This window comes from Lotus japonicus, chromosome 5 (assembly GCF_012489685.1).
Source record: "Lotus japonicus ecotype B-129 chromosome 5, LjGifu_v1.2".
NCBI classification, from domain to species: Eukaryota; Viridiplantae; Streptophyta; class Magnoliopsida; order Fabales; family Fabaceae; genus Lotus; species Lotus japonicus.
The window spans coordinates 31,298,941-31,371,029 of NC_080045.1; the positions used below are offsets into that span (position 1 = coordinate 31,298,941).

At 38.5% G+C, this 72,089-nt stretch overlaps 2 protein-coding genes and 2 long non-coding RNA genes across 4 annotated transcripts; 3 read left to right on the plus strand and 1 right to left on the minus strand.

Moving 5' to 3' along the window:
- The first annotated feature begins 5,707 nt into the window (after window positions 1-5,707).
- Window positions 5,708-26,545, plus strand: LOC130717050 (tubulin-folding cofactor B). Its single transcript, XM_057567156.1, has 11 exons — window positions 5,708-5,863; window positions 5,960-5,995; window positions 6,111-6,186; window positions 6,544-6,687; window positions 6,796-6,947; window positions 7,723-7,841; window positions 8,597-8,658; window positions 8,812-8,853; window positions 24,663-24,796; window positions 24,961-25,030; window positions 26,129-26,545. Exons 4-11 carry the CDS (start codon window positions 6,583-6,585, stop codon window positions 26,174-26,176), a joined length of 732 nt encoding a protein of 243 aa, XP_057423139.1. The 5' UTR covers window positions 5,708-5,863; window positions 5,960-5,995; window positions 6,111-6,186; window positions 6,544-6,582; the 3' UTR covers window positions 26,177-26,545.
- Window positions 26,546-26,846: 301 nt separating this feature from the next.
- On the minus strand, window positions 26,847-46,345 carry LOC130717049 (condensin-1 complex subunit CAP-D2). The gene is made up of 16 exons (XM_057567155.1): window positions 45,820-46,345; window positions 45,217-45,380; window positions 43,969-45,139; window positions 43,609-43,800; window positions 42,340-42,987; window positions 42,032-42,208; window positions 40,023-40,090; window positions 39,700-39,922; window positions 39,526-39,625; window positions 39,296-39,411; window positions 39,159-39,216; window positions 29,117-29,268; window positions 28,836-29,034; window positions 28,003-28,176; window positions 27,827-27,917; window positions 26,847-27,199 (listed from the first exon to the last, which is right to left on the minus strand). Exons 1-16 carry the CDS (start codon window positions 46,273-46,275, stop codon window positions 27,196-27,198), a joined length of 3,993 nt encoding a protein of 1,330 aa, XP_057423138.1. The 5' UTR covers window positions 46,276-46,345; the 3' UTR covers window positions 26,847-27,195.
- On the plus strand, window positions 30,364-32,327 carry LOC130717052 (uncharacterized). The gene is made up of 3 exons (XR_009012240.1): window positions 30,364-30,453; window positions 31,254-31,289; window positions 32,062-32,327. It is a non-coding gene; the product is annotated as an uncharacterized LOC130717052 (long non-coding RNA).
- LOC130717051 (uncharacterized) lies at window positions 36,625-38,972 on the plus strand. Its single transcript, XR_009012239.1, has 3 exons — window positions 36,625-36,714; window positions 37,515-37,550; window positions 38,323-38,972. It is a non-coding gene; the product is annotated as an uncharacterized LOC130717051 (long non-coding RNA).
- Window positions 46,346-72,089: the final 25,744 nt, after the last annotated feature.

Here is a 72,089-nt window from a genome sequence, read left to right on the forward strand (position 1 = left end):
GAGAGTTGGTTGGACTTAGAAGGTCTTGTTTTAGGCCGTTTGGGCTAACTCATTCTCATTTTTGAGGGATAGTGTTGCGAACACTTGACCTTTATTTTGGTTTGGTACTACAGCGGGGGCTGTATTTATCGTATATTAGTTCGGATATCCTTTGTTGTAGAGTTTCTATTTCTTCCAGTCTTTGGTTCTATTATCGGAAAAAAAATATTCACGTTTTTCCGCTTTAATTTCTTTTTGGTTACTAAAGTGACGCCACCGAAATCGGGGTGTTACATGATGAGTATGATTTAAGGGCCCGAAGCTATCGCTTCGTTATCTTCGGAAAGTCGTCTCGGTAACATGGACACTCCTTACAGTCCACTCTTTATCGGACAATGATCGCTCAGTAGCTCACAGACAGAAGTACACGACTATGCGGTCCCTGTTACTTCACATCAGGCCGGCCTTTCAGGGACCCTGCCGGTAGCTGATGGAGAGGTGGGGCCATCGCGTAAATCCCGGGTCAATTCATCTCTGAACATGACCACCTTTGGCGTCTCTGTAGTCCCACTCTCTTAGTGGTAGTGACAGTACTTTCCTACTCCTTATTGCTCCTTAAGTGTGTTTTCAAGTACCAATCGTCTCCCCTTTATGCTTCCATTAAGTTCCTAATAAATTAGAAACAAGCATCTGCTGCCTTACTTTTGAGTAAGTACACCATAATTATTATAGAGGTGAGATCTTTAATAAGATCAGGTAGTTTTAGGAATACAAGCGGGAACTCTAATCCGCCATTTAATGGTTATGTACTTTTTAATTGCTTAGAGAAAATGGTTCACTTGCCTATTCCATTATCATTATTTATTTATTTACTCTATCTATCCTACGGGTAACCCTAAGGTGTTATAGGTAGGTCAATTTCCAAAGCAAGTATCGATAACTCATTAAATCAGGGATTATCCTTTCCCTCTTCCCACTACCTCAGATGCTTCAACGTATCAGAGACAATCCTGATACCATGTCATTTAGGCTCAATAATCCTAAGTACCACTATATCCCATAGTGTACTGTCGTCCCTTTCTAATGTGCATCACTTCAAGCATGAATCACAATCATAGCAATTCAGCACAACAATTCATCCAACGTTCATTCTTCAAGCACAACATCCAATCATGCATCCAATAACACATAAGCAAGTAATAATATGCTTTCTATTGTAATAACGATTAACTTATGAGTTGTGTACCAAGACAAGGTCTTGTATAACCCCCTTACCTTTAACCTTTACCAATTGAGGATCTTGTAGGTCTGAGATAGCTCCCTCTACATCATTGATTATTCTAGGGTTATGATTGGCTAATCAAATTATTAAATTGTTTGTTATTATTGTTAGTGTTACTATTATTATTATTAATATTATTATGATTATTATTATTATTATTATTATTATTATTATTATTATTATCTAAACTATTAAACTAGTACCATCCTAACTTAACCTTGGTCTCAACTAACTAGGGTGTGACTTTATATCCTCATGTCCACTAATCTGTCCTAATCATTTTTGAGTCATTAAACTATCCACTTAGCTTAATTACTTAATTATTGTTTAATGTTGTAATTAATGTCGACCAATAAAAAATTAAGGATTTGGACCAATGAGAAATAGACATGTGGAAATTCAATGAAAACACCCAATAAAAACATGACATGTGGAAATTTGAAAGCATTATGGCCCACTTTGGTGGATGAGCTTTATATATTATTAAGATAAGATTAAGATATATATATATATATATATATAATTATCAATGAATTTTTTCACCGATAAATATTACTAATAAAAAAGGCCAAATTTTTTTAGAACACAAATTTAATAAAATTTAAAAATTATATGAAATCAATATCAATATCAATATCAATATATATTAGAAAAGAAGAACTTGCATAGTGACGTGTCAGCACCAGATTAATTCTTAGTGACGTGTCAGCACCAGATTAATTCTCATAAAAATTATTCCACGTGTCAATTTATTAGAGGATATAATTTTCAATTGATATATGTTTTAATTTTATATATTCTAACCTAATTAATTGATATTATTTTAGAAGATATAATTTTCAATTGATATATGTTTTAATTTTATATATTCTAAAATAATTGATTGATATTATTTTAAAAGATAAGAATTGGTCTTTTAATTTATTTTAAATTTATTTTTAGAATATATTGATTAGTTTTTATTGAATTTTCGAATTTGTTATTAATTCGGGATTTTATGAGTTTTTATTGTGATTTGCTAAATTTTGTTAGTTTTTATCTATCTTTATTTAATACCATTTTTAATATTAGATTTGATTGGGATTTAGGTTGTTTATTTCTTAATTTTATTTTAATTTATCTTATTATTTATTTTAAATCCAGAAAATACTTTATTTTATTTTAGATTTACTTATAGAGTATATTAATTAAATTTTCTTAAATTTTTGGATTTTTAATTAATTCAGGATTTTATGAGTTTTTATTGTGATTTGCTAGACTTGGTAGTTTTTATCTATCTTTATTTGGTAACTTTTTAAATTTTCGATTTGATTAGAATTTAGGTTGTTTATTTCTTAATTTTATCTTATTATTTATTTATTTTTACTTCCAGGAAATATTTTATTTTATTTTACATTTATTTATAGAGTATAATAATTAATTTTTTTTGAATTTTCGGATTTTTAATTAATGCAGGATTTTATGAGTTTTTATTGTGATTTGCTAGATTTTGATAGTTTTTATCTATCCTTATTTATTATTTATTTAATTTTAATTTCATGAAGTATTTTATTTTATTTTTGAGTTACATTTAGAGTATGAATGAATTTTTATGGTATTTTTATTGAATTTTCATGTTTTTATTTAATTCAGGATTTTATGAGTTTTTTATTGTGATTTGCTAGATTTTGGTAGTTTTTATCTATCTTTATTTAGTACCTTTTTAAAGTTTAGATTTGATTAGGATTTAGGTTGTTTATTTCTTGATTTTATCTTATTATTTATTTAATGCTAATTCTAAGAAAAATGAGTTGATTTGGTGCTGAGGGTCCACAAAGGTACCATGGACACGCAGAGATATTTCTACCTCTGCCACATGTCGCGATCAGGACAGAGGTATGTCGTAAGATGATGTTACGTGAAGAAGAGTTTATCATGTTGTGATTGATGGTTTGTGCCATTTCAGTTTATCCTTTGTTCGTAATTCAATCCTGGATTCTTAAATTTCACATATTTTGTGTGTTTTGATCCAAAAGTTTACAAATTTTTGCATAGACCCTTTAACGAATCATTGTTGAAGACGTAATGTTTTGATTCTGATGTAATGTTTTTTCTATTGTTCTTCTTCCGCTTTTGTATTTTTTTAAACCATATTTTAGTATAGTTTGTAGAAATCCATGCGTGTGATGTCATTCTAAACTAGATTTTGGTATAATTTATAGAAATTTACGAAACTTAGGATAGCCTGAATTTATATTCATTTTTCAAATTTTGCACGTTTTTATTGGTCATGTTTGAGCTGTGTGTATAAGCATACTATTTGCACTGTATGTGAATGATGCACAACTTACTATTTTTTTTTAATGATGCACAAGTCAGTAAAATTGATGAAAGCATATGAAGAGAACACATTTAATCTTCATGAGTATGTTTAGCCCATTCTTAAAGGTTGGTTCATGTTTTCCTCAAACTCATTAGTTTTGCATATACTCATGTTTTAGTATGCCAATTGGGTGACTTATCTTACTTTGCTCTATATATTTCCTTAAGTTCAATTTAAATTGATTGTTAGTATAAGTTTATTGGTGAAGTAACCACAATTATTTTGGGTGGGAGAATTATTTTGTTTTTTTCTCACATATATAGATAATTTGCTGGGGTGCGCACATATGGGGCAATACACCATTTTTTGTTTCTCTTGATTGAAATGTTCCTTTGATTTTTTGTTTCACAAGGGTTCCACCCCAAGATTCACAAATACACTAAATACAATTCTTTCACCACAGTCCTTTCAAATTGGTGAAGGAGGGTATTTTGTTATTCAAGACTTCATTTTGTGTTTCTGTTTCAATCTTCTTCATGAATTGATTTTGTTCTTCAACTAATTGTAAGATGTCATATGCTTCAAGGATTCCTGCTTTTCTCTTCTTAATCAAAAGCAAAAGGATTGAGGAAAAGAAAATCTTCTAGGGTGTAGAATATTCACTAATTGGAAAAAAAAAATAACACGTGTCATTCTCAAATTAATTCTCATAAAAAATACATTTTAAAATTTTAGATTTGATTAGGATTTATGTTGTTTATTTCTTGATTTTATCTTAATTTATTTTTGATTTATTTTTAGAGTAAAAAAAATACATTTTTAAATTTTAGATTTGATTAGGATTTAGGTGGTTTATTTCTTGATTTTATCTTAATTTATTTATTATTTATTTTTAGAGTATTAATTAATATATCCCAAACTTTTTTTTAAAAAGAGTGAGTTTGAAAGCTATATCTTAAGTTAATTTGTTAATATATTCCCAAATAATAATAATAATAATAATAATAATAATAATAATAATAATAATAATAATAATAATGATAACATGTGTATGCGGATATGGGCCGGTTGGGTACTATAGTGCCCATACCCGCACTCATACCCTATATTTTTTGCGGGTAATTATCTATACTCAACCTCATACCCATTTAGCGGTTTTTAACCCTACCCATAGTGAGTATTTTTTGCGGGTACGCTATGATTTTGAGACTCATTGTCATCCATAGATTTAGATTTTGGCAAAGATGGATAGCTTCCTGTAATGACATTGAATTGTCTAAAGGTGGAGAGCTTCGAGTTGCTACCCACGTGAGTATGGAGACGGGTACATGTAATTTTTAAAAACGCGGGTATGGAGATGGTACTATAGTACCTACCCATTGTCATCCATACTTAGTTGGAATAAACACAATAATGTTATACTTTATGATATATCTTACACAATCCTGATTTGTGCTACTACCACATTAATTTTTTTTTAAGATTAATATGTTGATAATTTCTTATATCTATGATTTGTGTTATCGTCTTCATATTTACGAAGAATGTGAAACGAGTTCCTCTTGGTCTCAATCGGGCTTAGAAGAGAAGTCTTTATGTCCACTTTACTCATCAATTCTGACTTATCTATTTCATTCGTTGTTTAATATATTTTTAATAATCAAAGTATTAATTAATGTATCAAATACAATAGACATATTTCCCGTGCAACGCGCGGGTAAAAAACACTAGTTTTTTTTTTTAAATCTTATGATAAAATTTATTTAATTCAATAAATTCACTTTTTTTCTTTTTCTAAAAAACATGTTTTTAGAACAAATTTATCAAACAAGTTATTGTTTTTTTATTTCCAAAATTGTTTTTAAAATCTTACCAAGCTAAAAAAATATTGTAGTTCTTAAAAATAATTTTACAAAACAGTTTTGAAAATGAGAAAGTTGAACACACAATCAAACATGCCCTTAAGCAACCCGGGAGAGAAGAGAAGCGAATTTGGATCCTCTCGTGCAAACTTTTTCCTCCAGCCCCTCCAACAGTAATATTAACCGTTTGATGGATCCAAGGGTTTAGATAATTCAAGTATTGAAATTATAGTAATTATATTCTGAAAATTATCTCAGCCATAAAATTAATCAAATGGTTGAAATTAAATAGGGATTAATCAATGAAAATCCCAATGAGTCCGCCTTCGTTCTCCTTCGTTCCTCACCGTTGTCGCCGTAGTTCCGACCTTCCCCACCCTCTACCGGTGGAATTGGTGAACGAGACTAGTTGGTTTTTATTCTTAGCACCATCCACAGGTTAAATCTATGATCTATCAATTATCTTCCTTGCATTTTATCCAATTCTGGTATCTGCAACTTTAATTTGCCCCTTTTTCTGCACTTTTTTGACAGACAGAGAACAATAAACTTAAAGAATTCTTGGGATTGGTAAGTGTAGGCAAATTTTGTTAATTTCATACTAAGGAGAAGGATTTTTTGCGTGTTATTTCTGCACCGCTGGATGCATCTGATGGCTGTCTTTTGATGTCTGAAATTATTTTAGTCATAGCTCGGTCGAAACTCCATCGCACTCACCGCGTTGCTGCTAGTCCTCCCCCATCCCCACCCTAATCGCGGAGGTACATTCTGGTTTTGAATATCCTGTGCAAGTTTGAACCAAAGCTCTGGTTTTTTTCTGAATGGAGGGTGCTTGGATCCTCACAGTTCAAGGAAGATAGAGAGCCTTGCTTTACTTTTCTTTTTCATTTAAACTCTATGTTTGCATTGGATTTTGGTAAATCCTCTCATTTGTGTGATAGCATTAGTTCCTGTAGTGTTCATTGATGATAAGATAACACCATGATATATTATTGTCTCACCAAGATATATTATATTATTGTTCATTCAAAAATTGATCTCATAGAATGAGGCATGCCTTCCATCCTAGTTTGATTGGACTGTCTCACTTTTGTTCCTAATTGTTGTCACCATTGCAGGCACCTAGTTCACCAATTTTTGAATTGTGGCAGCTGCAAATGGCGTCGAGCTTGCAGAAGATTGATGGGGATGAGACTGTCCTCTTGCGTGTCACTCATTCAAATCTCAAAACTTTCAACCCTGACATCCGCTTCTCGCTTCAGGTCCCCTTCGTTTCCTTTCCTTTCCTTATCAGTCCCAAGCTCTGCTCTCTTCATCTTTTCCCCTATTTTTTTATTAAAAAATCTAAAGGCTTTTTTATTTTTGGATAGCTGACAGTGGAAGCCGTGAAAGAAAAGCTGTGGAAAAAATGTGGCACTTCCGTGAACTCGATGCACCTCGAGCTTTACGACGACACTCACGTCAAAATCACTGATCTCACTGATAACTCCAAACCCCTTGGATTCTATTCGCCTCTGGATGGGTTTGCATTTTTATCACTCTTTAAATTTTTTTTTTGGTACTCTTTGCACATGCTTTAGTTGTTTTCATTCATAATTAAATTTGTTACCAAAAAAAGAAAATCATATTCACACATTATTTACTTTTAGTCTTTAGTGTTAAGCAAAATTCGTGTTTTTAGTCTCTAAAATGTACATTTTTTTGCATGAATTAATAATATATAAAACATAGGTTATTTTCAAAAAAGAATTTAATAAGAATTAACAAAAATATAATTAAGTCTTCCTTTTTAAAAAAAATGCGTTCTTCTCATCTTGTTCTTGACATTTGAATGAGATTTAATGGGTGTTTTTTGTCTTTTTTTTTTCTCTGAAATTAGGTGACAATTTTGATTGTTTTTCCCGAAGTGTGTATTTAGCAAGAACTTTTTATTTTGGCAGGAATATTGTTGTTGTGTATTTGGATGAAAAGTTGAAAATTTCTGCCGATTTGAATTTATGATCAAGGCTATACCGATATACTGATTTGAATTTATGTTAATTTGCCATTTCAATTTTCTGGGGTCAGTGTTTGCTGAGTTGGGTTGGAGAGTGGTGTTTGGGTTTATGGTTGCTGCTTTATTTTCAAATTCAGGGGAGTAACTGGGTTGCATGTTTGTTACTTCATTGAATTTGTGAGAGCACCAGTTTTTACTTTCTTCATCTGTCTTAATTTGCATCCATTGTTATTTGAATTATTCAACATGGTTGGTTTGTTCATCAATATGTTTGGTTAGTGTTTTTATTATCCTGTGGCAGGTTTCGTTTGCATGTTGTGGATCTTGATCCATCTTCTGTTACTTCCGGTGGATGGCTGGAAGATACTTCATTGGTGGAAAAATACCAAATTTCTGAAGAAGCCTTCAATAAACGAGAAGGCATGCCCCTCTCTTACTTCTTTTATAGGGTGAAGCGTGCATGTATAAACAAATATCTATATTTAATGTTATTGTGATAATGGATAATTAATAAAACCAATATTTTTCTTTGAAGTATGGTTTCACGTGTGCCTTAAAGTAAAGGATATGGAATAAAAAATAGAAACTATTAAATGAAAGGTAGGAGCATTTCATGTCTTGAAATCCTAAAGACCTTTAAGATCCTCCCTTCTTTAAGTAATTGTTGAAGAGTAATAAATGCTATTTTTTTTAAGGGTATATCTAACAAAAGCCTTATAGATAATATAAATTCGATAAAAGTCAAAATATGTACTTATGTGGACAGGGCATACTTTTTAGTTCATTGAATAACATGGACAAATTAGTCTTTTCGAAGCCCTTGAAGTGTGATTTTGATCATTATTGGTAAAATCACGTTGTTACCCTTTGAATGGATGATGGTTGACTGTGGTTTGTTTGTCTTGTGAACCTTTTCTCCTTACATTTTTCTTTCTTTATTTCTGTCAATTCTGTGTTTTGTTGTTTTTTAAGTGGTACCTGTTACATGTACCTAGAATTGCTCAAATAAAATTTGTATGTTTCAATCCAATTAAAGAATTATATAGATGCTGTCAAGATACCTGCTTATGGCTTATCCATGTAACTTTTTTTTTACTCATCCTGTTTTATTGAGGGAATATCAATATCCACTGGGTCTTGTTGCTTATTTTATGTGTTTTTCTATGCTGCATTAGGGACTTTCAGAAAATATAAGGAGAAATTGACTTCCCAAATTCCATCAAATGTTGAAGCAAAGGTAAACATTTGATTAATGTCTGCATTGTTAATTGCATGTACTGCAAAGAATTATTGGCTATATTAGAGTTTCTCATGTCTATTATTGGAGATGGGCCCATGTGTTTGCTTCTGGGTAATGGACACTTCCATTGATTTGGCATTCATTTCACAGATACCAGACAACTACATGGAAGACCTCTGTGTTGATATCAAGGTTTGTCAGTTATTATGCCTATGCTTTGTTTGTTTTCTATTTTACTAACGATTTATATTGTTGTGTAGTTTTTTTTCCCTTCATATAGTCATTGAAATTATACTGTTTAGGTGGAAAATTGTACAGAGATACTAAAAGCAGTTTGAGGTTAGATTGATATGAGATTTGGTAATAGATGCGTGTAAACCACTAACCTAATATTCTTTTTCTCATTTATACTAATAATGTGGCCATGTACTAATGTAGTACAAACAAGCCTACCCAAATAAGAGTACTAGCATAATAGGGCCCCTAATTTGATGGAAATCTTACATTCTAATACTCATCCTCAATCTAAAGCTTAAGTTCCAAATGTCAAGGTCCAGTTATCTCCAAAACATAAGCTTTCAACAGAGGCTCAGGATTGGATTTATATATCTATTGGAAAATAATAGGTAAATGCTGTTCTAATTTATTCCTCAGCCAAAGGCTGGTATTTATAGAGAGGATACAATTATTACTCCTTGAATTAAGGAGAGAATTACTACTCCTTGAATTAAGGAGAAAATTATTACATATAAAAAAGTCAATAATAGAATCTCTAGAATTGACTGGAAAACAATAAATACTGATATATTTTCCAACACCCCCCCTCAAGTTGGTGCATAGATATCTATCATGCCCAACTTTTCTATCAAATGCTCAAAGGTAGGTCTTGCCAAGCTCTTGGTCAGGATATCCGCTGTTTGCTTATTAGAGTAGAGTACACATTTACTCTGATTAAGAAGTTAGTTACTGTTAGTAGTATAGTTAATATTTGAGTTAGTTACATTCTGTTAGAATGAGCTGTCAATACAGCTGTCATGTGAGCTGTCATTACAGCTGTCACATAACTGATTCTGTTAGAGTTGGTAGCTTGCTTAGCAAGCCTTGTATTCTCTATAAATACTGAGATCACTCATTGTAATCTTTACCTTTTCAATCAATGAAATTCAGTTGAAGATTTTCAACATGGTATCAAGAGCTGAGTACGATCCTTGAAGATCTCTCTCTCTAGATTTTCGTTTTTTTTTTTTTTCCTCTTTCTTCTTCATCACCATGGCTGATGAAGGTCATGCACCAGAAACTGCAGTTCCTGTTCCAGTTGCAGTTCTTCAACCACAATTGGCTTCTTCTTCTCTGGTTCACAAGCTCGTTCTGAAGCTTGATGATTCCAATTTTCTCTCATGGAAGCAGCACGTTGAAGGCATCGTTAGAACTCATCGATTGCAGAATTTTCTTGTTCATCCTGATATTCCTCCTCGATTTCTCAGTGAGGAGGATCGCGTGAATGCAGTAGAGAATCCTGCATATCAGGTATGGGATCAACAGGATTCTGCTTTGTTCACCTGGCTTCTCTCGTCTCTGTCTTCATCAGTGCTTCCAACCGTTGTCAACTGCACTCAGTCCTGGCAGATCTGGGAAGCTGTGCTTGATTTCTTTCAAGCACAATCGCTTGCACAATCGACGCAGCTGCGATCGGAATTGAGATCCATAACCAAGGGATCGAAGACTGCTTCTGAGTTCCTCAAGCGAATCAAGGCCATCGTCAATGCTCTGCTCTCGATCGGAGATCCTGTATCGTTTCGCGAGCACCTTGAAGCGATTTTTGATGGTCTTCCCGACGAGTATAGTCATCTCATGACTATCATCTACAGTCGCGAGTTCCCTTGCACGATCTCGCAAGCTGAAGCTATGGTTATCGCGCATGAAGCGTGTCTTGAGCGTTCTCGCACGCGTCAGTTGAGTGCGAATCCTCCGTCAGCGCTCCTTTCTCAAGCTGCTTCACCGGCGACGCAACCTGCACCGGTGTCATCGTCTTCTTCATCAACATCGTCGCCGACGACCTCTGAGGCTAACTATGCTTCAGGTTCCTCTGAAAACTCCTACGATGATCGTTCCTACGATAATCGCGGCAGTTATGGCGGTTCTCGTGGCGGTTACGGTGGTCGCAACGGCAGTAACAACTCTCGCGGTGGACGAGGAGGAAATCGAAGTGTTCAATGCCAGATTTGCAAGAAGTATGGGCATGATGCTAGTATTTGCTACCATCGTGGTTCATCATCTGGTTCTACTGGTTCTACTGGCATGTTTGGCTTGCAGCCAACTGGTTTTGGTATGCCACTGCCTATGCATTCTCAGATGTTGCCTCAGTTTGGCTTCTCTCCATTTTGTGGTGTTCCACAATTTGGTGTACCTTCTCAGTTTGGTACATCACAGTATGGAGGCTTTCCAAACATGTTTGGTCAATTTCCTCAAGGTTTAGGCATGGGAAATTTTGCTCAGCAGTTTGGTTTCCAACCATCTGGAGGATCACAGTGGAACTCTTCTCAGTTTTCTGGTGGATCAAGACCTGGAAATCCTCCAGTTAGAGCTCCACAGGCTATGCTTACTGGACCTACTTCATCTACTACTGGTACTAACACTCCTGCTGCAGCAAATCTTAGCTCATGGTTTCCAGATTCTGGAGCTACACATCATGTTACCAATGATGCCTCAGTTGTTTCTGACAGTGTTTCCCTAAATGGTAATGATCATATCTATATGGGAAATGGACAAGGTTTGCCTATTATTTCTGTTGGACATGCCTCTTTTCCATCTCCTTATCATAAACACACTACACTCACTATGAATAATCTGCTTCTAGTTCCTAACATCACCAAGAACTTAGTTAGTGTAAGCAAGTTTGCTCGTGATAATCATGTCTTTTTTGAGTTTCACTCATCCTATTGTGTTGTCAAATGTCAGGAAACTTCTAGGGTTTTGCTCAAAGGAACTGTTGGTCCTGATGGTTTATACAATTTTGAAGGGATGCATGTTCCAACCCTTCCTCCAGCTTCATCTGTTTCATCTACATCTGTTTCACCAGTAGCTACTCCATCTGTCTTTTCTGCTTCAGTTCCTTTGTCCAATGTACCTAGTGCTAGCTCATCTTCAAGTGTACCTAGTGCTAGTTCATTTTCTCTTGTGTCTTCTGTTAATAATGTAGATCCTACTGCCTATGACTTGTGGCATTGTAGGCTAGGTCATCCTCATCATGAGGCTTTACATTCTGCTTTGTCCAAATGTAATATATCATTGTCTAATAAAGCAAAATTTTCTAAATATTCAGCTTGTTGTGTAGCAAAGTCTCACAAGTTACCCTCTTCCTCTTCTACTACTGTTTATGCTACACCTTTAGAGCTTGTTTTTGCTGACTTATGGGGTCCTTCCTCCATTGAGTCTTCTTGTGGTTACTCTTATTTTTTGACTTGTGTTGATGCTTACTCTCGTTTCACATGGATTTATCCACTTAGGCACAAATCTGAAACTTCCTCTGTTTTTCTTAAGTTCCAAGCTATGGTAGAGTTAAGGTTTAATCTGAAAATAAAGGCTGTCCAAACAGATAATGGCACTGAATTTAAACCTTTACAATCTCATTTTGCTAAGCTTGGCATAGTGCATCGATTGACATGCCCCTACACACACCATCAAAATGGTAGTGTTGAAAGGAAGCATCGCCATATCATAGAAACTGGCCTTTCATTACTTGCATTTGCTAAAATGCCTTCTCAATACTGGGATCATGCATTCCTGGCTGCAGTTTTTCTTATTAATCGTCTTCCTACTGCTGTTTTGGCCAATGAGACTCCTTATTTCAAGTTGTTCAAGACTCTTCCTGATTACAAGATACTTAGGGTGTTTGGTTGTGCTTGTTATCCTCACTTGAGGCCTTATACACACTCTAAGCTGTCACTCAGGTCCAAGGAGTGTGTGTTTGTTGGTTACTCATCATCTCATCAAGGGTACAAATGCATGGATGGTGATGGTAGGATTTTTGTGTCAAGGGATGTTATTTTTGATGAAGTTAAATTTCCCTATCCTACCCTGTTTTTCTCTGCTGGGTCTGATTCATCTGCACAAGGAATCCCTTCAGAAATTCCTGTTTTAGCTCCTCAAGTTCCTGTTCAGCAACAGCAGCCTTTTCAAGGTCAAGACTCAGTTGCAGCCTCTTCTTCTGGAAATTTTTCTCAGGGTGAAGCTTCTGTTCAGCAACAATCTCCACCTACACCAGCAGCTACTGCCACTGAAGTAGCTGAAGTAGCTTCGACTGGTTCTTCCTCTTCTGCTCCTATTCCTCAGCCAGTGGGAAATACTCACCCTATGCAGACAAGAGCAAAATCTGGCATAGTCATGCCCAGATTATTTCCAACTTTACTGCTCACTCAAGCTGAGCCAGCTACCACCAAGCAAGCTCTCAAAGATCCTAAGTGGTTAGCTGCAATGAAGGCTGAATATGATGCATTGCTTGCTAACAATACATGGACATTGGTTCCACTTCCCAAGGATAGGAAGCCAATTGGTTGTAAATGGGTTTTTAGGGTGAAGGAAAATGCAGATGGCACCATCAATAGGTATAAGGCCAGACTTGTGGCCAAAGGTTACCATCAAGTCAAGGGGTTTGATTATTCAGAAACCTCTTCCCCTGTGGTGAAGCCTATAACTATTAGGCTCATTCTTTCCCTTGCCATTACTAAGAGGTGGCATATTCATCAACTTGATGTGAATAATGCCTTTTTAAATGGAGCTCTTCAAGAGGAGGTATACATGCAGCAACCAAGTGGATTTCAGCATGAAGACAAATCTCTTGTTTGCAGACTTAACAAAGCTCTTTATGGCCTTAAACAGGCCCCAAGAGCTTGGTTTGACAGATTGAAGTCAGCCCTTGTGAAGTATGGTTTTAAACCAAGTAGATGTGATCCATCTCTCTTCACTTTCTACACTCCAACTTGCTGCATCTACATACTAGTCTATGTAGATGATATTATCATTACAGGCAATTCCTTGCCTCTGGTTCAGAAAGTAGTGCAGAACCTCAACTCTGAATTTTCCTTGAAGCAATTAGGCCAACTTGACTACTTTCTTGGTGTTCAAGTGCATCATCTTCAGGACAGGTCCTTGCTTTTGACACAAACTAAATATATCACTGACCTTCTTGAAAGGGCAGAAATGGGAGAGGCCAAGGGGATCTCTACTCCCATGGTTAGTGGAGCAAAACTCAGCAAATATGGAGCAGATTACTTTGCTGACCCAACTCTCTATAGATCAATAGTTGGTGCTCTCCAATATGCAACTTTAACAAGACCTGAGATTAGCTTTGCAGTTAACAAAGTCTGTCAGTTTCTAAGTCAGCCTCTAGAAGAGCATTGGAAGGCTGTTAAAAGGATCCTAAGATACCTTAAGGGTACTCTCTTTCATGGCCTGCACCTCAAGCCTTGTAGTTTGCACACTCCAGTCCCTCTTGTGGCCTTTTGTGATGCAGATTGGGGATCAGATCCTGATGACAGGAGATCCACCTCAGGCTCTTGTGTCTTTTTTGGTCCCAACCTTGTCTCTTGGAGCTCAAAGAAGCAAACCCTGGTGGCTAGATCGAGTACTGAAGCCGAATACAGGAGCCTAGCTAATACCTCTGCTGAACTGTTGTGGGTTCAGTCTCTTTTGCAGGAGTTGCAGATTCCTTTTTCTCCTCCTAGGGTGTTTTGTGATAACATGGGTGCAGTGGCTTTGACTCATAACCCAGTTCTTCACACTCGCACTAAACATATGGAGCTTGACATCTTCTTTGTGAGGGAAAAAGTTCTCAACAAGTCTCTTTTTGTGCATCACATTCCTTCTGTTGATCAGCTGGCAGATTTGTTTACCAAGGCTCTATCACCACTTCGTTTTGAAACTCTTCGTGGCAAACTCAATGTGATTGAGAAATCACTTTCTCCCCCACCTTGAGTTTGAGGGGGCCTATTAGAGTAGAGTACACATTTACTCTGATTAAGAAGTTAGTTACTGTTAGTAGTATAGTTAATATTTGAGTTAGTTACATTCTGTTAGAATGAGCTGTCAATACAGCTGTCATGTGAGCTGTCATTACAGCTGTCACATAACTGATTCTGTTAGAGTTGGTAGCTTGCTTAGCAAGCCTTGTATTCTCTATAAATACTGAGATCACTCATTGTAATCTTTACCTTTTCAATCAATGAAATTCAGTTGAAGATTTTCAACATTGCTGACTCGAAGTCACAAAAGGTAGACATATGATTCCAGCATCTAACTTCTCCTTTATGAAATGCCGATCAATCTCAATATGCTTGGTTCTGTCATGTTGAACTGGGTTATGAGCTATGCTAATAGCAGCTTTACTGTCGGTATAATTTCAATGGAAGCTCAATTTTCATCTTAAGTTCTTCTAGGACTCTGAATCCATAATCCATAATCCTTCACAAATACCTTGAGCCATAGCTCTAAACTGAGCTTCTGCACTACTTCTTGCCACAACTCCTTGTTTCTTGCTCCTCCATGTCACAAGATTACCCCAAACATAGGTACAATATCCAGAGGTTGATCTTCTATCTGTGACTGAGCCTGCCCAATCAGCATCGGTGAAGATAGACACATTTCTTTCACTAGTCTTCTTAAAAAATAAGCCTTTTCCAGGATTTCCCTTCAAATATCTCAGTATCCTATAGACTGCCTCAAGATGTTCCTCAAAAGGAGAATGCATGAACTGACTCACTACACTAACTGAGAATGCAATATCAGGTCGAGTGTGTGACAAATAAATCAGTTTCCCAACCAATCTTTGGTATCTTCCAGTATCAACGGGAACACTACCTTCTTCCCAAAGTTTAGCATTAGGATCCATAGGGGTATCTGCTGGACGACATCCACTCATTCCTGTTTCTTTCAATAAGTCTAGAATGTATTTCTGCTGTGAAACCACAATACCATTCTTTGATCGAGCAACCTCCATTCCAAGAAAATATCTCATGGGTCCTAAGTCCTTGATTTCAAAGTCTACTACTAATTTCTCTTTTACTCTTGCCATTTCAACTGTATCATCTCCAGTAAGGACCAATATCATCAACATAAACAATCAGGGCAGCAACTTTCCCATTGTGGGAGAATTTTGTGAATAAGGTGTGGTCAGCCTGTCCTTGAATGCACCCTTGTTTCTTCACGGACTGAGTGAATTTTTCAAACCAAGCTCTAGGGGACTGCTTTAATCCATACAAAGACCTATTTAGTTTGCATACATTTGGTCCAAATTTGCTTTCAAAGCCAGGAGGAATCTCCATATATACTTCTTCTTCTAGATCACCATTAAGAAACGCATTCTTAACATCCAATTGATGTAGGGGCCAATCCAGGTTGGCAGCAAGAGATAAGAGAATTCGGACAGTGTTCAATTTTGCAACAGGAGCAAATGTCTCTGAGTAGTCTATACCATAGGTCTGAGTAAAGCCCTTCGCCACCAAGCGAGCCTTGTACCTTTAAATTGACCCATCTGAATTATACTTCACAGTAAACACCCATTTGCATCCAACTGTCTTCTTGCCATCTGGTAGTGTCATAACACTCCAAGTTTTGTTCTTTTCAAGAGCTTTCATCTCCTCAAGTACAGCTTCCCTCCACTTTGGAATTTCTAGAGCAACCTGGACATTTTTTGGAATTTCTACACTAGACAATTTTGAGGTGAAGGCAGACAGAGATGAAGACAAATTTGAATATGATATAAAATTGGAAATAGGGTGTTAGTGCAAGATCTAACAGGTTTTCTAATGGCAACAAGATCATCTATATCAGGATACAAAATACGACTCTCAGAAACAGAGATAGACTTACCTTTCATTTTCTTAGGAGGTTGATCATTCCCCGGTTCAGATTCCTGACAGTGTTGAGATGTGGACTCATTCCTTTCTTTGTGGTGCTTTTTCACATAAACCTTCCCTTTCCAAGTCCTGTTTCCTACTTCAAATTTGTTCTCTTTAAGTGACTCATTATTTTGTGGCATTTTAATTAGATCATCATCATCCCTATTGTCAAGATTCTCATTGGTTTCTTCATGAGAAAATGTAGGCTCTGATTCCCCAAGTTCCTTACTCATAACAGGAGTAGGATCAGATAGAGTATCTTGGCCATTTTCTGTTGGTGCAGAACTATAAGTCTTAGAGCTTTGTGGTACAGGCAAAGATAATTTATTTAAAAAACTCATGTCCTCAATTTGAAACGAGTCTTCCTTTATATCCCCCCCTTGAAGATGAGTGTCATTAAACTCATTTTCTTGTTTTTTGGATCAAAACATTTATACCCCTTTTGGGTTGGGGAGTATCCAACAAAAACACATTTTATAGCACGTGGTTCAAGTTTTCCAACATTTTTATGTTCATGAACAAAGGCTATGCAACCAAAGATTTTTAATGTCAAATCAGTTGAAACACGAGTACTAGGAAAACATTCTTTGAAAGTATTAATTGGAGTTTGGAAATTGAGAACTTTGGAGGGCATTCTATTAATTAAATATGCCGCTGTTAAAACAGCTTTGCCCCACAAATAGTTTGGTACTTTACTTGAGAAAAGTAATGCTCTAGCAACCTCCAATAAATGTCTATTTTTTCTTTCAGCAACTCCATTTTGTTGAGGAGTATTAGGACATGAACTTTGATGTACAATCCCATTTTTTAGGAAAAAATCTTCCAAAATAGTGTTAAAATATTCTTTGCCATTATCACTTCTAAAGACTTGAATATTTGTTTGATATTGGTTCTGCACCATTGTACAAAAATCCTTTACAGCCTGACAAACATCTGATTTCCCCTTTAACAAGTACACCCAACATACTCTTGAATGGTCATCTATAAATGTGATGAACCATTTTTTAAGAGAAAGTGCACTTGTACGGTTAGGGCCCCAAACATCACTGTGAACAATAGAAAAAGGTTTTGATGGTTTATATGGCTGTATTGGAAATTGGGAACGATGATGCTTTGCAAACTCACATGCTTCACATTTAAGCAAAGAAAGGTTCTTATTATAAAATAACTTAGGAAACAAGTGTTTTAAGTAATGAAAACTAGGATGACCTAATCGTAAATGCCATAACATAACGCGGTCATCATTATTATTCAAAACAAAAAAAGATTCAAAGCAGGAACTTATTGTTTTTGGAGGTAGTTATGATGCAGATCCAATGTCAAGGTAGTAGAGTCCTCCACTCTCCTTAGCACTGCCAATCATCTTCCCCGAGTTCAAATCCTGAAAGACACAGTGAGAACGGAAAAAATTGGTTTGACAATTTATATCTCGGGTTAATTTACTAACAGACATTAAATTACAGGATAAGTTTGGAACATGAAGGACATCGTTAAGAGTTAACACTGGAGACAACACAACTGACCCTTTACCTGCAATGGCTGAAAAAGAGCCATCTGCAATTTTTATTTTTTGATTACCTGCACATGGACTATATGAAGAAAACAAGGTGGATTCACCTGTCATGTGATCCGAGGCACCTGAATCTAATATCCAAGTATGACTGGGACTGACACTAAGACATGCAGAATTACCTTTTGTTGCTATAGAGCAAGAAGGGGTTGAAGACTCGAGGAGTTTGAGCAGTTTGTCTAGTTGTTCCGTAGTGAGCGGAAGCTGAGTCGAAGAGGATTGCTGCCCTTGATCAGAATTACTTGCTTGAAATGCACGACCACCTTTCTTCTTCCAGTTAGGAGGTTTTCCTATGAGCTTCCAACAATTTTCACACGTGTGCCATTCGCGCTTGCAGTGATCGCACCAAGGAACTTTGTCTGACCTTTTTCCCTCGACGAGGTTCCTAGTAGCCAGAGCAGAGCCTTCAGATTCAAAACTTCGTGGTGTCTTGCCCATCATAATTCCTTGTCGTGCCTCCTCCCTTCTGATTTCTGCAAAAGTCTCACGAAGAGTTGGCAATGGTATTTTTCCTAAAACTCGACCCCTTACCTCATCAAGGTCTGTATTTAGCCCAGCAAGAAACATGAAGACACGATCATTTTCTTGCCTCTTGAGAAACAGAACACTATCTTCTGTACACCTCCAATTGTCATCATAACAGAGATCTAATTCTTGCCACAGGGTCAACAACTCATTGTAATAAGCAGTTACACTCCTGTCACCTTGTTTAGCCTGCCATAACTTTGATTTTAAACCAAAAATTTGGGAGGAGTTTTGAATATCAGAGTATGTTTCCTTAACAGCTTCCCACACTTCCTTTGCAGAAGGCAAAAACATGTAAGGCTTACCTATTCCAGTTTCCATAGAGCTTACCAACCAAGCAATAATCAAGGAGTTTTCAGATTTCCATTGTTTGTAACGAGGGTCTCCGCTTGTTGGTTCAGCTACTGCTCCTGTTAAAAAACCAAGCTTCCCTTTGCTATCCAATACCAAGCGAACGGTTTGGGCCCATTCATTATAGTTCTTCCCATTCATCTTAGGAATATTGACCTTGAGGGAGTATGAGGAACCCTCTTGGTCATTGCAACCTATATTGACATTACCGTCACTGTTTGCGACGAACTTTGGTGTGCCATCTCCACGACCACCACCATTACCGCGGCCACCGCCGTCTCCTTTGCCACCGCCATCACCGCTGTTGACGCCCGAGTCAAGTGATTGTTCGCCGTGGTTGGCTGTGGATCCGGTGTAGGCCTCTGCTATGGAGGGCCACCTATTGCGACCTGCCATAGGAGGCTAAATGGGTATGTGAAACGGGTCGGGGAAGGAAATAGGTTGATCAGACTAGCTGTGGAAAGCTCTACAGTAGAAGTCCCAACCTAGGGCTCTTGATACCATATTGGAAAATAATAGGTAAATGCTGTTCTAATTTGTTCCTCAGCCAAAGGCTGGTATTTATAGAGAGGATACAATTATTACTCCTTGAATTAAGGAGAGAATTACTACTCATTGAATTAAGGAGAAAATTATTACATATAAAAAAGTCAATAATAGAATCTCTAGAATTGACTGGAAAACAATAAATACTGATATATTTTCCAACAATATCTAATATGTACCTTCATGCAAGGAGCTTTTGGGGCTTGAAGTATAGACCATCATTGCATAATTCAAAGAAATTCAACTTAATATGAAGAATGGGGAGTGGCAATAGAGACTTAAACACCATGTCAAGGACTAAGTATTCCAAAATCTTAAGTTGTTAGGTTTATAAATCGAACAACACATAAACATATTAATGAAAATAACCTATATATAATATGGGATCTGTCGACCATAGATGGAAAGAATAATCATGAATCAAGACAATAAGCAATATGAGCACGAGCACCATTGGGAAAAAAACACAGTATTAGAGAATACCAAGTGGAGACTCAAAGAAGTCCCACATTGAGTAGATTAGCTAGTGTACAATGTATATATAATAAAGAACACACACACCCATTGCCTTAAGCCTATGGTTTTGTGGTGGTGTGTGGTTCTAACTTACAATTTTAACACACATTAAGACAGCTGGAATAATGCATTAAAAGAGCTGGTTGGTTTGCATCCGATAGAGGAACAGACATTGGTGGATATAGTGTCACTGAAATTTCCCAGAGCAAGGCTAAAGCTTCTCCAAACAGTAATGTGGAAGTTTCAAATGGCAAAACTGACCTCAATTTTTGAATGTATTATTCTCTTTGGAAATTGAATCTAACTTGAAAACATCTCCAAACGGCTTAAAGATTGTTTGTGCTTGAACATAGAGAATCGGTACATGTGTGGCCTGGAATAATGTGCAGCCTAAGACAATGCTGCTAGAAATGGAAACAGCCTAATGAGGGCTGAATATCTCAGACTAAGAGATGGTATTAATTTCAGCCAATTAAGTTTGCAACCTGTCGATCTTGGTAGGTATTGGCCTTTTAAACACCTGCTAGTATCGAGGGTTGAAATGGATCTCCGTCAGGAGAAATCACCACTGGTATGGTTCGGCCTTGGTAACTATTGCATTGTCCCCAGCTGGATGAAGACAACCAAAACATCATAACTTGCCTTTCTGATTGTTTTACCCAAAAATATAATTATCCCCAATCTTCTTCTTGCCTATCTTGGTGTCAACATAAATGCCAAACTACTGTTGTATTGTCCCCACCTCTTGATGAGCTGTCTCCTCCCCTGATGAGGTGTCTCATCCCCCACACTCGAGTCTTGTATTCATATTGTGCTCTATTAACCTTGGACAAACATAACCAAACAGATCACAATTTGCTTTGCCTGGTTGTTGAACCCAAAACAGAATTTTCCCCAATACTCTTCCTGCCCATCTAGGTAGCAACATCAAATGCTACACTACTGTTGCCTTCCCCCATACCACAGTCTTGTATGCATCTTGCATACAATGCTCTATTTACCTTGAACATGTATCCATATAGCCAGATGAATCATAATGTTTTTAGCAGTTCGTCGGATATAATTTTTTTAGATCTTACAATTTATATCAAGTATCTAGAGTTAGTCTTATAACAAATAGGTACTGACTAATGATATGATATCGCTTGCTAGCACTAGACTGTAAGCTCAGTTACTGCAATGTTTAGATGAATTATGAAGAGTACTTATTTCTAGGATACTTAGGTCATGTGTGTTTTTCTTTGGTTGTCTTAACTCTTAATTATGATTCATGCATTTTTTTCATTTTTGTATGGTTGAAACTTGAAAGAGTATTGTGATAAGAACCCTTGGAGAACCAGACCACAAAAGCTAGCCGTTGTAGTTGGATACCTTATAAACCTCACAGCAATTAGGTCCTAATATATTGATAGCATCTGGATCAGTGAATCGAACAAAATAGAAGAACATGACAACGAGATGAAATCTCTTATTGAAAGAAGAAAATGATTGGTTACAATCACTACAAAACTGATTCCATTTCCAGAATGATCTCCCCAACTACCTCCTCATTTCTGTTATAGAAATGTTAACTAATTTTTACAACAACCTAACTAACTGTTACAATGGTCTATTCATTCAGGCCTAAACTAGCAACTAACCATCAGCTAATAGGCCCAGGCCCGTTATCTCCTAACTCATTATATCTTCTATTATATACCTTATTAATAGGTGGTCTAAGTCTGATTCCTATCAAAACCCGCCCCTCATGGCTAATCTAATGTTCTGCAATTTTAATCAGCACCTTTGAACCTTCTGGAATTTTCCCTGAAATCCACCTCCCGGATCCCACTGTGTGAAACATGATGAACATGATAAATTATTGAAAAACAGTAATCTCCACCTCCTGAACATGATAACCTAGTATTAAGACCTTTTGTGCAATATCGGTATAGTAGCCAAACCATTACTAACTACTGCTTCAACAAGTTGCTTAAGTTCAAACTCAGCATGTTGGAACTCTAGGTCTTTAAATACTTCTGTTTTTTCTTCAATGGAAACAATATCATCATTGCCATTATCGTCCACCATGAACATTTTATTGGCTTCAACCTCTTCATAATATGGGAAATCATAATCGACCCCAGCCTTGCTAAACATTTTCAGGAGGAGCAATTTTAGCCTAGGAAGCATGGCCACCTATCTTGAAAGGAGTGTCCTCGTGTCGGTGTCCGACACTACATCGACACCCGTACTTCACATGTCGGTGTCTGAGCAAATTTTGTTTTCTTCGGCCCGAACACTTCTTGTTGGCTGGACACTTGTGGGAGACTGATATTAAAATACCCCTTCTGTTTCTTTTTAACTGTCTACAAGAGAAAAAAACACGCATATTAAGAAATGCCATTAATATTGTTAACTTTTTAGGAAAAGTATTATTCCTTTTATTTGTTTTCCTATTTTACCTCTTAAAGTGTACACTTATCTCTCCTTATTTATTCTTCTCATAAGGGCTTTATTGGAAAAAGATTAGTTAATGTTCTCTTGAAATTCTAGGTGGACAAATATATAGAAACAAATTTTTCTTTCTAAGAGGACAGTTGAAAAGAAATGGAGAGTCTCTTTTGGATTTTAAATTAACATAGGGTCAATTCCGCAGGAGTCATGCAAATACATTGGTCCCTTCCCCTCTTTTTTAGATGAATGGGGTGGTTTGGTTTATAACGTCTTTTCCTATCTACAGTCCCTCGGAGCGAGGGGTAGGCAGGTAGTACGGGCCCTCTAACTTCCAGCTATATATTGTGCAGCTCTTGCGATGCGAATGAAGGAAACTCGAAGAGCTTACTCTTACGCCCAGCCTCTTTGATTGGTAGTCGGTCAGGCTAAGCCCCTCCCACTTAGGCGGTGTCCCGGTGGCTGTGTCATGTCGTGTCCGTGTTGGAGTCAGTGTTTCATAGCCTTCCTTTGGAGAAAGACCCCTTCAACTCCCTCTTGAACCCATAACTAGAGTATTATATAGTTGGGTTGGGCAAATGTTGTCCTATCTGTACCAAGGCCTGAATAGTAGCCTATCAGAAAATAGATCCTTTGGGACTAATATCGTGTAACACATGTTTCTCTTCACTGCCAACAGCAAGCAGAATTTGGGGAAACAATTTTTGGGCTGCAACACACTTACCTAATGAGCCAGGTCCATTAGGATGAAAGTGTACCTGCTCTTTGTTGCTTCAATTTTGCCTATTGATTTTCCTTGCCATGTTGAGGAACTTTAGCTACCTGCCCTCTCATCGCGTTGGTGTTGCAAAGGTCACTGTCGTCATCTCCGCCATCGGTCTAGTGTGGGTCGCCATTCCCACACCCATTTTTGTTACTCCAAATTCTTTTCTTTACCTCTTAGATATCACCAATTCTGAATCAATATCTACTTCATTCATCTTGAACCCAAATTGATATGTTTGGGTCCATCTCTGGTTGGAACTTCTTGAGCACCGCGTTCACTAACTCCCACCATGTTGCTTTCTAGTTTCTTCTTTTCCAGCAAAACCACCAAATGAGAGTATTGCCTGCCAAAGCTTTCTCAGCCTCTGATAGCTTCTTCTCCTCAACTATACCTTAAACTTCAAAATGCTGCTTCACATTGATGAGCCACCCATAAGCCTTCATTCCATCAAATGTTGGAATAATCTTCAAGAACAATCACCCAAAGCTCCAAGATCGGAGCTCTCATACCAATTGATAGAAACTGGATCGGATTGAATAGAACAAAGAAGAAAAGGACAACGAGATGAATTCTCTTATTGAAAGAAGAAAATGATTGGTTACAATCTCTAACATTTGAGAGGTTAGTCTCTCCACAAAACTGATACAATTTCTAGAATGATCTCCCTAACTACCTCCTAGGAATGTCCACTAACTAATTGTTTCAACGAATTCGGACCCTCTCATGTGACATGACAATGTCAAGTGAAACATTGTGTCCATCCCTCTCTTCATAAATATTCAATGGGTCCCACATATTTAATACATATGAAGAGAGAGATAGACACAAAAACTTCATATGAGAGAGTTTTCACATTAGAGGATCCTGTCATAATCTAACTGTTACAATGGCCTATTCATTCAGACCCAAACTAACAAATAAATTTCCGCTAATAGGCCCAGGCCTATTATCTCCTAATTCTTTGTGTCTTCTATTATACACCTTTTTAATAGGAGGTCTAAGGCAGATTCCTATCAAATATATATTTTCATGTTCATACTACAGTAATAACTATCATATATCCATATCTGATAGTAGAAACTGAAATCAGGGAGGGAGGGAGAGAGAGAGAGAGAGAGAGAGAGAAACAGAAATGATTGTGTATATTGCTTGGTTTGTTACATCAGAAGAGGCTTCTTATATAGAAGCATGTAGCTTACAGAGCAAGCTACCAATCCTAACAGAAAGCCTAACTGCTTCTAACTGCATGTGTCCAGATGGCACTGCTTACATCACATCACACTAACTCGATATTTTATATATCATTTATATCTATTACACTTATAATATCATCTAGCTTTCATGGATTCAATCTTTTTTAATTTATTTTGTTTCTGAACTCCAACTTCAAAATATTAAGGTAGGATCCAGATGTGAAGTTGAACCTGGGGGAAAAAGGGGCGTAGTAACATTCGTTGGTCGGGCAGAACCACTGGGTCCTGGTTTCTGGGTTGGAGTACAATATGATGAACCCTTGGGCAAACATGATGGCATGTAAGTAAAATAACTATCTTTACATATATATGTAAATCAGATGAGTCCTTACTTGACTTATCATCTTAAGTTCTTAATTATTCTATGTCATTCTTTTTTTTTCCATTTAGAAACTTCAGATTATGCCTACAGTTATTTTAGAATTTCCCTTTGTTATTTTACAGGGTCAAAGGAGTACGCTACTTCGAATGCCCTCCATCTCATGGTGGAATAGTCAGGCCGGAGAAAGTGAAGGTTTGTTATAACATGCTGTAGTTGTTCTTTAATGTTGGATACTTGTCATCATTCATGGCATTTTTTTTTCCACTGATAAAAGAAAATTTATTAACACTACAAAAAATGGGAGGATTATGAATCCTCTTTAACCCAAGAACAAAGTAAAATATAAAGGAGGATATCTGCCAGATCCCAAAAAAATATGTCAAGGAAACTCCATGAAAAACTATGTGCTTTATAGCAGCAAATTCAATCTAATTGCCTATTCCTATCCCAAGTCAAATGCTGTGTGATGCTGCTCTTTTCTTGCAAATTGCACATACAAGCATATTATAAATTGACAAAACATATTATGATATATATAATATATAGCATATGCATAGCTGATAGTCTCTGTGCTTCCGTTAGTGGAAAGAAAGATTTGAAACTGATATCTTCGAGAGATAACAACTAGCACTATAACTTTGCTGTTTAAGCATATGTCGAGCATGTTTAGTTCAAAATATGCAATAACTGGAACATGATATACTACATAAAATGCAATCAATGGGGTTATACTTTAATGAGGTTCTTAGGTTTATGATTAAGACATGTACAATTTGAAATTTTGAATAATGTTAAATCATCCATTATATATTTTTGCGTGTTGTGGTTTTTGTCCTTTGACCATTGATCCTTTCGTTTCACGTTTATTTAACTGAGCTAATTTTCTAAACATTGCTATTTGGAATTTTGGATATATCTTTGATGTGCAATAGCAGGTATTATTTGACATGCTATAACGGGGTAATGAATGGTGTTATCTGACATTTTCGGAAGTAGTTAGTTAAATTTTCAACTTCTATTTTTTGTGAACTAAGATGTCATTTGCTAAACATAACAATTAGTATATTTTCCGATGTACCAAAAAACATAACAATTAGTATTGATCGTGCATTGCTAAACATTCATAGAGAATCAAACAATTAGCATTGATCGTGCAATGGCGAGACTAGGTCTAGTAGAGGCATAAAATCTTTATTTACACATATATTTTGGTCGTTTACCTTCAATTTTATATTTGATAGCATTTGTCCAAAAATTCTGATTTTTTTTCTACAAACAAATTCTTTCCAGGTTGGTGACTACCCTGAACGAGATCCCTTTGAAGAGGATGAAATATGAGTCTTAATGAAGAAGCTACTTTTAATGTGCATGGTTTTTTCTCCCTACAGTTTTCCTTTGGTAGAAGTCAAACATTAATTTGGGAAACTCGCCTTTGTTGGTATTTCAAGGTACAATATGTCAAGTTGAAAATGGGCTGCATTGCGGTTTGCGGATTTTTTGCATTTCTCTGTCGAAAGAATCCAAGTTGCAATGGGAAAAACAAAATTTGGAAGTTAATTTTTTTTTCTTGTTAAGATACAAGAATATACATTCTTCCCATACTTGTTTCCGTTATCTACACATTAAATAACTTCATGGAAATTTCTTTGCCACCCAAAATGTTCCAAAATGTTTGTTATTTAGAAACTCAATGCATTTTTTTGCTAATTTCTTCCACACTCATATAATAGAGTTTCTCTCACTTATCGCTTTTCATATTAACCAGCTACAACTCTATTACTTACAATCTTCTCTATCAAAGCATAATTTAATACTCCAATAATTGCATGATACTAGTAAAATTAAATAAGCGTACTATAAATAATTGTCATCTTACTTTTTATATCACAACCTTAAACAACAATGGTGAAAAAATAAAATGAAAAATGTAATTAATCAAATTGTTTGATTTAAATTTCAAAAAAACTTAATTGAATAATGCCATAAAAACGTCAAAGGAACTAATTGAATCTTGTGTGTTTAATGAGCCTATTCATTCCAATTAACCTTGACAATACAAGTCACACACATCAATAGATGCATATAGGAGGGTCTCCGGAAGCCTCAGACCTCAGTTTTGTTATAAGTAAAATTTAAATACTTGTACATTGATTCTCAATCTTATAAAGGGACAACAGAAAAAAAAAAAAAAAAAAAGGGGGTTACAAAGTCAAAAGGTCACTCATTTCTAATTGAAATTCCAAGTGCTCCACTGTCAAACATGGCGTATCTGTTCAGTGCATTCCAGATTCCATTTACAATACGATAAAATATCAAACTGACGACTCTATCTTCTCATCGATACATGTTTTACCTATCTACCTGCACGAAGATACAAAGAAAATAACAAGATTTAAAGCCACTATTAAGTTACCGATTTATATTGCAAAATTTGTGTGTAGTGCAATCTATACATACCGGTGTGCTTCTCCTTATATCAAAAAGCAAAATTGTTTTTGCCCAATTTTTTTTATGGATAAAGAAAAATTAAAAAATATCAACGATGAATATATAATACAAGAAATTCATATACATTTGCTTGCTTCGAAAACCAGAATCTGCCTATTCTGCAACCTTTTTAAATCATCGTAAGGGATAAAAATGATCAACATTTGGTCTGCACAAACATTTGTTTGCTTCAAAAACCAAATTAGCAAATAATTGAACATAATATTAAACTGCAGCATTTTCTAAAGTTGTCACGTCATGCTTTCTCACGAGTCAATAACCTATTCTGTCCATTTATTGTTAATTGTTTTCATGTAAGTGATAATTGTATATGGAAATTCTGTTGATTTTCACGTTGCCAGGAGAAGTTAATATGAGAGAAGCTACTCCTAGTAGTGTTGTGAGAAAAGTAATTTTGAAAGGATTAAACGTGAAACCAAATGTAAAAGCAAACAGAAGACGCATTAGTCCTTAATTGCTTATCCTTGTAGAAAGGTGTACCTCCTTGACCCAATAGCTCTTCTTTTGGAGACAGAGATATCACCCTTTCCATCTTTCACATTGCTTTTCTTAGCTCTGGACCGTTGAGTTCCTATAATTGGAAGCTCTTTAACAATTAATTCTAACAAATAGAACATAACAGATCCGCAAAAGATTTGTCTAATGTTTACACTAACCTCTCATCTTAGTTATTGGTGATTGGACTTCAATATCCACTTGATCTGGCTCAATCAACTCACTCGAAGCACCAGAAGATGCTTCCGGTACATGCTTAGATTGTGATTTACCATTTAAAGACAAAGTATCTGTCTCATCAGCGCATCCATCAATTACTTCACTGTCTGTTTCATCTGCAGAAGACAAAGATTATCAGTAAAATATGTGTTTGCATTTTTCTATCCAGTAAAATTCATTTTACACTTACATATCCATCTTCTTTGCCAACATGTCAGTGGATTTGGCATTTGCACTACATTCTTAAAGGTTGGCTTTATTCCATAGTTTTAAAGATTTATCATGTAAATCACAGCTCACATACGAAAGGTTCTTTAATATCATGTTTGATGTAACAATAAATGCAATTTTACAGGCCCCTTTTTCTATGTAAGGGTGCATTTATACATTGTTGAATTCCTTTTAAGGCAATATCAAAAGCCCAAGACAACAAAAAGAAGGTTAGAATAAAAAGATCAATCAAGTGCTAGAGTGGCTTGGGTTGTATATGCCAGCACCATTGCAAATACTAGTAGTTTACCAAGACACTAATCTTCCCTTGTTTATTACAATATTTCCCAGTTGGAAACATCATAATATTCATAATAACAAATCAAATTTGGCAGAATAGTAAATTAGAAGCAGAGGCCTAGAGCAGAAAATGAGAGGACGTACATTCTAAAATGCACTCATGAGGCATGGTTACTATAATCACTCATAATGTACTAAACTAATACTACAGGGTCATAAGGAAGAGAGCATAAAACCTGAATATATTAAAGTTTAAAAAGTTAACCTGAAACAGTATTAGATTCCGAGTGATCTTCAGAATTTGTAGCCACATTAAAACCTCCCCTGCTGTCAATCTTCTGTTGATGGATTTGGGCATTTCGAGCAGTAACTTCCTGCTCCTTTTTTTCCATGTGGAACTTATTCAACTTATCCTCAAACTCCTCGATGCAAGACTTCATTTCAAGTTTTGCAAACTTCTTTCCCTGATTTAAGTTTAAATTGGACAAGAAAAAGCCTTAGCCATTTTCACATAAAGTAAGCAAGAGTAGTAAAAACATATTTTACCTTGTTTACTATGTTCCTGAAGTGATCCATAACAGAATCCTCTGACAACACATGTTCATATGTCTTAAATAACTCTATGAGCTTTTTCATTCCTTTTTCAGTAAAAGATAGCTGGGAGAGACAATAAGATATATGTTGCCATTGTCGGACATCTGCAGAGAATTAAAGTCACAACCGATTACTACAAGCAGTAAACTAAAACAATTAATTTCACTTGGTTGTATGATTGATTTCAAAGCTTATTGCAATTTCAAGGAAAATTTGGAAGGACAGAGTTTTCATAAAACTCATGATTTCACTCATTAGCTGGTCAAATAAGAACTTAGAAACTGTTCAGAACATCCTATCCACTCTATTAAAATCTGAAGCGTTCTTCTAAGATAGTCTTATCATGACTTATAAGCTCAAAGAAACAAGTCCAGGGCAACTCAGTTCACAAAGCTCCCGCATGCATGGGGTCTAGGAAAGGGCCTGACTATTTTAGTAGAGGGAAAAAACCCTAGACTAGTGTAAGACCTGGATTTTCAGAACAAGCTAATTTCCGACTCACGCGTAGAATCAGTGTAAGCGTGACAGGAGTTTGATATTTGAGAAAGATTAATGAAGAAGAAAGTTCAGGAATTGCTTGAGAAATGTTGCGTAGTCATTTTAGGAATTAGAGCGAGTCGTCTGCACACCCGCCTTATGGCAAGCGTGTCCAGAATAGGCTAATTTCGCTTTAGAGCAACGTTTTAAGTGAGATTTCGAATCCTTGGAAAATTTAAAGATTTTCTTTATTTTTCCTTCGACCAGCGTTTCATTTCGGAACTCTGGACTGTACGCACGATAGGTTTCACTTTTCGGATGTCCGCCGACGCTAATTTCTTTGCTTCGAAACCCTATTTTCGAGCAATGGATGAAGACTTTTTCTATTCGGGACTTCTAACGAAGATTCCGTCCATGTTGCCAGACTTGTTTCGACGTTTCCAATCTTTCTTCAGTTGGAAGTTTTGTCGTTTGAGCATCACAGCAAAAAGTAGTTTTTCGGGGCAGATTAACCGACACCGCTTTTGAGTTTTTCGATATCGTTTTTCCCAAATCCTAGATATTTGTTTTGAGTTCTGGAATTCTGACGCCAGAATCTCTCTTAGAATTTCTCGGTGATCGTGCTGCAAAAATCGGAATCGCGAAATTTTCATTTTCCCGCGATTTCACCCGCCTATAAATAGCGCGAAAAAGCAAAATCCTCTCATTTTCTTTCCATTTGTGGCTGATTTCGTGGGGAGCAAGGGGGGAGGAGATTTCCGCGAAAACTTGACCAATCTTCGTGCAGTTCGTCCCTACTTCTAGGTATCGAGGTAACTATCATGAATCCTGCCTCTGATTTCTGTTTCTGCTGAGTTTCTGAAGTCGTTTCTGTGCTCTAAGTTTTGAGCTTTTTCTAAAATTGTCCGATTTCTCTGATTTCTCGCTTGGGTTATGTTCCTTATGTTCCCCTGAGTCTAAAACCTCTGTCAGTAAACTCTGATTGCGATTCAGTTGTCCAGGATCTGAAAAATTGACTCAAAACTCTTTTTGTCTCACATTTCGAAACTTTATTGTCGAAAAGACTTAATCTGACTTCGTGCCTTTAGGATTTGTTGTCACGGATATCATGAGGATCGTTGCTGTCAAATTTGTTTTCCGAACTGATAACTTTGAAGTTTTGAGCCTTTATTTTGGACCAAAATGCCCCTGGATAGTCGTATTTCGACCCGATTGTCCGAAAATTGTTCCGACAATTTCTTTGCCTTAGTTTTACCCTAAAACTACCTTGTGAATTGATTTAGATCGAAGAAAAAGTTCGAAAACTCTATTTTCCATAGTGGCCGAAACCTAATTGCTTGGGTACCGTGTCCAAAAATAATTTTTGGGTCTCTATGACCTGAGCCTTTGCGTAGCTCTTTCAATTGTCGAAATTTTGGCGCCGGTTTCGTGTCATTCTGAGTTATGTAGCTCGAGTTATGCTCGTTTTAGCGAACGAAGTCTCCGTTGTCAATTTGTGCCTAAATAGGAACTCTGAAGCTTTAGAGGCTTTCTTTACGATTTCGATTAGTATTAGTAGATCGTGTTGCTCCTAGTGAAGCTTGTGTTGATGATTGTGTTTTCTTTGTTCTAGGTTCGCAATTTTCATGCCCAACTTCTACTCACGAAGGTAAGGGTAACTCGGTTTTAGAGCGTCTTTGAGTCTTGCATGCTTTTATCGCACTGCCTGTGTTTGAGATGAAGATGTTTATATTGATTGGCAGATGATTATGATTATTATGCTGAATTTGGAAAATGTTTTCTGAGAGGCTTCGGCCGTTTACTGGTTTCTGTCGTTACTGCTTCCTAGTGGATGAAACATGTGGTTACTTTGGATTGGTCCTTGGGTGGGCTTTGTTATTGTCTGACTTGGCATATAGGGCTTGAGTCAAGTGGCGATGAGGAGGTGTGTCCTATCATTGTCCCATCTTGCGAGATGCTAAGTGGCGATCAGGAGGTGTGTCCTATGATTGTCCCGTCTTGTGTGACGTTAAGTGGCGATTAGGAGGTGTGTCCTATGATTGTCCCGTCATGTATGACGTTATAAGTGGCGATGAGGAGGTGTGTCCTATCATTGTCCCGTCTTGAGAGACGATATTGATCGATCCATTTTGTTAGCAGCATATAGTTGCATTATAGGGAACTAACACCTGACCCTATGTTGTTGGATTTTCGTATTGGTTTATTGATATCTGATTTGATGTTACATTGTTGAGGTTATTATTATCTGAGTCCAATTTATGTTTAAGTTGTTGATATATGAGTTGAGTTATGTTGCTAGTTATTTACCATGCCAGGTAATTAAATTCGAACAGCATGATTTTTCTCTTTTATACATGGTAATTGCATGGAGTTAACCCTTTCTATTTGCTACTTGTTGTTTGGGCGCTTAACGCTATTAGGCGATGGAGATCCTTCCGCCGAGGCATAGCTACTCGAGTTGGAGATCGAGTTGTAAGCGGTGGAGTAGAGGTATGAGAAGCAGCTTTGCTTCTCTTCTTGTGGATTATGTTGGAGTCTCTTTTACTTTATGAGAACTCTGTTATTAAAGTCTTGCTTCCGCCACTGTTAAAGTGCGCATGTTTATTCTGAACCTTACTTATGGTATTGTAAACTATTATTACTGTATATCGGGAAACAAGTTATCTAAATAAAGTTATGGTATGTTTCCAACCTTTTAGCCGAAGTGTTTAGTTGTTTTACAGAAAAAAAATTCCCTTGGTTTTTAGGGATTGCAGATTGGTCCTTAGACTTTGTTAGGTTACTAATGTGACTCCTCAGTTGAGTAATTGGGGTGTTACAATTGTGGTATCAGAGCTTTGGTCTAGAAAACCAGAGCTTTTGGGTAGAGTGCCTGCTTAAGATGTTTGAACTCTGAGACCGATTGATGGGGTGTCAATCGGAGGAAGAGTGTGCTTGATTACTGTTTATATAGATTATTTTTGAAGGTTATTCGTAAGTGAATAACCTTATGCTAGTTATTGTTAATTATACATCTGATATAAGTATATACATAGTTAGTTATTATCGAACAACATGTATTAGGTAGAGAACGTTGTAGCTAACTTGACCTGCTTACCCCTCTAGGGATTGGATGTGATCATAGGCATGTATTGGTTGTCCCACCATCATGTTCTTCTTGATTGCGCCAATAAGGTAGTTATCTTTCCCGATGCTGGACTCGCTGAGTTCCTGAACTCGTACTTTTCAAAGCTTTCTTTGAGGAAAGGAGCTTTGAGTTCTCTCATGTCTACAACCGTGGTGGAAGCTAAGGAGAATGGAGTACACGGAATTGCTGTTGTGCAAGATTTCGAGGATGTGTTCCCCGAAGACGTACCTGGAATACCTCCGGTCAGAGATATGGAGTTCACAATTGATATAGTCCCAGGCACTGGACCTATATCAATCGCACCGTATCGTATGGCACCGGCAGAACTGACTGAGCTGAAGAGTCAACTCGAAGATTTAACCAAGAAGGGGTTTATCCGACATAGCGTTTCTCCGTGGGGAGCGCCAGTGCTGCTTGTGAAGAAGAAAGACGGAAGATCGCGACTTTGTGTGGATTATCGACAGTTGAACAAAGTCACGATAAAGAACCGTTATCCGTTGCCAAGGATTGACGATTTGATGGATCAGTTGAAGGGTGCTGCTATTTTCTCGAAGATTGACCTGAGATCGGGATATCACCAGATTAGAGTCAAGGATGAGGATATTCAAAAGACGGCGTTTAGGACACGCTATGGGCACTATGAGTACTTGGTGATGCCGTTTGGAGTTACGAATGCACCAGCTGTATTCATGGACTACATGAATAGGATCTTTCATCCATTCTTGGATCGCTTTGTTGTGGTGTTCATCGACGACATCTTGATCTACTCAAGGAATCGTGAAGAACACGAGGAGCATCTGCGACAAGTTTTACAAGTTCTTCGGGAGAAGGTATTGTATGCTAACGCGACAAAGTGTGAATTTTGGCTCGAAGAAGTAAAGTTTTTAGGGCATGTCATCTCAAAGGAGGGCATTGCTGTGGATCCCAGTAAAGTTGAAGCGGTACTTGCATGGGAGCGTCCTAAGACTGTGACAGATATAAGGAGTTTCATCGGTTTAGCTGGATATTACCGACGATTCATCGAAGGTTTTGCTAAGATTGCAGGACCATTGACGAAACTCACCCGGAAGAACCAACCTTTTGCTTGGACAGAGGATTGTGAACAGAGTTTCCAAGATATGAAGAAGCGTTTGACGACCGCGCCAGTTCTGACATTACCACAAGAGAAGGAACCCTACGAGGTTTACTGCGATGCTTCGTACCAAGGTTTGGGTTGTGTGTTGATGCAACACCGAAAGGCTGTGGCTTATTCTTCAAGGCAATTGAAGATACATGAACGGAACTATCCTACGCACGATTTGGAGTTAGCGGCTGTGGTATTTGCGCTCAAGATTTGGAGGCACTATCTTTATGGGAGCACTTTCACTGTTTTTAGTGATCATAAGAGCTTGAAGTACCTGTTCGATCAGAAGGATCTGAATATGAGACAAAGGCGTTGGGTGGAATTCATCAAGGACTATGATTTCACTTTGTTGTACCACCCAGGAAAAGCAAATGTTGTAGCAGACGCACTGAGTCGCCAGACAATTCATGTTTCATCGTTGATGATTAAGGAATTGGAACTTATCGAGACTTTTCGCGACCTCAGTTTGGGTATGCAAGTGACACCTGGAAAATTGAGCTTTGGGATGGTGACGATCACTAGTGATTTTCTGAACGAGATCAAGGTGAAACAACTGTTAGATGAGGAGCTGATCGAGAAACGGAACTTGATCATTTTGGGAAAAGCGCCGGATTTTGAGGTAGGAACCGACAACATTCTGCGTTGCAAAGGACGTGTCTGCGTACCATTGGACATGGAGTTGAGAAGGATGATTCTTGACGAAGGTCACAAGAGCAGATTGAGTATTCATCCGGGATCGACAAAGATGTATCAAGATCTAAAGTTGAATTTTTGGTGGCCAGGAATGAAGAAGAATGTAGCAGAGTTTGTGGCGGCATGTCTGACATGTCAGAAGGCGAAGATAGAACATCAAAAGCCTGCGGGTATGTTACAGTCACTTGATGTGCCGGAGTGGAAGTGGGACAGTATCTCTATGGATTTCGTGGTAGCTTTGCCAGCTACGAGGAAGAGATTTGATTCCATTTGGGTCATTGTGGACCGTCTGACGAAGTCAGCACATTTCATACCGGTGAAGACCACGTTCAATGTGGAGGCACTTGCAAAAGTGTATGTCGCTGAGATTGTACGACTTCATGGAGTACCATCGAGTATTGTTTCTGACAGAGATCCGAAGTTTACTTCGCATTTCTGGAAGGCGTTGCACGAGGCGCTTGGGACGAAGTTGAGGTTGAGCTCTGCCTATCACCCTCAGACGGATGGACAGACAGAGAGGACAATACAGTCATTGGAAGACTTGCTGCGAGCCTGTGTTCTGGATAGTCAAGAAAGCTGGGATGAGCTGTTGCCGTTGATCGAGTTTACTTATAACAACAGTTTTCATGCTAGTATTGGAATGGCACCTTATGAGGCTTTGTATGGGAGGAGATGTAGAACTCCTTTATGTTGGTTTCAAGATGGCGAACATCTTCTCGTTGGACCTGAATTAGTACAACAAACTACTGAGAAAGTGAAGCAAATACAAGAGAAGATGAGGACGTCACAGAGTCGACAGAAGAGTTATGCTGACACACGACGGAGAGAGTTAGAGTTTGAGGCGGGAGACCATGTGTTTCTTCGCGTGACACCAACTACCGGAGTGGGAAGAGCGATAAAGTCGAGGAAGCTGACACCGAAGTTCATTGGACCGTATCAGATTATCGAGCGAGTCGGTAAAGTAGCTTATCGGATTGCGTTGCCACCTTTTCTTTCCAAGATTCATGATGTGCTACACGTGTCACAATTGAGGAAGTATATTCCTGATCCCTCTCACATCATCAAGGAAGATGATATTCAGCTTAGAGACAACTTGTCTTTTGAAGTGGCACCAATGAGGATTGAGGAACGTAGGATCAAGCAGTTGAGGAACAAGCAGGTTCCTCTGGTAAAAGTGATTTGGAACCAAGTCACGGGCGATGCTACTTGGGAACTAGAAGAGAGGATGAAGGAACAGTATCCGGAACTCTTCACTGAGCCTTAAGTTTCGAGGACGAAACTTTCTTTTTGGGGGGTAGTATTGTAAGACCTGGATTTTCAGAACAAGCTAATTTCCGACTCACGCGTAGAATCAGTGTAAGCGTGACAGGAGTTTGATATTTGAGAAAGATTAATGAAGAAGAAAGTTCAGGAATTGCTTGAGAAATGTTGCGTAGTCATTTTAGGAATTAGAGCGAGTCGTCTGCACACCCGCCTTATGGCAAGCGTGTCCAGAATAGGCTAATTTCGCTTTAGAGCAACGTTTTAAGTGAGATTTCGAATCCTTGGAAAATTTAAAGATTTTCTTTATTTTTCCTTCGACCAGCGTTTCATTTCGGAACTCTGGACTGTACGCACGATAGGTTTCACTTTTCGGATGTCCGCCGACGCTAATTTCTTTGCTTCGAAACCCTATTTTCGAGCAATGGATGAAGACTTTTTCTATTCGGGACTTCTAACGAAGATTCCGTCCATGTTGCCAGACTTGTTTCGACGTTTCCAATCTTTCTTCAGTTGGAAGTTTTGTCGTTTGAGCATCACAGCAAAAAGTAGTTTTTCGGGGCAGATTAACCGACACCGCTTTTGAGTTTTTCGATATCGTTTTTCCCAAATCCTAGATATTTGTTTTGAGTTCTGGAATTCTGACGCCAGAATCTCTCTTAGAATTTCTCGGTGATCGTGCTGCAAAAATCGGAATCGCGAAATTTTCATTTTCCCGCGATTTCACCCGCCTATAAATAGCGCGAAAAAGCAAAATCCTCTCATTTTCTTTCCATTTGTGGCTGATTTCGTGGGGAGCAAGGGGGGAGGAGATTTCCGCGAAAACTTGACCAATCTTCGTGCAGTTCGTCCCTACTTCTAGGTATCGAGGTAACTATCATGAATCCTGCCTCTGATTTCTGTTTCTGCTGAGTTTCTGAAGTCGTTTCTGTGCTCTAAGTTTTGAGCTTTTTCTAAAATTGTCCGATTTCTCTGATTTCTCGCTTGGGTTATGTTCCTTATGTTCCCCTGAGTCTAAAACCTCTGTCAGTAAACTCTGATTGCGATTCAGTTGTCCAGGATCTGAAAAATTGACTCAAAACTCTTTTTGTCTCACATTTCGAAACTTTATTGTCGAAAAGACTTAATCTGACTTCGTGCCTTTAGGATTTGTTGTCACGGATATCATGAGGATCGTTGCTGTCAAATTTGTTTTCCGAACTGATAACTTTGAAGTTTTGAGCCTTTATTTTGGACCAAAATGCCCCTGGATAGTCGTATTTCGACCCGATTGTCCGAAAATTGTTCCGACAATTTCTTTGCCTTAGTTTTACCCTAAAACTACCTTGTGAATTGATTTAGATCGAAGAAAAAGTTCGAAAACTCTATTTTCCATAGTGGCCGAAACCTAATTGCTTGGGTACCGTGTCCAAAAATAATTTTTGGGTCTCTATGACCTGAGCCTTTGCGTAGCTCTTTCAATTGTCGAAATTTTGGCGCCGGTTTCGTGTCATTCTGAGTTATGTAGCTCGAGTTATGCTCGTTTTAGCGAACGAAGTCTCCGTTGTCAATTTGTGCCTAAATAGGAACTCTGAAGCTTTAGAGGCTTTCTTTACGATTTCGATTAGTATTAGTAGATCGTGTTGCTCCTAGTGAAGCTTGTGTTGATGATTGTGTTTTCTTTGTTCTAGGTTCGCAATTTTCATGCCCAACTTCTACTCACGAAGGTAAGGGTAACTCGGTTTTAGAGCGTCTTTGAGTCTTGCATGCTTTTATCGCACTGCCTGTGTTTGAGATGAAGATGTTTATATTGATTGGCAGATGATTATGATTATTATGCTGAATTTGGAAAATGTTTTCTGAGAGGCTTCGGCCGTTTACTGGTTTCTGTCGTTACTGCTTCCTAGTGGATGAAACATGTGGTTACTTTGGATTGGTCCTTGGGTGGGCTTTGTTATTGTCTGACTTGGCATATAGGGCTTGAGTCAAGTGGCGATGAGGAGGTGTGTCCTATCATTGTCCCATCTTGCGAGATGCTAAGTGGCGATCAGGAGGTGTGTCCTATGATTGTCCCGTCTTGTGTGACGTTAAGTGGCGATTAGGAGGTGTGTCCTATGATTGTCCCGTCATGTATGACGTTATAAGTGGCGATGAGGAGGTGTGTCCTATCATTGTCCCGTCTTGAGAGACGATATTGATCGATCCATTTTGTTAGCAGCATATAGTTGCATTATAGGGAACTAACACCTGACCCTATGTTGTTGGATTTTCGTATTGGTTTATTGATATCTGATTTGATGTTACATTGTTGAGGTTATTATTATCTGAGTCCAATTTATGTTTAAGTTGTTGATATATGAGTTGAGTTATGTTGCTAGTTATTTACCATGCCAGGTAATTAAATTCGAACAGCATGATTTTTCTCTTTTATACATGGTAATTGCATGGAGTTAACCCTTTCTATTTGCTACTTGTTGTTTGGGCGCTTAACGCTATTAGGCGATGGAGATCCTTCCGCCGAGGCATAGCTACTCGAGTTGGAGATCGAGTTGTAAGCGGTGGAGTAGAGGTATGAGAAGCAGCTTTGCTTCTCTTCTTGTGGATTATGTTGGAGTCTCTTTTACTTTATGAGAACTCTGTTATTAAAGTCTTGCTTCCGCCACTGTTAAAGTGCGCATGTTTATTCTGAACCTTACTTATGGTATTGTAAACTATTATTACTGTATATCGGGAAACAAGTTATCTAAATAAAGTTATGGTATGTTTCCAACCTTTTAGCCGAAGTGTTTAGTTGTTTTACAGAAAAAAAATTCCCTTGGTTTTTAGGGATTGCAGATTGGTCCTTAGACTTTGTTAGGTTACTAATGTGACTCCTCAGTTGAGTAATTGGGGTGTTACAACTAGGTTCTTATAATGGGGGTTGCTTTGAAAGTGTTGATACTGTTGAAAAGGTTTATTAATTGACCAATTGTTAATGTTGCTATTCTCTTATCCCATGTTAGGAAATATATCAGTTTAAAGTTTAAGGGAATGAGGTATTTTTTGTGAATAGTTCAGCATAATAAAATCGAAGCTGAGAAGGTTTTTCTCAAAGCAATCCAAAGTTGATATCTAGTGCCCTGGCTGTTTCAGGTCATGAAATCTGTGGTGATGGCCAACTGCTGTGACCCCCTCCAATTAAAAGAATTGACCGACCAAGGATAATAGATCGTCAAGGATAGTATCTCAAAAGCAGTTTGAAATTTTTTAGGTAATAAGTGCAACTGTTTATAAGCTACAGCAGGACACTGCTTATAAAGAGTATGTTAGACTTTCCAAAGGATAAAAGATGATACCTGTAGCACCACTAAACCTATTACATAGCTTTTCGACCAGAGCTTCCATTTGTCTGTCCTGGAGTACTTAAAGAAACTAAAGTGAGGATGGCAATCACAATTAATATTGAACTGCAACATTGTGAGATAACACATACCTTCTTTATTGAAGCAATTAAAAATTGCATGATGTTGCAAAAAGAATCATTGCTCAGATTCTGCTTGGATAATTTGCTAAGTATATCTGGAAGCAAATTATATATTGGATTGTTTCCTGTAACAATGCCAGAAGACCATATTAAACACCTTTCTACATTTAAAAATGTCATGTCAAGAATAATAGTGGTCACTTATCCACAAAAGAGAAAATTATAGTATAAGTAAAAACCTTTCTTGGAAAGTTCGATAAAAAATAACTTAGCCAGATTTGAAATTCTTTCATCTTCATCTTCTAATCTTACAGCCATTTCATTAATGTACCCTTTCACCTGATTTATAAATGATTGCATCAGTATCCAAACTGCGGTGAAATAGTAAAAGAAATAACTTCACTGATCCCTACCTTCATCATATCATTTAGTATGAGATGTGAAAGCACCAGAACAGCATTCTTCCTCACAGATATACAAGGATCTCCTAGCCGGGCATACATGTTTTCTGTCCATGGTTCTAAAAGATTGGGAAATCTAACGGCTAAATCTCCGAGTGCAATAGTGCAATTAGAACGCACAGTTTCTGAATTTGCATTTTCCACAACTGTGAATTGGAGTTGGAGGTTTGCATCACTGAAAACGATTCACTTAGAACATTTCCATTTCATTGAGGCAGAAATAAAGAAGGAACAGCAATGAGTCATTAGAGGTAAAGATTTCACAAGGAACTCACCAAAAATCTGCATCAATAATCATCAATCGACACAACGCAAGCATTGCAGATGCCTGTAATTCTGGATACTGAATAAATGGTGGAATAAGTTATTCCATTTAATCAAACAAATTAGTAATTTGCAGAAACTAAAAAACAAGTTTCTTCTTTACAGTGTTTAGATATTTTACTATAGGGAAAAGCACATTCAGCATTAAGGCTTTTTCAAATAGACATCCTCAATTTTGTGCTTCCCAATAAATCTTTAAACTATTACATTTTTTGTAATAGATCATTCTGTTAATATTCAGTTAAAACTAAGGATGAATGAATCTGGATCGGTCATTTAAATTGAATCTGAACATACATTTATATAAATATATATATATAAACATATATATATATATATCAAGGTAGTCAAATCGAGATACGTATCGTGTATCGCTAGACCCTAATTCCGTGTCGCGTATCGTATCGTAACGTGTATCGTAAGATACAGACACAAAAAAAATTAAGTCATAAATTAAATAATATACTAATATATCACCTAAATATAGTTCAAAATAATCAAAGAGCCAAGTCATAAGTAGAAAAATAGTCTCACAAAGTTCAAGTTCAACCTAATTCCAAGCCATAAGCCAAACTAAAGTACTAAACATCAAAGAGATGAAATTAAATGCCCACTCCCTAATTCCAAGCCATTAAAGGGCTGCTGAAGTTGAACGTGAAACATGAAAGGGCTGCTGAAGTGAAGTTGAACGTGAAAGGGTGAAAGAATCAAAGAAAACATCACTTTTTAGAGCAATTTACTAATTTTTAATGAAATTAAATGCCAACTCCCTAATTTTTCTAGGGGAGTAAGATGAAACGGCATTTGAAAAACTGTTTTTGTATCGTATCGGGGTACGTATCGTGTGATACTCATGCGATATGTGCGATACAGGTCACGATACGAACACAAAAAGATACATACATGGGATACGTATCGTTTGGTTGATTTTCGTATCGTATCGGGATACGTATCGTGCGATACGCACGATACTGACTACCATGATATATATACATATAAATTTTACCTTTCAAAATAAAAAATTACGAAATCATATTTTCTGAAAAGAGAGAGAAAAGAAAAATTCTAAGAATTAGGAGCTTTCTGGTCATTTATTCCCTAAAATACTAGGTTGCACTTGCACCATTACACACACCAAACTAAGAAACAAAAATAGATACAAGAGCCTGCTATTTTTGCATCAAGTCTTAAGCTTCACCAAACCGACCAGATCAACCTAAAAGATCCATCCTGCAACCAAAATTCTAAGGCTTTGGCTGCAACTACAAGTCATACTCTCTGCTCATCATTATGAGAACATGTAATCCTCTCTCAACCTAACCATTATGACTGCAAGCAGATAGAACACTAAGAAATGTTGGACTTGATTGAACCATTTCACCCAACATTTCATCAAGGATTTCAAAATAAGACTCGTAGTCTCCTTTCCCCTTTACTTTCAAGAAGATGACTAGCATCTGTGGTATGGTTCCCCCAAGGTTCTTATCAAATCCCTCGCTTCTAATTCTCTCTTGGTTTTCCTTGAAAACACTAACCGTTGCCGTCAAGAAGGGATTCACAGCAAGATGATGGTTAAGGTTTTGCTTGAGTTTCATTTGGGATTGAATTGCATGAGAGTACAAACATAGAAGGTGCTAGAAGCTGGTTTTTTCAGTTTTTTTCCCTTATATTTTAGAGAACTCTAATTTTGGTCATTTTGATATTTTAAACAAAAAATAAATCTTAAAGAGTGGTTGAGGTTGAGTTTAAATTAACGGTGTAGATTTACTTGCCATTTACTTTAACCCCCAACTTAGGAATGACTTATTATGAAAATTGTAAGACTTTAAGATCAATTAGGAAGAAAAAGATGCGTTGGGTGTTTATTTGAAATAGCCTAAAAGTTTAAGGGGGTCAAATGCCAAATCATATAGAGAAAATGCATGACTTTTAAGTTTTATGATGGATATCAAGGCATCACCTTCTGGAGTAGTCCATAATTTCTACAAAGCTTTGACAAAAAGGTTGCACTGATACCAACCAAATTCTTTTCATTTGAACCACCAGAAACTATTTCTTTTTCTGCCTTTTCAAACAAAGCATCAAGTGCTGCATCCTCAGAGGCAGCAAATCCTAACTCAGCATTTATATCGTTACCCTGCAAGACATTGTAGCAAGCCAAATTAGTATAGATTAGAGTTAGAGCACAGAAGATCAAGATATGTTGTTAACAACTGAAAGTTGAAATCATCCAAAAGGAATAACAGTGGTAAAAAGCAGTGATTGCACCTTCTGTGTACCATTTGATTCTTTGTCGTTACTGTCGGCAGTCTGACTCTGAATGTCCTTTTCCTCTTTCCTAAGTTTCTGCTTCTGAATTTTACGGGCACAGGATTCTATATATACCAGTTGATTCATGGCAATATGACTTATCACAAATAAAAATCTGCTTAGTTTTTCCCCTTGAACTGTGATAGGCATGCTGCCACTAGTGTCAATGTCACTACCACCCCCATCATTAAAGACTGAATTGAGAAATTTCTTTATCAAGTCAGCAGCTATGGTTTCCGGGGTAGGGTGAATGGCATATAAGGCAGTTATTGCTTTGTCAGCAGCAGCGTACCAAATATTCGCTGGAAGCCAGAAACCAGTGATTATACTTTCCAAAATACCAAATATTCGGACATTATTATTTGTTAACAACTTTTTCTTGTCATCTTCAGACAGTCTTTCGATCGCAATACAAGCTGTCCTTGCTAGCAAAGGATCAACTTTAGACCAACGACCAAACCCAATATCAATGATGTCCTGTAAATGTGAACCAAGCGCACCACTAGATTTCTTTGCGACCATGCAAAGGACAGATAGAGCACCACGGCTTTGTTCTGCAGTGGTTCCACCAACATTGAAGCAAAAGAAATCCCATAATGCTGATATCTGCGATAGCAGGGATGTGAAGAGGAAATCAAACCAATGATGAGAACCAAATTTGATGTACTGGCAGCAAAAGATTAATTTGACAGGGGAAATTAAAGGCAGTTACCATACTAATTCTAATAAGAGATCACAGCTCATTGTCAGCACTAACAACCAGAGTCCTACTTCCCAATGTAAAACATGTTTATTTATGACTTACAAGCAGTGTTTATCATCAAATGATACGCAAATAGGAAAATACCAGCCAATCTCATTCCAAATCATATTTAAATTTGGGACCCTGGATATATAAACTGAAAAAGAAAACAAAAAGCCTTCTCTTCATGAAACATTTAAACTTATACTTCATTGAAGTCAAAAGATTAACTGAACTTACAGCATGCATTGACATTTGATAGTTAGTCATGTTTCTTTCTATAAAGGCCAAACACTTCATGTTTCATCACAAAATTCCCAGAAATATAATATAGAAATATAAAACATGAAAACAATCAACCTTTCTGTATTTATTTTTTCTTAAACCGCTATAATAATGACATATTTGTAGGGTATAATATATCATCTTGAACTTAAATGAGGGACATTCAGACAATTTATGCAGAACGATGTATGAAAACATACTGTGCTGGAAGATATATCACCCTTAGAGACCAGAGCGCCAACTATAAACTCAAGAGCTGCTAGATCTCCGATATTGGAATCAGTGGCAAGACTCAAGAGATTCTTGGCAGTTTCCACCGGGTTTTTCCGGATGTATATTGTATGGAAAGCATTCTCCACTGCTTCGTAGATGGATTTATCCTGGGAGAACACCTACAACCGAGAGCAGATGCCAGAAGGAAAAAATCAACAATCACATACAAAGAGTATGTAGCATATAACATTGAAGAAACAACAACAGCAACCATCATAGTTACAATCAAATAATAAACCTTGAATATCATCAATTTGCATAGAAAGAATGGAGGGTTTTTTTTTTACCAGTGGTAACATCTTTCGGAGACATTCCTCCGAGCCATCAATTTGGAACTGTTTGCACCTCATCAACAGGAGAATTGTGTTTTCAACGTCGGTAGCAGAAGATGAAGCCATCAGCTGGACAAGTGTCGGCATTGTGGCCCCTATGCATTTAGAGAACCTTGATCCAGCCTCAAGCGATGCAACCAAGGCCCTAGTCTGCTCCAAGTTCCCAACATCCGGCACACTACTACTGTTTTCCAAAGGGACAGCATCATCCGCCTGGGACATGCAAGTATCAGTCATGCTCTCTTGCTGCACCTTCGTAACAGTTTCAATACCCAAATCCTCAACTTCACCATTACCATTAAGATTTTCAGAATCAGAACCTTCTGAAGGGGACTCAAGCTCCTTCAACTTCTTCTTGTACTGATCTAAAGTTGCTTCAAATGAAGCTATTCTAAGCTGCGGGCCAAACGGGTTGTGCTGCAGCATCATGATTAACAAATTCAAAGCAGATTTTCTAACAATGGCACTCTTGTCCTCCAACCTCCCAGCAGCAACTTCTGCAACCTCATTCCACAAACCAATCGATACAGAGTGTTCCTCACACAGCTCAGCCCACACCTGAAGCACCCGGCTCCTTGTGTAAGCCGAAACATCCCTACAACGCTCGAGCAAGATTTCCAGCATGGCTTGCTTGGTACGCAAGCGAATGGACTTGGAGCTCACTTCAGCAGAGTCAACATCCTTAAAGGCCTTGGCTATAAGCTTCCCCAGCACCGCAACAAGAGCGTTTCTAATCTTATATGACTCTCCACCGAAGTGAGTAATGAGAATGCCGATGTTAGTGGAGATCAATTTGGGAAGACGGTCAGCAAGCTCCACCAGAAAACGCCCCACATTTTCAGCACCGGCCGTGTCTTTCACGTAATCTTTTGGATTGGTCCTTCCAATATCCCTAACAAGGGAGGTGGCGAGGGTCCCATCTGAATACTTCTTCTTGGCTCCAGCAACTGCATCTGCCATGTGGGTGACAACAAAATCATACTTGTGAATTAGGTGCATGATGGATGCACATGATTGTGCCGTGTAATGGTACTTGGTAGAGCATGCTCCGATTATGCGGCAGAGGGCGTCTTTTGCGTCCGAATCTTTTAAGAGCGCCGTGTTCTCAAACATGGAGAATGTGTTTCTACAACAAGTGAATGGAAAAATCAGAAACTAAAGTACCCCACCTAAAAAAAAGATGGAACTGATCTACACACTCACTTTGTGATGAAAGATAAGTAACCTTCGTCAAGGTCAGGTGAGCCGAAAAGTAATTCAAGGTTAATCTCCAATGAGTTGGCAATAAGATTGAGAATCCGAGCTCTCTGTGGCTCCCAATTCCATGATTTTGCAGGCTGTTTCTTCCTGGCACTTGCTGCCACCACCTGAAACCATGATTCCAAGTTAATGAATTGCAACATTCTTCCAACTAAAGAGTTCTGTTACCATATATGTGTAAGATAAATTTGACTGTACTTAACACATTAGTCCCAAAAAAGTTTACTAACATTATGGGGCATTTGTCATGGTGATGCAACAAAGAACAAACTATCAATTATCATATAAAATGTTTTAAATTGGACTCAAGCTTTAAATTCCTCTCGAAAAATTCGATTAGCTAAGTGAGTGTTTGTGTTTCCATTATAATTACAATTTCACAGATCTCAAGCCGCAAACAGTGAAGTAAGATTTTATGCCATTGGGTTAAACATGAATAGCTCCCAAATTCAATGAAATATTAGCATTTGCAAGAACTAAGATACCTTGCAGGGTTCCAATTTGGGGGTTTATTGTTCAAATTTGAGATACATTACAATTACATACCTTGGAGGCAGCGTTGGCGTTGGCGTTGTTGGAATCTTCAGCGAGAACAATACTGAGGAGGAAGAAGGTGTAAATTTTGAAAGCATTACGATGGGAGGCGAGGCGATCGAGCAAGAAGGGAAGGTCACCTTCGGAAGCCCTAGAGAGGGAATCGACATTAGGGAGAAGCACGGCGAGATTGGAACGGAGGCTCTCGAGGAGGTTGAGTTTGGAGGAGTTAGGGAGAGAGGAGTAGCCGCGGAGCAAGGAGTAGAGGCGATCGAAGACGTCGTGGTCCTCGACGCAGAGGAGTTCTTTGTCGGAGAGATCGAAGGAGACGCCTTTGACGAACTCTTCGAGTTGGGAGGAGCGAAGGGAAGCGAGGTCGATAGGGTTTTGGACGCAGAGACGGTTGTCTTCGGGTGATTCTTCTTCGAGGTCTTGAAGGGTGCGAGGGAACACGAAGTGAGGAGCCATGGAGGGAGAGAGATGACAGAAGAGAGAGAGGTTTTCTCTTTGTGCCGTTTGGTGGGGGTGACCTCTGAATTTCAAATGAAACTGGGAGTGGATAAAAGCGGGAATAGCTTTCTGCGTTCAAATTAAAGAAATGTTTTCAAAATAACAAGGCTTAATAGCTCTTTTGGTCCCTCACTTATTATGATTTTTCACTTTTAGTCCTCAATAAAAAATTAGCACTTTTAGTCCTCCGTATTTAGGGGTGGGAATAGGCTGGGCCTAGGTAGGCTTTGCGTAAAAATGTTTAGCCCGTTTAAAAATCTTAAGGCCTGAGCCTGGCCTGTGGCCTGGCAAAGGCTTTTTTTCGAGTCTAGCCTGACCTTCTCGAAAGTCTGGCTTGGCCTGGTAGCCTATTTAAAGGTCTGTTTCACAATAAGAATTTTACGTTTGCTAACAAACTTATATGTACAGAAGCTATCAAACTTATAAGCTAACGGGTGAAATTATACTAAAATAATTTTTTCAACAATCAGACTCATAATATTATAAGCTACTAGGTAGAGATGAAACTAAACGAGATTATGTTGGTTTCTTAGAGTCGGAGAGCCAATTTAATATCACACTAATATTAAGGTATTTAAAAACTTCATATTAAGGTATTTAAATACGTTATATATCTATTTCTAAATACACTTATAACTTTGAGTCATTATATAAGTCAATTTGCTTAAATATATAAAAATGTCAATAAGTATCTAATATCAAGATATTATAATAAATTTCTAATATATAAACATCATCAAATGGTAAAGTATATTTATATTAATCATATTTACAGTGTACTACAAAAATACTCATCATTTTTACTTAAATAGGCTAGCCTATAAGGCTTAAAAGGCTTTTTGAATGGCCTGAGTCTAGCCTTTTTAACTAGATAAACTTTTCAAAAAGCCTAAGTCTTACCTACTTACCAATTTAGCCTGGCCTGGCCTGAGCCTGTGGTAGGCTAGGCCATAGTCCCCTACGAACGGCTGGCCTATTCCCACCCCTATCCGTATTACTTAATTTTTTGCAAAAATTATCTTTATTTGAGACTAAAACGACAAAAGTGTGTAAATATGATGGACTAGTTTTGCTAATTTTTTCTAGAGGGACCAAAAGTGTAAAATTGTGATAAGTGGTGGACCAAAAGAGCTATTAAGCCTAAAAAAGATAAGATTAAATATGTTTCTGGTCATGTAAAGATGCGGGTAATTGTTATTCGCATCCCCCGACATCTAATTCCACCCCCATTACATATGTAAAATCCAAAAACGCCCTTGAATATATCTCCTTACGCACTTTAAAGTGCGTAGAACACACACACTTTAAAGTGTGTTCCCAGGTAGCTCTTATGAAAGTAGATTGGTGGGGCTTTCTAAAAAGTGGTCATAAGCCTAAAACGGATAAAAGATGAGGGTGTTATGCCTGTTACAAGTTAAGGGAAGAACTTTAAAGGGCATAATTCAGGTACGTAAAGTACATCAACAATGAATTTAGTACCTGAATGCATTGCAATAGCAACAGTTCTTATTCCTTTTACAAGAATGTGACCGTTGTGACATATCCGCACTCTTGAAATTCTAGTAGGCTTCAATTCTTTGAATAGCTCCTTGTCGTGAGTCATATGACTTGTGCATCCACTATTGATCAACCAGTTATCGCTTGAACTTCCTGAAAAACAAGTTGCAACGAAGAGATGATCACTTTCATCTTCATTAGCAACTTGGGCATTTGCATCTGGTTGTTGGCTATGAATGATAGCTCCGTGCCCAAGTTGATTGCACTTGTTGCACTTAACATTTGGCCTTTTCCACCACTTGAACGGTGCATGCCCCATCTTGTCACAATGCTTCCAAGGTGGGTACTTCCCCTTGGAACTTCCAACTTTGCTTTTGTTGTCATTGTGTGCTTCACCTTCACCAATTGCTAGCTGGTGTTTTTTGTTCTTCTTCATTTTGTCTCTCCAACCACCTTCATGTTTGGCTGGCAAAGCTTCCTCTACAGTTGCCTCTTGTCTTATAACCATTCGTTGTTCTTGCGCCTGCAAGGAGTTCAACAACTCCGCCAAGGTGTTGTTGGACAAATCTTTGCTATTTTCCAAAGTGGTTATGGTAGCTTCAAATCTTTCAGGGCACAATATGTAACACAAATTTTTTGAACAATACAAGAGTCTTTAAATTATGAACCAAGCAACCTTACTCTGTTAGCTAAGTTTAAATGCCTTTTAGAGTAATCTTTAATGGTTTCTGATTCTTTCATCTTCACCAACTCGAATTCTCGAACTAGATTCAACACTTTCATGCCTTTAATTCAATCATCTCCATCATATTCAGATTTGAGATAATCTCATATGTCTTTGCCTGATTTCAAAGACAGATTGATTAGGCTGCTGCAAATAGGCCAGCTTTTGCCTTAGACTTTCTAGGTTTTTTTTCCTTGTGAGACTTGAGTTGAGCTATCGTCGAGTTGGCTGTTAGTGGAGGAACGTCGTAGTCATCTTCAACAGCCTCCCATATATCTAAAACTTCTTCGTATGCTTCCATCCACGCAGCCCACTATGAATAATTTTCTCCATTGAAGACTTGAAGACTGGAGGTGCCATAGATGAGAATAATATTGTAAGAGCAATAATACTTTTGTTTAAAATTTTAATTAAAATAAAAATATATTTTCTGATGTGGCGAAATTCAATTAAATAACTTTATAAATAAAGTTTACACTAATGCTATGCATAGCTTTAATCCAAAGTGCAAATATAATACATCGATTTGTTATGATCACTATTACTTATCTTGTAAGTAATGCATATGCCTGCAACTTTTCCGCACAAAAATATTTTTTTTTCTAAAGTGATAATTTTTTCCACATCCAGTCACACCCTTCCTCAGTCTGCCACCTCCTCACAAGGCGTCGACCCCATTTCCAATTTGTCTGTCTGAGCACAAGTCACACGTAATCAACATTATACGATGACATTGACCAAAAAAAAAACATTATACGATGACAATTTCAAAAAAAAGACACATTATACACGTTGGCATTTTTATCTTCTTTATGAATGTTTTTTTTCTTAAATTATTATTTTTGTTTTACTTGAAAAAACTGAACATGTCAATAACACCGATGGAGAAGTAGCAGATAAATTTGTTATGAAATACTAGTAATAAGGTGTCATAATAACAATTGTTAAAAAAGGAATAAAATGTATTTTAGGACATTGTCTTTATTTTAAAGTAATCGTACTAAATATGTTGGATCAACATTATAAGAATTCTTCTGAATAGAATTAATTTTACTAAAATTGAGTACAGTAAATGACTAAACGTAAAAGAATTGGATTATTTAAATAACTCATGATAGTTACTTGTCAAAAATTGATTCTATTTACTATTGCACTCAAACATCATTTCAACCATGTAACAAAAAAAAAAACATCATTTCAACCCGTTAAAGTTGATCTTGAATAAGTAAAATTGATTCTATAAAATTAATTGTAGTTTTTAAACATTCTCTTAAGTGTGTGTGTTTGGATTCAATTAAATTTGACTTGGATCCACAATCAAATTCTAATCTTTTAATCCAATTTAAACTAAACATGATAAATTTTAAATTTTCATTGATACTTTAAAATATGTAAAATCGCGTTTGCATATTTCGGAGTAATTCAAACCAAACATGTTATAAGTACTAGTGTACTAAGAACAAAAGAAAGAAAACTGTGAACTAGGCGGAAGTTTCTGGAATCCAAACTTGCTAATTTCACATGCCAACTGAACGCAATAAATTAGTCAGGCTTTGTTTGGTTTGGATAGAAAAGTGAGAGGAAAGAAAGGGAAAGGAAAGTGAGATGATTATTTAGGTTGTTTGGTATAATAAATTGTGAAAGGAAAGAAAAGTAATGTGATATATAATTATTATTTTACCCTTACATATAATTTTTTATAATTCATTTACATAAAGTAGCTTTTTTATATTTTCTCTTTTAATACAAAATAAAAATAAATAAATAATGTAAAGATATATGGATCTCAATTTTTTACCCAAAGACAACTTCAAAATGTTAACAATCGGACGAAATTTTTTTGCATTGGGTCCCACAAAAAACTTTATTTCCTTCCCTCTTTGTGAAATAACCAAAGGAGGGAAAAAATCTCGATTTTCTTGTTTTCTTTCCTCTATCAATTTTTTCCTTTCCCTTTCTTCAAACCAAATAAGCCATCAGCTTCCGCCGCGTACTTTTTCCCACAAATTCGCTCTCTCTTTTATTTTAAAGCAACTGCTGAACGCACTGAGTTTTTGTGTTTCTTTCAGTTTCATTGATAGTAGAAGAGTCTGACTCTATAAGATACAGACACTAGCGCTTTATAAAACAAAACAGAAAAGTTAAGAGGCCTGAAAACTGCACTCTTCTATTGATTAGAATGATGTTCGTTCCCATGATTCGGTTTTCCCCAAATCGTGTCCACGTACTCTACTCTTGCTTCTGCTATCATGCACTTGCTTCCCTTCATTAGGTTCATGCATTCGCAGCCTTTTCTCATCAAAGTTTTTGAATTTTCACTAGTTCTGTGTTTGTCGTTGATGGGGTTGTTCATTTTTTCTTTATCGGGGTTTTAAAACTTTTCCATTTTTGTTACTCTTCATTTCTTTGAGCTTGACGTAGAAATGTTGAATTGCAGTGAATGTTTGAGATTGGTCAAAAGCTTTGTTCTTTGAAGTTGCACACAAGAATGTGATGATGGGTTTTCAATGAAGCACCAACTCCGACACGACACTATGACACAACACGACATCGAAAATCCTGACATGAATAATCTTAAAAAAGTAGGGCACTTGGGCCGCTTATATACATAAATTTGTGTGTGCGTGTGCGTGCTGCGTGCGTGTAGATAAATATATTGGCATTCACAATTTCTAGCTCAGAAAAGCTCCTACTTGTTGTGTGTCCCACTCAGCTTTCTATAATGATACTGTTATATCGTGCCCAACATGTGCATGTGGCTGCCAAGGAAATTCATCTCAATCAGAGAACTACGTAGAGTAGGTTTTTATTACTTATGGCCTATGATTTTCTTCTAAACTGAAATGAATATCATACACTCACATATGTCAATTTTGTGTGTGGTTACAGTCCAGATTCGCCACATTTGGCATCCGTTGTTTCCAACCCTCGAAATAACAACATTACACCTTTGGTATGCACTAGCCATATGTGCCAAATCCGAGTTCACTGCCTTGTGAAGCTAAACTATAAGGAGTACTGATTACAGGATGAATTATTCTGATTGGAACTTAGTAGTCCTACACCCAAACTTTGACAATCTGACCCAACTTTTTCGTTTCTACTAAGCGTCATTAACTCCCTACGGGGCAATAAGTAAGTGCTATCTTTCTCGGACTTACAGACAATTTGTATGGTTCTTCAACTTAGTTGAATATAATGTTCAGTTTTTCTTCAGGTGTAGATGTAGTTATTATTTATTAGTAATTTGTCTGATAAAAAGTTATTGTGTTGTCAAGTTTCTTTAGTAGTAAATTTCTTTGGAATAATATATTCTATTTTTTCATGATCACCGTATGATTATGGGCATCATATATTCTTATTTTCACCGTAGAACGTCAAAACCTTTTACTCCTCAGTGATTCCGGTGGCACCAAAACTAATGATCCAAAGTTATTTTCAATAGATAATACAACAATCCTTTGGGGAATTAAGTTATACAATGATATACTCATGCAAGTTGACCCTCTTGGTAATGTACAGTCAGAGATACTTTTCGACAGTTAGAGCTACTTTTCGGAAAGGATCTTTGACTGTATAGTCTGAGCTACTTTACTCTTGGCAATCTGGCCGAACTTTTTAGTTTTCACTACGGGTCATTAAATCCCTACGAGTCAATCAGTAAGTGTTATCTTTCTCGGATTTGCAATCTTACTGACATGGAATTCATATGGTTCTTTAACTTAGTTGATTATAGTGTTCAGTTTTAGATCTGGTGTAGTTATTATTTATTAGTAATTTGCCTCATAAAAAGTTATTGGGTTGTCGAGTTTTTTGAGTAATAAATATCTTTGGAATCACATATTCTAACTAGTGCAGGAGCCTATGCAATGCACGTGCGCTATTTTTTACAGACAAAATTTTAATAGTCAATTATTTTTAATAATTAATAATTTTAAAATAAAACTTTTTTTTAATGAATGGAGAGGTCATGAAAAAAGCCTCTCTAATGATTAAAATTTATATAAAAAATTGTATTTGAGAAATATTTTTAATTATTAACATATTTCTTTCAAAAAATACATTCATTTTGTTAAAATATAAATGAAATATTTGTGTTGAATTATGGAATAATTAAAAAATATAATGAAATTATTTTAAAAGGTCATTTTTTTTCTAATAATTAAATTTAAATGTTGATTTGTAGTTATGTAGAATGTCCATTTATGTTTTTTTTTTTTTTACTTTTATACAAGTAAGACAATATTTTGATATTAATGAATTTTTTAGTCCTGAGTCCAAGTAACACATTTTTGGTATTTTTTAGTCCTTACGGTCCAAGAGACCTATCATCCCCATTTTTCAACATTTTCATAAATGTATTTTATAAAATTTTTATGGTCCCCTCTCCGGTCTCCATGTACTATTCGGTGACTACCCCTAACATCTCACCCCACTCGTCCCTCTTTTTATCTTTTATTTTTATGTTTTTCCAATTAAAAACTCACTCCCTCACATGACGGTTGACGGAGATTCATTATCTAAAATCATTATTGAAATTTGGAGGGGTCCCTCAAGATGACCATGTCCATGGAAACCAGCCTCTTAGGCCAACGACAAAGACCAGATCTAAGGACTCTTCCACTTAGAACGTAGGTTGGAGAATGTAATCGCGAACATTGCTTCCGGTGATGGAGAAAAGAGACGGTGACAACGACATATGATGCAGATTTTCCTTCACAACAATTTCCTAATGTGTATGCAAACATATTCATAGTTTTTTATATTTTGGTCAACCTTCTTGAAATTCTACCTTTGCCCCGCCCCTAGGCATACGAAAGAAAGGTGAATAATATTAGCATTTGGACTGGGCGAGACCCAGGGGCGCTTGCCTCAGGGCGGTGAGTGAGTTAGGGAATTTGGGCCTCCCCCGAGAGGCCCAACTGGCCCACCAAGGGCGGTTAGGGGCACAAGGCCCAAACCCGAGCCTATAAATATGGGGCGGTTACCAATTGTAAGGGACTCTTAGCTCATTTGAGAAATAAAAGCTTGAAATTCAATGATATTCTCTCTCTAAGCGGTTACGTCCTTTCTCTCTAAGATTCTCACATCACAATCCTCTCACTCTAGGTACTATACCTAATCTATATGTTCTTGGATAGAACATTTGGCGCCGTCTGTGGGGATCGGCGGATTTCGATTCCCGGACTACGTGGATTGTGATTTCATTGAGAGAAGTTTGATTTTCTGAAGAATTTTCTTTGATTTTCGTATTTCCGGTTGAATTCCCGGTTTGTGATCGGAATTTGATGACGACACATCGTCGATGACGCGACGGAGATCTGGAGCAGAGACGCGGTTCCCCACCGCGTCGTATAAGAGGAAGGCCACGCCGAGAAGAGGTTCGTCGCGAACAACCTGAGCAATAGACTCCTCCTACGCCTCTATCGTCGTCTCCTCCTCCTTCTCCGACGCCTCTGTTTCCTTCTCCACCGTCCTCACCTGAGCAACAGGAATTCCCTAAGGTCTCAGGAGATGGACCACCGCTACCTCAGGCTCCGATCACTGACCGAGATTGGAGGCGCCTGATTCGCAATGTTGATGACATAAGGCAGCGAAATGATTACTTGCAGGAACAGTTGGAGTATTATCGCCTCGAGCAGCAAGACGAAGAAGAGCGGAAAGCAGAGGCCGTCGCGGAGTTCAAACCATTCTCCGCGGCGGTGAGGGAAGTGGCCATCCCAGACAACAAGAAGAGCCTTGCTTTGGAAGCGTACAGTGGGGGAAGTGATCCAAAGGACCATTTACTTTACTTCAGTAAGAAGATGGTGATAAGCGCAGCTTCCGATGCGGTGAAGTGCAGGATGTTTCCATCCACATTCAAAGGCACAGCGATGGCTTGGTTCACGACTTTGCCTCGGGGATCCATAGCGAAATTCCGTGATTTCTCGTCCAAGTTCCTCGTCCAATTCTCCGCGAGCAAGATCAAGCAGGTTACAATCGACGATCTGTACAATGTCCGTCAGTTGGAGCGAGAAACCTTGAAGCAATATGTGAAGCGGTACAATGCTGCATCTGGTATTGGTGGTTGTGGCGTCATACAATGTCATCATCGGGCGGAACACGCTAAACCATCTCTGCGCAGTAATTTCAACGGCTCACCTAGCGGTGAAGTACCCACTAATCTATGGAAAGGTGGGAAAGATCGTGGTAGATCAGCGGAGGGCGAGATAATGCTATAATAATTGCCTTAGTTTGTATGGAAAGAAGGGAGTCAGTTATGGACACAAATGCCACGAGATCGAGATCTCGGAAGAGGGTCAAGGTCAGCAGGGTTTTCAAGGTCGAGGGCGAAATGACGCAGGGAGATTGGAGCGGATGGTTGCTCGAAAGAGTGAGAGACTAAGGAGCAGACAAGGTCAGAGAAGGTTAGACGGCAGGATGGGAAAAGATGGACAGTTCATTGACGCCCATACCGAGGAACGCTGGGCGAACATAATCAAGGACTTGGAAATGTACAAATTCAGCAGAGGAGTGCTGGCAATTGAGCCCAGGCTCACGGCTAGCCAAGAGAGGCGCCTAGAGAAACTAGTGGAGGACAATTTTGACCTCTTTAATTAGAGTCAGAAAGACGCCACGCTCTGGGAATTGTCCAGGTTTAGGAAGCCGACTCTTTTAAGCACGAGCCAAGAGAAGAGTAGAGAAGAGGAGGAAGCGAGCAAATCAGGTCTGAAGGATGTGGTTTTTGGCGTGGTGCTCTGATCAGGAGGGCAAAAGACAGGGCAGGGTCGCGGCGAGTAAAAGCAGGTAGGGGTGTTTGCGGTTCGGTTTGGATCGGTTTTAAAACCGATCCAATCAAAATTCATTGGTTCGGTTTCTATCAATTGTTAGTAAAAAAAATTCTAAAACCGAACCGATCCGATTATGAACGGTTTAGATCGGTTCGGTTCATCGGTTTCACAACTTCTTTTTTTTTTGTGAATATCTATTTCACAACTTTAAATATATAGAAAACACATATGATTCACAACTTAACAATGCATAAAAATGGCAAATTAATAACTCAATTATAGTTTAATCACAAATTCATAATCCATAATTCATAATCAACAACTTAAGTACTTAATAATGTAAAAATGCTTAAAGTAGTGTTTAATATTAGTACCATTACAAATTAATAATAGAAAACAAAAACATAATATATGTAACAAACATAAAAAGTCTAATTAACAATATTTCTTCAAAACATTTCTTTAGTAAATACATATACATATATATATATATATATTTAAATATTTTATAAATAAATATATATCATCGGTTCGGTTCATCGGTTCATTGGTTTTTAATTTTTCAAACCGTGAACCGAACCAATCTTCATTGGTTTTTATCGGTTTCGATCGGTTTTTAACCGAATAACAAAAAAACCAATCCAATTGCTTTGGTTCGGTTCGGTCCGTCGGTTTCATCGGATTGATCCCATCCGATGAACACCCCTAAAAGCAGGAATTAGGACAAAAATAAAGATGCACTCTTTTTCTCCACCACAGGAGTTTTTTAATGAGGCATCCCTCAAGTGTAAAATCTATTTTACAATCAAATACAAACGGATATTCTCAGTAATACTCCAAACTTTTAACTAAATTGAAACGGTCGCCCGGTGGGAAAAATTCCCTGAAGGTGGCGATCCCAACACGAACTTGATGTCTGGGGATCACTCCGGAAAGTCCGGCGTGGATCGCTGCCACCCATTGGCGACGTGTGCAGATAAGCTTCTTATCCCAAGAACCTCCCTGAAATATGGGCAAGTAAAAGCCTCCCCAAAACATGGGCGAACATTTTTAACTAGGCTAAGCCTTGGGCAACCCACATGGCCATTGGGTCCCGAGCCACCGTAAGTCCCCGCCTAATAAGGCTGGTTGGGCCACACCTGATCTTACGAGAAAAGTGTGTGAACAAATCTTCAGTCCAAGACTGAGCAAAAGTCCTAGTTATACCCAGCACACTCTCAAGATTGTTGAATGAAGAAATTCAGGCAGTGTTAAAAAAAAAAACAACAACAACAAAGGAACAGGCGGCAAAACATGGCGAGGCGACGTGCAAAAGGGGAAAAAGGGCGATCGAAACAACTATTCTCGTTAAAAGAAGACAAAACAGTTGGAAGTGTTGTATTTAAAAATAATAATAATAAATTGCTATTACATAACTGATCTAAGGGATATTAATGTTTCTGTCTTGCTCTACATCTTCATCGCTCAGGAAATACTCGGCTACAAAGCCCAGAGGATCCTCGGGACCAACCAATCCGGCAAAGGTGACCTTCTTGAACGCCCTATGGGGCTAAGATCCAGTTGGGAGTTGAGGCGTTGAATTTGGGCCTTGGCATGAAAGAAGTCGCGGCCACGTTCAAAGACGGCAGCTGCCGCCGCATCTGATCTCAGTTTCTCTTCAAGGGCTGCTGCGTCAGATTGAGCTTGGGTTTTTGTTGCGACCAGAGCTTCGTCTTTCTTAACCATTTCCGCACGGAGGGTCTCAAGTTCTGCACCCAGGGAAGAAATGGTTTGGTCTTTGAAGGCGAACAAGTCTTCCTTTGAATCGGACTCCAGTTGCGCTTCTTGCTTGCACTTCTCCAACATGTTCTCCAGTTCTGAGATCTTCTTGTTTCGGAACTACAGGCTAACCTCGGACCGCTTGATTTGCTCAACCAAGGCGGCCTCTTGGGAAGCTAGCTTAGCCAGGAGCACCTTACGCTTCTCAGCAGATTTAGAGGTGAGAGCGTGAAGGTGGGCCACCTCTTGCTGATGACCCGAGGTTTATTCTATCTTTGTTGAGTCCTTCTTGTTTCTTTCTTTCCCTTTTTGAGTCCTTTATTGAGTTTTTGAGTCAAGTTGAGTCTCTTACTAGTTCATAATTGCATCTGCATTAGTTTAAGTATTTTTAACTTATTTATTTAGTCTTTTTATTGGTTTTGGTCTGGGGTTAATTCTTATGTTCAGATTTGAGCTGAAATCTTGTGAGAATATGAGAGTTGGTTGCATATTAGGAGTTTTATTTGATGAATTGAATGGATGATTTCTGAATTATTGTGATTAAATGAGTATTTCCATGAGTTACATTGGTGGAATGATGGTTTGTTGAGATTCTTTGAAGGTTTCAGGTGTTTTTGATGGCTAATGAAGTGGATTGAAGACCAAGTAATGAGCCATGATGATAGTTGAAGAAGGAGTTACAAAATTCGGAGAAGAATCTGATGACCACGCATGTGCGCCACCTATGCCACGCACATGCGTGACTGTTCTGTGAACGAAGGGGAGGATTTGCTGAAGCCCACGCATGTGCGCCCCCTTGGCCACGCACATGCGTGGTGGACGGGCCTGGTAGTTATTTTGGACAGGTTGTCCACGCATGTGCGTGGTGGAGACCACGCACATGCGTGGCGGACCGCTGGGAAGTCTATAAGTTAGGTTTTTTGACATTTCATTTGGTATCTTGTAACTTTTTGAACAAAACTTAGAGGTTTAGGTTCTTGGAGCTTGTGGGAGGCTTCTTAACACTCTTATTTCAGGTTTTTGTTCTTTTAATTTGCATTAGGAATTCCCTAGCCATGCTTGGCTAGTTTACCTTTGTACCTTGGGGATTGTTGATCCTAGTTTAAGTTATGATATGAACTTCTGAGTTTCTTATATGAATAAAGTTTCCTTTCTATATTGTATCTTTTTTCTGTTTCAATACTCTCTTGAATGCATGCAAGTGTTTGGCTTTCTTCTTGCACAACGGTAGTTGGTAAGGATTAAGGGACTTGGGATTAGATTGATTTGTTTTCTATCACTTAGGTATAAGGGTGGGAACTTATTGTGTTGGCCTGAACATAGAACAATAATTCTTCAATTGAATTGACTAGGTACTAAGGTATTAGGCTTAGCAACCTGAGATTGAATGATTTGCTTGATTAAGGTATTAACAAGTGAAGGTAAAGACTACATCACCATAGAAGGGGTTCTAAAGTTCATATAAGGATTTGGTTGTAAGAAACATAATTGAATTAGGTGAAACTTTACCCAGTTACAATTGCTTTCATCACAACAAACTTTAAACTATATTTATTTTTCTTTTCCATTTCAAACATTAATCTCCAAGATCAAATCAACAAACAACTATCTTTGTGGTTCGACAATCTTTTGTATTACTTCGATCAATCCGTACACTTGCGGAATTGCTATCACTTGCCGTAAAACTTCTGAATCTTTGATGGCCCACTTATAGCAATGGAAGGCGTGGAGCAGTGTCGCCAGGGCGCCCTCATACACTCTGTCTAAGCCCTGCCTTTGAACAACATCATCCATCCTTGCAGCTTGCGCCGGCGTGAAGGAGAGGGTAATTGGCATCCCCGGATTGCCAGAAACCGGGGGTTGGAGTGGCTTGTGACCTGGGGGCGGCGGCTGCGTTGAACCCGCGGGTGGGTTTGAGCTTTGCCCGGCGTGCAGCAGGGTGACAGTCTCGCCAGGGAAGGCCCTGTTAACAGGCTCACCCCGTACGTAAGACGAAGGAGCTGGAATTGTCTTGGAAGGTCCGCCGGGCTCGCCGGAGGCGGTAGTCGGGACATTCCCCTCGCCAGTAGGAGAAGCGGTGGTTGAATTGTGTTGCCTCTTGGGAGGCGGTTGAGAGGCCTCTTTGCTAGGACTCTGGGGCACCCGTTTCCTGACCTCGCCCTCTAATTGGGACGGGGAGGGTGTCTTGTCGCCTTTCAAGTTGACACGAGGGGGAAATGGGGCATCCTTCTTCTTCTCGAAAGCAGCCAAGAGGTCTGCATTGGTAAAATTCATTTTCCCTGAATCAAGTAACAACAAAGAAAAGTCAGTAGAATTGAAAAGAGTATAAAATGAGCAAGGGGCAAAGAACGAATCGTGGGAAGGACGAGCTTTACCAATCACTCGGGCGCAGTCTAGGACCGAAAGTCTGGCCAGGAAGCTGATAATAATCTTGTCTTCGGGGGTTAGAGAACCCTCGGGCGGGTCGAATATCTGAGATGCCTCTTTTGTCCAATACAAAGGGAAGCAGGCGGTGCCGTCCCTTAAAGTGAAGATTTCGGGATATTCGTGGGACACCACGATTTTGAAATACCCCCAGGCGAGGTCGTCCGTAACGGTAGCCTAAAGGGGGTTGAAGCGTTGGCGGTTGGGTCTGGCTTCCAGGGAGACCCAACTGCGAGGGGGAAGACTGCATTCAGAACACGCTACGGACATTACGAGTACCTAGTGATGCCGTTTGGAGTGACAAATGCACCTGCTGTTTTCATGGATTACATGAACCGCATCTTTCATGAGTTCTTAGATCGGTTTGTGGTGGTGTTTATTGATGACATATTGATATATTCGAAGGACGCAAAGGAACATGAAGGACATTTGCGTCAAGTTTTACAAGTTTTGAGAGAGAAAAAGCTGTATGCGAACCCTTCCAAGTGTGAATTCTGGCTGGAGGAAGTCAATTTCTTAGGCCATGTTATCTCAAAGGAAGGCATAGCTGTGGATCCAGCGAAAGTGGAGACTGTTTTGGCTTGGGAGCAACCGAAGACGGTGACAGAGATCAGAAGTTTTGTGGGTTTAGCTGGATATTATAGACGCTTCATTGAGGGATTTGCCAAGATTGTTGGACATTTGACTCAACTGACGAGGAAGGATTAACCTTTTACATGGACTGAGGGTGTGTGGTTCCGTAGCGGAATCGTTAGGGACTTGATATCAGGATATTTGTGGTTACTGGATGTTAGGAACTCATTGATTGTTCCAGTGGGTTTTTCTAAATTTCCACCTTCGATGTATTAGGCCTGATCAACCTAATATTGAGGGGGTGATATTCGGAATCACAGCTGGTTATGGACTTTGATAGAAGGAAGTGTAAGATGAATTTGAATTGATCGAGGATTAGACGGTTTTGAGAGGAAAGTTCGTGTTAAGTAATTGATTTTCCTTGGGAAGGAGTTGTAGCTTTAAGAAATGAATATTCATTTAAGAAGTGTTGGAGAGTTAAAGGATATTGGTGGTCCAAACTTCGTGAAGGTTTAGATTTTAAGCCAATTGATTTTATCTCAAACGCGTGAGACATGAAGTCTTGTCGGGTTCGGATCGAGAGACTAAGTGTTGGATTGATTGGAGGATGATTAAGTTACAGAAAGGGAAATGTTAGTATTAAGATGAATACTTGAGGTTGTTATATTTGGACGAGTTTCGTAGAGTTTAAGAGTCAATGGAACTTTGTTATGGATTTTGATGATGCATATTACGGTTAACAAGTGAATTTTACTAGAGTTGAATGAGAATCCTAGGGCTAAGGTTGACCTAGTGAGCTGAGATTCATGTACACATAAGATATTTAGTGGTGTTAGCGGTTACGATAACAGTTTAATCTCAGAATGTTGAAGGATCGGATGATAAAATGGCTAGTTAAGTCCCTTGAGGTATAGTTATGATTTAATCTTCTAGAGAATAAGTCTCGATTTGTGCGAAGTGTTAGAGATTTCTGTAAGTGTAAATAGGTTTGAGTGAGGGAAGTTTTGAGGAAGAAGACGATAATAATGGATTGTTAGATATTAAGAGGAGAATTATCTTATAAGTTGTTGATAAATTGATGTTGAAGGGGATAAGATTAGTGAAGGACAAGAAATAGGGACACGAGTCGAGTTTTAATTCGAATAGTGACTAAGTAGAAGTTTGATTTCTTGGTGTGTGTAAAGATAGTTACGAAGTGGGAGGTGTTTTAATGGACTAGTGGATTCCAAGGGATAGTTTGTCTAGGAGTTATCGAGCGGACAAGTGGAGTTTTGGACTGTAGATGAAGATCACGAGGACAAGTTGAGTACTTACTTTGAAATGACAGAGAGGCACCGAGTTTAAGAAGAATTTCGGACGACCGAAAGTAAAGAAGCAAGTGGCTAAGATTGTGCGACTGCACGGAGTGCCAACCGGTATCATTTCAAGCAGAGATCCGACGCAAGTGATCGAGCTAGACGACATGAAGTTGAATGATGGTTTGTCTTTTGAGGCGCCGACAGTTAGCAGTGGGGATAGAAGAGTGAAACAGTTAAGGGGAAAACAGATTGCTTAAGTAAAGGTTATGAGGAACAATGACACGAGCAATACTACATGGGAATTGGAAGACAAGATCAAGGAACTGTATCCCGAACTTTTCGCAGAACTCTGAGTTTCGAGGACGAAACTTTCTTTTTGGAGGGGAGGGTTGTAAGACCTGGATTTGCAGAACAAGTTAATTTCTGACTCACGCGTAGAATCAGTGTAAGCGTGACAGGAGTTTGATATTTGAGGAAGATTAATGAAGAAGAAAGTTCAGGAATTGCTTGAGGAATGTTGCGTAGTCGCTTCAGGAATTAGTGCGAGTCGTCTGCACACCTGCCTTATGGCGAGCGTGTCTAGAATAAGCTAATTTCGCTTTTAGAGCAACGTATTAAGTAAGATTTCAAATCCTTGGAAAATTTAAAGGTTCTCTTTATTTTCCTTCGACCAGCGTTTCATTTCGGAACCCTGGACTGTACGCACGATAGTATTCACTTTTCGGAAGTCCGACGACGCTAATTTCTTTGCTTCGAAACCCTAGATTCGAGCGATGGATAAAGACTTTTTCTATTCGGGACTTCTAACGAAGTTTCCGTCCGCGTTGCCAGATTTGTTTTGACATTTCCAATCTTTCTTCAGAAGGAAGTTTTCTCATCCGACATCAATTGCAAAAAGTAGTTTTGCGGTATATTTTGAAGCATACTGCGTTCAAGCCATTTTCTCACTTAAATGAACCCGATGCAAGTATCGCCCTTTCTTGGATCGATACTTAGATTAATTGCATAATATGACAACGTCATATTTGTTCTAATTGTCTAACAGTTATTCTTTAGCTCAGTTTTTACTCATTTTCTTGTCGATGGATCGTTTTATTTTGCCCAAAGTGATCCAAATTTATATTTTATCATTTCATAGAATTCCTCTTAATTTTTGGGATAATAATATATCACCCCTGGACTGGGCGGGATATAAGTATCCCTTATTCCCGCCCAAATCGAGCATTTAGATGAACGAAAGCAGTCATGGCGGGGTTTATGGAATAACGTCGAAGCCCGCCCGTCTTCTGGATGGGTCCACACGCCAGCTGGAAGATTCCTTTTAGTTTTGTCTTATATGTATAGAGGCTTGGGCCCCGGTTGTCAGGCCCAAGTACAGTGACAGTCCATGTTATGATCATTCCCTCTATAAAAGGAGAGGTCAACCCCTTGTAAAAAGCACCTTTCGAACATTTAATGAGAATATTCCTTTTGTGATATTTTTAGTACTCTGCTAGGGTTTACTTTCTGTCAGTTTCCGCATGGGCGTTCTTGGATGGAGTCAATCAAGATCTTCCTAGAAAACCCTCCAAAGGATGACAATGTGAACACAAGAGCGAAACGAAGGGAAGCCAGTTTTTACACAGTGGTGGATGGTGAGTTGTATCGGCGGGGAATTATGTCCCCTATGCTCAAATGCGTTGACACCAAGAACGCCCATGGAATAATGGCGGAAGTCCATGAAGGTGTTTGTTCAAGCCATATAGGCGGGAAATCCTTGGCGGTGAAAATCGTGAGAGCTGGATTTTATTGGCCGACAATGAAGAAGGACTGTCTTGAGTATGTTAAGAAATGTGAAAAATGCCAAGTCTTCTCTGACTTGCACAAGGCTCCGCCAGAAGAGTTAACAACCATGATGGCGCCTTGGCCATTTGCTATGTGGGGGGTTGACATTTTGGGACCATTCCCAGTAGCGAAGGCACAAATGAAGTATATCATCGTGGCGGTTGATTACTTCACTAAATGGATAGAAGCCGAGGCGGTGGCAACTATCACGGCTGCCAAGGTCAGGAGCTTCTTGTGGCGAAGGATTGTTTGTAGATTTGGGGTCCCTAGGACGTTAGTGATGGATAATGGAACACAATTCACAAGTAATGTTACCCGGGAATTTTGTACAGAAATGGGAATCGAGATGCGATTTGCCTCTGTAGAACATCCACAAACCAATGGGCAGGCTGAATCGGCTAACAAGGTTATCCTGAAAGGTTTAAAGCAGAAACTGGATGAAGCAAAAGGGCTTTGGGCGGAGGAACTACCAGGCGTTCTTTGGGCATACAACACCACTGAACAGTCAAGCACAAAGGAAACCCCGTATCGTTTAACTTATGGGACTGACGCCATGCTCCCAGTTGAAATTGAAAATCAAAATTGGCGAGTGGTTCGGTTTAATGAGAATGACAACGGGGAAAATTTAATAGCAAATCTAATCATGCTGCCCGAGGAACAACGTGAGGCTCACATAAGGAATGAGGCGGGAAAAGTGAAGGTTGCAAGAAAATTCTCAACGAAAGTAGTGCCTAGAAAAATGAGGGTAGGAGACTTAGTGCTCCGAAAAAATACAATACCCGATAAACACAACAAACTTTCACCCAACTGGGGCGGGCCTTACAGGATTATAGGTGATGTTGGAGGAGGAGCTTATAAGTTGGAACAACTAAATGGTCAAAAGGTTCCACGAACATGGAACGCCTCTCATCTCAAGCAGTATTTTAGTTAATAGAAACAACCAAGGGTGAATGAAGTCGCACTCTTTTTTCCTTTCTTTGGAGAGGTTTTTAATGAGGCGGCATGTAAAAAGAATGGGACAATTGTTCTCATGTGAAAGAAAATTAATGAAAAGGTTATTTCAACAAAATCGCCTGTATTTTTTAATTCAATATAATTTATATTACGAGTTCATGCAATGCAAATCGTATCAAAGTATGCAATACTGCGAGTAAACCTTTCGGAATAAGAAAGTGTCGCCATCAAATGTTAAAAGCCTTGGCAATTCTAGTGGCCACTAGAAACCAAGCCTCGTCGAAAAATCGGCTAAGGTATGCAAACCAAAGTAACAACAAAAGTTAGTAACAACTCAAGGTAACAACGAATGAACTTAAAATGGTATTCATTAAAAGTAAGGCAAAGTGGCCGACGCCCGTACAAGATTTGGAATGATGATAAAAGACAGGGCAATGCCCAAAGCAAAATTTTAACTTCATGAAATAAAAGAAGAAATTCAAGCCAGGTTCTCATTGTTGGCGTTGTTGCCCTGGCTTGTCCCAGCTTGAGGGTCTTCCTTCTCGTGATCCTCATTCTTGTGCTGCTCATTCCCATCCTCGCCATCTTCTTCAGGCTCACTTTCATCAACGAATTGGGGAAGGAGGTCGAGGCTAATGTCATCATCACCAACTACTTGACCATCCTTGATCTCCTTCAGCCACCCAATACGGGAAAGATCAAAGCCCGGCTCAACCACACTAATCTGCTCTTTGGCCGCCAGAAAGCCTTGAGCAAACTGGAGAGAAGCACGCCCCAAGATGGAAGCATTTAGGCGTTCGTACTTCTTTTCCAGTTTTTGGCACTTGGCCTGAACAGCAGTGTGTTTGTCGTTGATAGTTTCTTTCAGAGATTTGGTCTTTTGGAGAAGCAAGTCAGAAGCCGCCAAGTCATCAGTTAACTTAGCACACCTCTCCTCAGCAGCCTTCAGGTTTTTGTTGGCGGCCTCAGCATCGGCTTTTGCTTGCTCATAGGCAGTCTTATAGTCAGCCGCCTTCTTTTCATAACGGTTCTTGGTTGCTATCAACTCCTTCACGCACTGAGCCATTCCCGCCACAGTACTGGCGGCAGAGAGCGCATGATGGATCGCCACAGAAGCAATGTTGGGAGGGCCTTGACCGGAAACATCCTTGTGAATCCGGTTGTCAAAGGTACGATTCATAAAATCCAATCCGTTGAAGCGAGGATCAGATAGGTTCAGCAAAGGGGGAAGAGCCTCGCCACCAATAGCTGAGCTAGGGCCAGCTTGGATGAATGGAGTTGAAGGGCGGTTGATCAGTGCGCCTGAATCCGGTTGATGTGGCGGGACATTGTCATGCCCCTTCTTTTTCTCAGTCGGACGACCTTTTGGATCAAGAGTTGATTGGTGAAGAGGTTTAACACCAGCAGCGCTCGAAGTTTTTTGGCGCTTTGGGTCCCTAACGTTATCAGAGCCCGAAGTACCTTCATTCTTTTTCTTTTGCTCAGTCTCGGCGACCCTTTTCTTCGCCGCCGCGGCAGACTGGGCGAGGTATTCCTTCATCTTGATGGGGTTGGCATCAACCTTGCTTTTTCCCATCGTGGCTGCATGGAAAACATCAATTAGGCGAGGTACATAAACAAAAAGAAAAACAAGTTGTGCAAAAATTATAAACTTACTAAAAAATTGATTTAAAGTGCCGGATTTCGACGCTTCAATCAAGTCATGACCAGAGATTACTGGTAATGTGCGGAGGTAATCGGCGATGGCCTGCTCGGATTCATCCAAGGCGTCGTATGAAACAGATATTTTTCGGCGAGGGTTTTTTGTCCAGTAAAAGGGGAAGAGAGGGTGGTTATTGGAATCTCGAAACAAGTTATTCATTTCAGGCGACTCCATGACTTTGAAATATTTTTTCTGCCACACTTTGTAATGGCTTTTAAGGGCGGTGAATCGGCTCATGTTCTTGCGAGCCAAAAGAGGAACCCACTTGACAGATGTAGGTTTTGTGGTGACTGTCTTATAAAAAAGGAAAAACAAGGGATAGGTGGGAGTGCAACTCAAATGTTCACAGAGAATTTCAAAGCAGCGAATGAAACCCCAGGCGTTGGGCTGGAGTTGACAAGGCGCCACGTTCAAAAAGGTAAGAACGTGGCATATGAAGGGCGAGAAAGGGAGTTTGATATTCAAATCCAAGAAAAAATAACCATAAACAAAAAAGAAATCGGGCGATTCATCAGAGGGTTCCTTGCGAAAAAGAACGCAATCGTCCTCGCCACATGGAAGAACATTTAACAAGTGATCTTCGTTATTTGAGGTGGCGGGATTTATCTTTGTAAACCCTTGAGAAGATATTCGAAGCGAACTGATGCTCCCAAGGCTACCCCAGATGGAGCGCCAAAGACACTTATCTTCAACTAAATGCGCATTGGAACGCCATTCGGGCGAAGACAAATCTCCATTAGAGGAGAGAATAGAATCAACGGAGCCGGCGGGACCGGAATCCTCGTGAGTGGAGGGCGAGGATTGTATTTCGATAATGGTGGGGGCAGAAACTTCCCCCTCCGTAGAAGGGGAAGTGAGCTCTAAGGAGGAAATGCTAAAATTTTGTGTCGACATGCTGGGTAATTTCATAAAAGTAAAAAAGAAGATGAACAGGTCCAAACACAAAGAAAGAAGAAGACACAGTGTCAAGAAAAGAGAAAGGGAAGAACTCACCGGAGGAAGAAGCGGAGGATTGAGTAAAGAGAACGTCGGCGATGGGGGAGCACCGCGCAATGACGACGACCGGAGTGAGCAAGGTTCACCGGAGAACAAAGAAGAGAGGGAAAGTTGCGATGAAAAAGTTTTCAGAGCAAAGGTTTTCAGAAAAGTGAAAAGTGAAAGGTAAAAAGGGTATTTATAGAAGAAAAAGGAAGAGAGAGAATGAGTGGGAAAGATTGCGAAGGATCGTGGGATCGTGGGATTTGATCGTGGGATTTGAAATTTGAAAAGGTATGAAACGAAAAGACATAACTCCTCGAGACGCACAACTGCATTTATGGCAAATGATGGCAAAATCCCGGAAAAGAAGGATACGTGCGTCAGTTGAAAAGACGTGTTTGACAGGTGTGATAACGGCGAGATATCGACAAAGATAAAAAATGGCGACATATAAAGGAGCATGAAAATGGCGATATACTATAAAGACGTCTCGACTCAAGGAACCTAAGTCTCATGTCTTGGGGGCATGTGGACTGGGCGGGACACCTGCACAAATGAAAGAACGGCGACACAATTATCAGAAGAACGAAGTAAATGATAAGGGTAGGCGACGAAGCAACGTATAAAGATATTTCGACTCAACTTACTTAAGCCTCATGTCTTGGGGGCATGTGGACTGGGCGGGATATAAGTATCCCTTATTCCCGCCCAAATCGAGCATTTAGATGAACGAAAGCAGTCATGGCGGGGTTTATGGAATAACGTCGAAGCCCGCCCGTCTTCTGGATGGGTCCACACGCCAGCTGGAAGATTCCTTTTAGTTTTGTCTTATATGTATAGAGGCTTGGGCCCCGGTTGTCAGGCCCAAGTACAGTGACAGTCCATGTTATGATCATTCCCTCTATAAAAGGAGAGGTCAACCCCTTGTAAAAAGCACCTTTCGAACATTTAATGAGAATATTCCTTTTGTGATATTTTTAGTACTCTGCTAGGGTTTACTTTCTGTCAGTTTCCGACGTCAGAACTCCCTAGTACGGAACAACCCCTATATTTTTATCTTAACTCTATGAGTTAAATCATATTCGGTGTCTAAATCAATTTGTAATAGTTTTAAAAATATCTTCTCCCTAAATATCTAAACCATCCGTCCTTATCCTCCCTCACTCACGTTCTCTCTCACTGAAGCAACCACCAGCTTTCTTTTCTTATTCATTTTCTTTCTTTCTCCCACATTCACGTCCCTTCTTTTCTTTTCCTTGCAGCACCTAAATCACCCATTTCCTATACTCACTTCATTTATCTCATTCAACTCATTGCACAACACTCTCGTCCTTTTCTTTTCTTTGTTACAGCAGCACAACCCTCATTTTCTTCTTCTTTTCCTCTTTGAAAGCCATTTTCTTCTCACGTAGCCTCCCCTGGCAGTACCACCTGTACAACACCCACACATGACTATCATTTTTTTTCATCTTTTCACCATGGCTTCACTCAAGTACCACTCAACTACCATCATCTTCATCTTCCAATTTTATGGTAAAGCATCTTCTCCTTTTTATCATGTTTTTTAATCACAAAGATTGAGTTTTGGTTTGTGATGCTTTTTCAAAAATGACTTCCACCAAAAGTGCTTTTACAAATGTTATTTCCCATCACCGGATCTATGGATTTCACCATTTAGTTTTCTTAAAACTTGTTTTTTTAGTTAAGAGATTTTGGGATTTTAAGAGCTTTAATTTAAGTCTTGATTAGTTGTGCTTAAATGTTAAAAATGGATTTGGAAGTGATTTGGGGAAAAAGGTGAATTTATACATAGTTATGTAGATGTGGCCGAGCCTATGGCATGTGTTTTGGGTTTGGAAAATCAATTCTGAAACTTGTTTTTGTTTAGTGAAAATCATAAGTTAAGTTTGAGGACTAAAAGTTTATTGTGGGAAAACTTTAGGATTAAAGCACAAGAGGCTGAGAAGTTTTGGGTTAAACCGGAGTTTTAAAAGTCTTGGGGTTTGTTTGATAAATTTATAAAAGATTGAGGGTTGAAAAAGAACTTACTTTTATGTGAGGACCTTTTCGTGATTATGTGCTTATCAAGGGACTAGGGTTGAATTATTTAAAAGTTGAGGAGTTGTTTGCGAAATGTGTTTTTTTTAAGGACATTTCTTTAAAACACAAATATTTTATCTTTGGACTTTAGTCGTTGAAACATAAAGTTTGTGCATTTAGCCTAAGTGAGCTAGAATGATTGGCTAAGTTTGTTCTGGAACTTTAGATGTGACTTTAGAGGCTAAGGTTTAGTATGTGAACTTGTGAAGGGTACGAAGGACGGAAGCGCTTGACGACGAAGCCAAAGAGCAAACGGAAGTGAGCCAACACGGGAAAGCAAAGATATGACTGGATTTGATTTGAGTCACAACTTAGTAAGGAAAGCGCCTAAGGTTAGGGCAACTTGCTATTTAGCTATGATTGCATGATAGGCGTCGATAAATTCGACTTATGCTTTATCTGATGTTGTTTATGATGATGAGTTGATGTTATGATGCTTTTCCATAACTTGTGATGTTGTGCTTTTGTTGGATTGAGCGTTTTGACGCAACTTCGGAGTGGAGATTCATTGATCTGGTGATCTTTGATATTCGGGTTGGGTGAACAACCCTGGGCAAGTCCAAACGTGGGGTTTGAGACTTAGCCATTCATTGGTATTTGTTCGTATTCTTAGACTTTCCCCGGGAAACTTCTTTTGGGTGGTTGGTTTTCGGAAAACCTAGAATGAATAGAATTTCGAAAACTAGAGACTTTGGGAGACTTAGACTTTGAGAAATAAACTCATAACCTGACTAATTCAATTCGAAACGTTTTTACTAAACGAATAATCATAGGAGAACTAAAGGATAAATTGATTGCGAAAGACGGGGAAAAGTCGACTCTGTTGTGGGTTTGGAGAGTTTTGGAATTGGGAAAGCCACTAAGGTGAGCTATGGTGATGATTGAAAGTCACCGAGTACTCTAGTACTCTTGGGAGTGTTGTTCGAGTCGTGTTGTATTGACCGGCACAGACTCTGGGCTTTGTTTGTGGGTTTTGTGGTGGGAGTTGTATTGTATTGACCGACACTAATCCCTTGGGTTATCTTGTTGTTGGAGCTGTGTTGTATTGACCGACACTTAGTGCTCTTGATGTTTGGGCTGTGTTGTATTGACCGACACTAGACCCTTGTGTATTCTTGTGGGTGGAGTGGTGTTGTATTGACCGACACTTACTCCGAGTTGTGTTGTATTGACCGACACTAACTCTTGGGTTTGTTGTGAGTTTGGGTTTGAGCTAAACACTTACGTGGTAAGGACGATTCGTTGTTTGGCTAACCATATTGCATCAATCGGGTGAATAACGGGAATGGTTCACCTGTGCATCTCATGGTGAATAACGGGAATGGTTCACCCTGCATTAATGATGAATAACGGGAATGGTTCATCATATGGTGAATAACGGGAATGGTTCACCAAGGATGAATAACGGGAATGGTTCATCCAGGATGAATAACGGGAATGGTTCATCCATAGTGAAGAACGGGAATGCTTCACTTGTGGCGAACGGGAACGCGTCACAAATTCGGATCATGATTGCATTTCACGCATACATTCATTCTGACTGGGATTGCGTGCTGATTGATTTATTGAAGCAATGTTAGAGCCATAACATGCTAGGATTATCTATATGTTTATATAACAACATATGTATCTATACCCCATATCACATGTTGAGTTTGTTGAGTGTATATCTACTTATTTCCGTGAGTTGACCCTAGCGCCTTGGCTTTGGTTGCATGTTTGTGTTTGGGCGGTCGGCCTGCTGCCAGATGTCGATGGCCGACTGGTTTTTGATGGTCTCTCCCTCGGGGGGGATCAGGTTTGAGATGGAGGACTGGACTGACGAGCGTGGACGTCTGACGATAGGAGTTCTACGACGCATGGAGCTGAGCTTCAACTTGTCAACTTCAGTTCGCGGTGGACTCGGTACTGGAAGGGTAGGTTTAGGCAGGCGTCATATTTTGTGTAGAGCTCTGATTCGTTTGCTTTTGGGACAGGGTAGGTTCCCGACGCATGACTTTTTGTGTGGTTCTCTTACTGAGGGATCACAGTGAGTCAGTCGGACCATAGGGGTCTTTGCTTAGGCCATTTTGAGGCCGACTTTCTCCTTGTGGGTTGTAATTATAAACTTTCTTACTCACACTTCTGGATCTGTAAATATTTGCCTACGGGCACATTACTTTGGAGTCACTGCGAGTGCGCGTGACGGGAGAGTGAAGCTGAGGCTGTACTTATGTATATATTTGTATATTGGTTAGTTAGTGTTGAGTTATGTCTTTACTTTCTATCGCTTTATTTAAAAGGAATCAAACGAAAAAAAAAAATTACATGTTTTCCGCGTAAAGCTTCTTTTTGTTTACTACGGTGACACCTGGAAATCGGGGTGTTACAAGGGTGAGGAGTATAAATCTCCATCAAAAATGAAAAAAAATCCTTACTTCTATATGTCACGACTCAAAACCTAAACCGTGACTGGCGCATAAGCTATTACCATAGCCTAGCAAGCCTGATTCCACACAACTCATTTCCATAATATCACTTGTAAAAATAAACAAGTTTAAACGATAACTCGAAAACATTTCCTTTGTATTTCTACATTTCTCAAAAAGACAAGACCTGCCAATGAGGTTTAAAATCCAGCAAAGGATCCAAATATATACATATCCAACATCCAAGAAGCAACATCATGAAGTACATCAGAGTTGTTACACTTTACAAAATACGACTATTACATATTCCCTATAGTTGCAGAATACCAAAAGATCAACAAAAGACATCATCATGGCCACCAATCAAAGGAGGCCTACCAAAAAAAGAAGTTATTGTACAATCTGCAACTGAAGCAGCCTCTTACTCAGCTGCCTGCGAATCTGAAATGGAAACAAGGAAGAGGTGAGTCACAAAGACTTAGTGAGAGCCTATTAACCACCATGAACTAGAAGGGGATCATCATAAGCACAATTTGTTCTATTTAAAATACAGGAAATATATGACAAAAGATTGAATCAAGTAACCCAAATCACTTCTAGAAAATTGTACACGTTGCGATAAAAGCTTCATGTTTTTCTAACTCAAATAAATGTCACTTTAACATAAGGAAAACTTCAAGGATTAAAGAATACCATTAAATCATTTCCATTTATAAAAATAAATCAAATTCAATAATTCAATACAATAACAGGTCACACATG

Bases quoted from the DNA above. Each gene is read 5' to 3' on its own strand.
- LOC130717050 (XM_057567156.1), top strand. From the start codon at position 6,583: ATGGCGTCGAGCTTGCAGAAGATTGATGGGGATGAGACTGTCCTCTTG. The intron at 8,659-8,811 runs GTAAACATTTGA...TTCATTTCACAG, and splicing joins CATCAAATGTTGAAGCAAAG to ATACCAGACAACTACATGGA. The intron at 25,031-26,128 runs GTTTGTTATAAC...AATTCTTTCCAG, and splicing joins TCAGGCCGGAGAAAGTGAAG to GTTGGTGACTACCCTGAACG.
- LOC130717049 (XM_057567155.1), bottom strand. From the start codon at position 46,275: ATGGCTCCTCACTTCGTGTTCCCTCGCACCCTTCAAGACCTCGAAGAA. The intron at 39,626-39,699 runs GTAGGGATCAGT...TTTATAAATCAG, and splicing joins TACTAAATGATATGATGAAG to GTGAAAGGGTACATTAATGA. The intron at 39,412-39,525 runs GTTTTTACTTAT...GCATTGTTACAG, and splicing joins TATCGAACTTTCCAAGAAAG to GAAACAATCCAATATATAAT.